This window comes from Leucopleurus acutus (assembly GCF_964270905.1).
Source record: "Leucopleurus acutus genome assembly, chromosome: 8".
Classification (NCBI taxonomy): Eukaryota; Metazoa; Chordata; class Mammalia; order Artiodactyla; family Delphinidae; genus Leucopleurus; species Leucopleurus acutus.
Window position 1 is genome coordinate 19,642,970 of NC_139151.1, and position 72,089 is coordinate 19,715,058.

General features: G+C 45.2%; 1 protein-coding gene across 1 annotated transcript; it reads right to left on the reverse strand.

Moving 5' to 3' along the window:
* Positions 1-4,694: 4,694 nt before the first annotated feature.
* TTC12 (tetratricopeptide repeat domain 12) lies at positions 4,695-51,202 on the reverse strand (the record flags this gene model as incomplete). Its single annotated transcript, XM_082844414.1, has 21 exons — positions 51,136-51,202; positions 44,918-45,081; positions 44,336-44,357; positions 43,610-43,687; positions 42,659-42,780; positions 38,276-38,335; positions 33,717-33,788; positions 28,713-28,773; positions 28,095-28,283; positions 26,893-26,962; positions 26,070-26,158; positions 23,785-23,953; positions 19,345-19,437; positions 18,212-18,272; positions 17,300-17,437; positions 16,744-16,842; positions 16,200-16,268; positions 8,296-8,397; positions 6,867-6,966; positions 5,788-6,013; positions 4,695-4,770 (listed from the first exon to the last, which is right to left on the reverse strand). The coding sequence occupies exons 1-21, from the start codon at positions 51,191-51,193 to the stop codon at positions 4,695-4,697; spliced, it is 2,118 nt and encodes a 705-aa protein (XP_082700540.1). The 5' UTR covers positions 51,194-51,202.
* Positions 51,203-72,089: the final 20,887 nt, after the last annotated feature.

A 72,089-nucleotide genomic window follows, 5' to 3' on the forward strand; every position in this document is an offset into this window, starting at 1 on the left:
GTTCATATACACACAGGCACAGAGAGGGGGCATCCACAGAGGCAGCTGACTGCAATATAATGACAACAGTAGTAGCTACCATTTCCCGAGGGCTTACTGTATGCCCAGCATGATGCTGAGAACTTTACAGAAATCATCTCATTTAATCCTTACCATAAACCCATGAAATAGCTGTCATACCTCCCCCACTTTTTACAGACAAGGCAATTGAAGGTATGAAATTGTAAGAGGTGAAGCTGGGCTTTGAACCCAGGCATCAGTATGCGGGGCACTTGCACTCCAGCCGCTGCATTTACTGCTTCCCAGCAGCCCCCTTGGGTCCCTGCCCTTCTCTGCACCTTGGTTCAGAGGCCTCTCATACATGGAGGACGGCTCACCTGGCCTTTTGGAATCTTGATTTCCTTATTTGTAAAATGGGGGAGGGTGGGCTGGGTGACACATTTTTGAGCAGTGAATTGTATTTAGCGATTGAAATCAGATGGCTTCCAATAAAGCTGATAGTGGTGTAGATGGTCCCTGAATTATTTTCAGCTTGGACATTCTAGGAACCTTTGTCCTCATCACTCATTCCAACATTTCTCACTCTCTTGCCGTGCCTTTGATCTAGCCTAAATCCCCATTGCGTGTGAACTCATCCATTTTACATGGAAGTTCATCTCTCGGATGCAGACACGTGAAGTCTGCCTGTGTGTGCGTGTGTCTGGGTGGACTTGTGGCTTGAGGGGACGTGAGGGATCTAAATGAGCAGATAGAGCTGCTGAAGATTAAAAGTGCAGATGTGAAGCTGGAGACCAACAGACATGTGACGGGGAGGAATGTTCAGGCTGAGCCAATCAGGCACAGCGGGCAGACAGCCACACTCACGAGGGGATGGGAGTCCCTCTCCGGAACTGGGCCGACCTGAGGCTGGGGTGGCTGTCAGGGCGCATCAGCAGTCACTGCTCCCACGCCCAGCTGGCGCCCAAGGCCCTCTCCCCGCCCCCGGCCAGAGCTGAGACCAGAGAGCTGCCAGAGAAGTGGGATCCTGGCCTCAGGGCCAAATCAGACCAAGGGGCAGACTGGCTCCAGGGAGAACCCATTCTTCATTTCCCCTTCTTGAAATGGAGATCAAATTTGAGGTCTTGTTAAACTAGAATGTCATCCAGCAGGCTTCAGATCACAGAAGCCCAGCTCTTCACTGGCACATGGCAGCAGCAACAAGAGTGGGAGCTGTCCCCTGTGGGTCCTTCTGTGACCCACACCTCCTTTCCAGGGCACTCAGGGCTTGGGCTTGAGGGAAAAAGAACTCAATATCCTGATGAGTGGGTACCGCAGGCACAGTCCTTGGAATCAATAGGTTTTCTTGATTCTAAACTGAGGTCATAAAAAAAAAAATAGGAAGTGACAGGGAGCATCTGTTTGGGGAGGGGACTTGGGGGCACTGATCCCAGCACCTATGGCCCTTCCTGCATAGGGCTCCCAGCCCACTGTACACTGGGTCCTGCTGGCGTAAATGCAGCTCGGCCCCAGGCCTTGGAAGGCCCCAGTCACACTGCTGCTGGCAAGGAGCACCGCTGAGCTGCGGTGATCTCTACTCAGAACCCCACCCTGCCCCACCCTGGGGCTTTCAGACCTCCCTGCCTCCGAGGTAGTATAAGAAGGCAGGTCGGCAGCCGAGTCTGGAGGGATCCTCATGTTTGCCGTCAGGCACAGGAGGCAGAGAAGAGCAAACATAAGTGCCACACAGCTGCTTGCCTGCCTTGAGGTGAGTACCTAGGAGGATGAGCAGATTGGTGAGGGTGGAAGGTGGCAGATAACGTGATCACGGTAATTTCAGGCTTCAAAACAATAGTCACTCTTAAGGAAATGCCTTTGCTCTTCCAGTCACCTGTGCGAGGCACGGCATATATGTTATATCCAAACCCAAGAACTCTGTAAGTAGGGACCGTTCCTCCCATTTGACAGAGAGGAAACTGAGGTTTGGAGAAACTAGATAATCTTCCTTCAAACCACGTTGAGTAAGTGGAGGTATGTTTTTAATGTAGAAGGTGTTAAAATCTAGGCTGGGGTCAAATTCTGACTCCCTAACCTACCTGCTAGGTGATCCTGGGTAAGAAGTACTTACTGTCTTCACATTTTAGTTTCTTTACCCATGAAGTGGAGCTAATGCCCACCCCGCTGGGTCTTCGTGAGGCTTATATGGGCTGGATCTTCAGGCACTTGTTACAGTGCCTGGTGCAGAACAGGCTGGCCAGTCGCCGCCCAGGAGGACCAAGAGCCTCTCGCCTTGGGAAAGGGAGTGACTTGTAAATGTTTTCCTCACCTCCAAATACTCTCTCCGCTTACTGGGCCCTCTGAAGAGCCCATATTTTCAAGGCATTTAGAAAATGAGAACTTTTGCTGAAAAAAGTCATGAGGAGTAAACGTCACCTGGCCTCAGGATACTTCAGGTGGCACTCTCTTCCTTCGGTTCTCCAAGCCAGGAAGGTCTTGTCCTAACAGATCCTCAGGAAAGTGCCTACAACAGCATGTCCTACCCTTTCCTATCATTTCCTCCCAGTATCTAACCTCACTCCTGCCTTGCTGCCCTGTAGAAGAGCCGGTGTCACCTAATCTAGGACAGGTGTTCACCATCCGTGACCTGACACCTCTGCTGTGGCTTCAGGATGGTTATTAAGTTCCATCTCGGTCACATCTCTTTAGGATGGACAATCCCACCGCCTGTGGAACCAACAGACCACCTTCTCGGAATAAGCCACGATCCTGAGGGTGGTTAGGAGGTGCAGGGGCTCCAGTCACGAGGAGAGGAGCCCCTTCTTCAACATGTAGGTAGTTTCTTCCAGGCTGCCTGGGAGCCCTGTATGGTAGCATGTGTTAGAGGTGACGAGGCTAGGGCGGGTTGGCTCCGCAGCGAGACGGAGATACCAGTGTGTAAACATCTCTCTCCACCTGCGAGAGGAGGGCACTCCTCAGGTGCAGCCAGACCCTCCTCCGAAGCAGAAGGATGGCTGCCCTTGGCAGGCTCTCCGAGGCAAAGATAATAATATAATTTGGCTCTCCCCACTCTTCAGGGAAGAGATTACATGTATAATAGCCATTTTCATGAGCCGCGGAGGAGGAGTGCAGCCAAAGAGAGGGAGAAGGAGGGGTCTGAACTTCAAATCAGAGGAGACAAGCCTGCTGGCTACGTACACAGGCAGGCTTTTCCATTTTTAAAGCTCCACTGAATCTCTCCAAAACCAGCAAATTTTGCAGCCTCTAATTTTCTTCTCTGTGCTCTAGTTAGCACCAAGCCATCTCCCTCTGCAATTCAGTAGCCTCTTGAAGTGTGTTTGTTTGCATGGTGGGACTGAGTGGGCAAGTCCCAGCCTCTCTAATGTGGCCTGTCACTTGCCTGCCACCCAGGGACCGTAGGGCACCAACACAGACTACTCCAGTGAGCCTGATCCCACAGTGAGACTCTCAGGGCTACTGATTTCCTTCCAGTCCCACAAAGTGACAATTCTCTCTCTTGGTTTCCAAGGGCTATCACACTTGCGAAGACCCATTTGTTGAAAAAAATCTCTCAGGAAGAGGATTTCCTTTCTTACATGGTCCAAAAACATCCAGTTCTGATTCCTTAAAGGACGTGTGCTTACCTTTTCCCAGCCGCCTTAAATTTAACTCAGATGACATCAAAGTCAACCCCCTCAATCTCAAGATGGAGCCTAGAAATCTCTCATATTTGTGTAGCATTTTGCAGTTCCTCGTGGCTTTACCTCCAAAACTTCATTCAATCTTCACAGTAATGTTGGAGATAGGTTGGACAGGTATTACTCTAGCTTTTCCAAAAGCAGCAACCAAAGCTCAGAGAGGTTGAGTGTCTTGCCCAAAGTCACACAGCTGCCAGGTAGCAGGGTAAGTAGGACCACAGGCCTTGGGAACTTTGGTCTGGGACACTTGGCATTCACTCTACCGTGCAGGTCCTGCCTCCTACCCTAAAACAGTCAAGTGATGGTACTGAGAAGTGGAAGAGTGGTGGCACTTATTGGACTTTTTGCTTAGGGACTTGGGGTCCAAAGGAGACCCTGTCAGTTTCAGAGTGGACTGAGGGCAACTGCAAGGGAGCAGTGCCTTTCGGGGGTGGGGTGGAAGAGCAAGGTGGGTTAGAGAAATAGATTATGTCTGTATCTGTGAGAGTTCAGGACAGAAACAGATCCCCCCCTGCTCTGGCACTGGAAGCAGAAGACAATTTAAGGGAAGGGGGGGTCACAGCATCCTTGCATGGGGCGGAGGAAGGCAGTGGGTGATGCTTCCAGGACTGACTCCCCTGGACCCTACAGAACTCCCTGCTGGGGAGCCACACCCACCACTCAACCCACTGAATGCAAGACCGTGCGCCACAGCCAGGCCTGAGGAGGCTCACCACGCGGACATGGCTGCAGTTGTGTCTTGGCACTTCAGAGCTGGAAAACAGAGGCCAAAACGCCGCTCCTGAGAAACCAGATGCTTCTAGCGCGTTGCCAGCAGAAAACAGCAAGAGGGGCAGGTGGGGCGTTAGGCGGAACCTAGTTCCTATCTAGAACCCCTGCTTCCCAGAGAGTCTGGGGAAGTCTTGTGACCAGTGAAACCAACAGGCGAGCACTCTGAAGATCAGTATTCAGGTCTGGAGTGGATATTCAGAAAGTCTTTATTGGCACGGGAGCAAGCCAGGGCTCACACGGACGCCACGTCTCTCAAGAATTGTCCATGTATTTCATGGTAGAGTTGAGAATCTCCATCCCGTGAAGCTCTCTCAGTACAGCAGCAAACCTGTCATAATCAGAACACAAACTCCAGGACATAAATGCCGGGGTGCAGACACCTGGCCCCCAGAGGCATCCCCCCTCAGGCAGAAGCCGGCTGGGAAATCAGGACAGGGCAGCAGCTGTTGCCCTGGGGAGCCCTAAAGATCAAAGTGGGGAGACCCTCAGGAAGCCCACAAAACACGGCGACATCGCCGTGTGAGTGGCAGATGTGACAGGGACCTGCGGGACCTGCTCTTGGGAGCTCCCCAGCAGGTTGCCACAGCGAGCCCATCCTAGCTGATGTGCTTTGCTTTCTGTAGAAGAAAGATTTTATCCATTCCTTCCATTTGAACAATCAGACAGAACTCGAAAAGACCGTAGACGTCATCCAGGCCCACCCTCTCGTTCAGAGGAGGTGTGGGAGGGGGAGCCTGTGCGAGAAGGAATCAGGCAGGCCAGAGGCCCTCCCCACCATGGAAGGCGCCCCCTCCTGTGCCAGGGCACCACGCTCAGCCACAGGTGGGCACCTTCCAGGAACGTGAGGACCAGGCGTTCCAGCGCCTCAGATCGGGGCAGAGCGGGGCAGAAGCCTGGGCTGAGAGAGGCACGATACCCAGATCAAGCGCAGGCTCCTGTCCAAGCCTGTTGGGTGGTCTTAATCATGCCGCTCCCCAACCTCGTCTGTTTTCTCCAGCGTAAGAATTTACCCTACAGGACATTCTCCCATACGCTTAGGTCCCAAGCAAAAAAAAAAAAAAAAAAAAAAATGAAGTCGGGGAGGTCTGTTTCTGGAGAGCAGAGGAGAGAGAAAGGAGACAGAGAGAAGGGGAGATGGTGTGCGAGGGAGGCGGGGTGGAGAGAGGAGTGGCTGGAGGAGACTGCGGGAATGGAGCAGACAGAAGACGACGGCCGTCGGTGCCCGGAAAGATCCCTGTCCCATAACCAGGTTCCCTCTCCGGCTGCAGCCTGAGCTCTCCCCAGTGCCCTGGGGGTGGGGGGCACCCTCCACAGAAGCAGCTGGGCTCCCTGCCGCGCCGTGCACCTGGGCTCAGCCGTGCACAGCTTCCCCAGGGCGATGCCCGCGTTCAGCTGCACGGCCGTCTTCTGAGCATCGCCGCCCGCGAGCTTCAGCAAGACCAGCACGATGTCCGTGGTCAGCAGGGACGAGGCCACGTGCGGCACCTCCATGCAGTTCCCCAGGCAGAGGGTGGCGTTGCCCACCAGAATCTCATCCTCCGAGCCCAGCAGCTGCATCAGGACACCGAGCTCTACAGGGTGGAGGAGAACAAGCAGGAGGCTGGCAGTGGAACATGGGGGGCACAGGGAGGTGGCAGTGGATGGACACGTCACTTACTCGGCAAATCCCTACTGAGTGCTCTGAAGCTCTCTGGCTCCTGGCTGTGTCTCTGAGGGACCTCAGGAGCCCGGGGCAGAGCCTGGCAGGACTCAGTTGTCCCGGGAATGCAGGCTATGCATCAGACAGGTCTGTTCTCTCTACATCCCCAATCTGAAGCTCTCAGCTCCACCCGACAGCCCCCACCTGAGTGGGAGGCCATGGGCTGGCACCCTGTACCTACGGGGCCAGGAACAGGTTCTACAGGAAAGGTTCCTGCCCCCCACTCAGTGGGGAACCCCGTTCACGCCTGTGCGGCCCAGAGGAGGTGGTAAGGAGAGCGTTAGCAGGACCCCTGCCCCGCATGACAGGGCAGTGACTAGACTAAAGACAGGCTCAGCCTCTCCCATTCTCCTTGGTCACTAAGGTGTTTCCCCTGGGAAGGAAGAGGACCCGTGTTAGGTCAGTCTAAGCAGAATGCTTTACAAACAATCCCAGTTTACTTGGAGTGGGGAGGTAGCTCCCAGCTTTGATTCTGTTATCTTTGAGCTGTTTCCCAGCTGAGTCTTCCAGCAAGGATGTGGTACCTGCGGCCGAATGCTAATTAAGAGCTTTCAGAGCTGGAGGTGAGGTGACGTCATCTTCATACACACTGCCTGAGTCCGGGGCGGGGGTGACGCATCATCCTCAGTCTTTCCTCCCTCCTCACCGGCAGTTCCCTTTGCAGCTTCATGGCTTGATTAACCTCTGGGTTAATGTAGGCTCCACTTAAAGAAACTATCACTTACTTTTATCCAGTCTTATCAGCTCTTCTCGTGCTTTGTGATAACTATTAGTGCAGATGGCGAGTATCTTTACCGCATAACGTGACGCAGTCTGGCCTCCTGCCTAGATTTCAGAGTGAAATTAGGAAAAGAAAATCAATGCCATGGTTGCTCTCGGCCAGAAACCACAGTGAGCAGCTGTGATTGTGCTCGTGGCTTCCTAGACTTCTGAGCCAGAGCTCTGCTGACAATAGCGTGTGCTTCCTGGCGAGTGGGCCTGGTCCCTGTTGGGATGCAGTGTCACTCACATCCTCCCTAACGTGGCCCTCACTCCCGCTATGAATGTAGGCCTGTCATGTACACCTGAGTAATTACCTGTGGAAGGCTTAGGAGTGAGTGGCTGAGAACAGAATGGTGCTGTCGACTGGCAGATGTACCAAAAAGGGAGGAAAAGGCCCTCCCGTGTCATTTCACCATTTGAGAATGAGGGTTGGCTTGAGAAGGCTGTCAGGCTGACAGGTCTGCATGGAGAACATTACGAACCTAGATTATTTTAAGAGGTGACAACTGTCGAATCATAACCCTTAAAATCACCCTATGTGGGGTCTTTAAAATGATGTGTGTGTGAAGGCATGCATAATGCACATGTGTGTGCATGCAACCAGCAGGCTCCGGTGGGTGTGCAAGGGTTATACAGAGTGAATGACGGTCATCATCCACGTGGCTGCCTAAACTCACACCCACCACGCTGCCCCTCAGTATCGCCCCCGCCCCAGAAGCAGCCCCCCGACAGAGCACGCCTCCTGGTGCCACTCAGCCTGGGTTTTATGAGGAAGTCTCCCATGGGGTCACCACAGTAACGTGGGGTAGTGAACCTCACCGGGCACATGCATCGCTGGCGGGACCCAGGGATGCGACCTAGTAACTCACCTCCCCCGTCAGGAGAATCTAGTTAACTCTCGTACTAACTCACATAGATTCACTGCACTCATATTGCGGGGAAAATCTGAACATCCTTTTCAAAGCCACACGGTTACTCTGCAGCCTACATATCTCATAAATGGAGTTATCTCCAACCTTCTCCAGGTAACTGGATAAAGCGTCACGAGCAGGAAACCATGAACAAAACCGGGACCTGAGAAACCTTGTTGAAGCCACTCAGACCATCTTTTTCGAGGACAGAGGCCATACGTTTTTAAAGTGAGGCTTAAGTGGTAAGCAGCTTTTACGGGTGCATCTAATGAACAAGTATTTGTTCAACAATCTTACACTGCTGGTCAGAGCAGAGTCTGGGTGGACAGGCAGAAGGGAATCTCCATTCGAGAAGGTTAGAAGCTAGCAGGGGGGAAATAGAAGAACCTTAACTGAACAAAGCCCTCCTTAGTTCTGTTCCCCAAATAAAATATGACACTCCCAGAAATTCAGGAGGGTGTAACCAATGAAGTTATTTTACCTTCAGGAATTTAACCATTTTCTTCACCACTCCCGCTCTGAGGGCCTCCTCAACAATTTTCGGAGAGGAAACAAGGGTGCGGCTAAGAACGCCAGCAGCTCTCTGAGTGAAGCAGAAAGAAAGGCTGATTAAACGTTCCTAAGTGGGAAGGGGCAAGAAAGGGGTAGGGGGTTAAGGCCACAAACTACCTTGTATACAATAAATTAGCTACAAGGATATACTGTACAGCATAGGGAATATAGCCAATATTTTATCGTAACTATACATGGAGCATAACCTTTAAAAATTGTGAATCACTGTGTTGGACACCTGAAATATATAACATTGTACACCCACTATACCTCAATAGAAATTTTTTTCTTAAAATGCTGATGACCTTTTAAAGTCAACGAGTAGTTTGATGAGGCAAAAACAATCATTAATATTAGATGCAAAATAATACCTTGACTTTAAAAATACGATGGCCAAGGAATTGATAGCAAGTCAAGTACTGTCCTTTATAATAAAGCTGCTGGGTAGGCAATTCTAAGGGCCGCCAACATTGCCCCCGGGTGCACAGAGGCCCAGCTTATTCCAGCTTCACACAGGACCAGCGTTCAACCCTTGGCAAGAAAGTCCTGCCCTGTATCACCCGTGGGGCTCTGATATCAACAGGGTCCTTATTAGATGGTGGACTTCCTGGATGGATCCTCTGGGACTTTTAGCTTTTCCTTTATCTTTTCTAAACCTTTGTCTTTTTATTCTATTTTCTGGGAGACTTCACTGATTTTATTTTCCAGTTCTGATTTTTAAAAGAATAGTTCTGTTACCATTTTATGGCCATAACACTATCTTGAATCTTTCTGAAGACACGAGTGATGGTTATTTTTTCTTCTGTTTTCTACTTCATCTCTCTTTTTTGAGAGTAAAATTTTCTGCTTACCTTGCTTTGTCTATTTATTCGAATGGCTTTCCTGATATGCCTGGTGAGATCTACCCTTAGCTCTCCAGTCACATTTATGAAAAAAGCAGTATGTTTCGGTACACTATGTTTATGGGAAGTTTATCCACTGACAGGTGGAGAGGTGGCACTCTCAAATACTAGAAAGCAAAACTTTTTTCTCTGGTCTTTCAATTCCTTTAGGAAAAAATGGCTCATTCTATGCCTGAGGAATAGATGCCTGGCTGCCAGATGCAGTCCCCCCATCTCTTACTTCTGTCCTCTGCTGTAGCTGGCGGTTTGAATTCTCGATCTTCTCCATGGAGCTGCAAGACAGACCCGCTACCCCCCAGCTGGGCTCCCCTCGTCTGTCCTCTACACGAAGGCTTCTTTAGCCCTGCCGCATTAATTACCAGTCTGGCAGCTGTTCTCCATCTTCCAGAAACTAGCTAAAATAACTTACCCTTTGGTGACCTCTTGCCTGTTCACTTTGTCAGTGTGCGTTTCTGCCTTTTTTCCCCCTAATGTCTTTAGTCTCATTTTAATGAAGTCTCCAGAGCAAGAATGGACAAACCTGTGTATTATCATATCACCTATCTTGTTTCCCTAATCTGCTTCCTACCAGGGCTAGGATGTGACTACAGCTGACAGTACAGCTCTCTTTTCAGGCCCAAGGCAGTAGAGAGAGCACAGTATTAAAGGACCGGGTTCCCTGCTAAGGCTACTGTCCTGCTCAACAAGCTGTGAGCACCCACCTAGCTGTGGCCAAGCAGAGTCCTGGGGACATCTACCCCAGAGTCCTTGGAGGGCCAGTGTGGAACTAGTGCAGGCCCAGCTTTAGACCCAGCAGCCAGAAAATCCCAAGTACCCAAGAACACTGGTGCTTACCACTTTTGGGGTCGTGTATCATTTTTGAGGATCTGATGAAAGCCGTGGTGCTCTCCAGTCCCATGAAAATGCACATACACTCAGAGTTTTCTATACAATTGCTGGGGATTCCAGGGAACCTGAAGACCTACCACATCTTCCTGGAGCCCAGGTTAAACAGCTTTGCCCTGTAAGTCTGGATTGACTTCAGAGAAGCTGTGGGCTTCCTGGCCACAAACAGGATATGCTGGGTCTACTTGGAAGGTTTTTACAACCCGGGAACCAGTCCCCCGGCTATGATCCTTTTTTATTTTTTTCAAAAAAAAAAGTTTAATACAGCAGGTTCTCATTAGTTATCTATTTTATACATATTAGTGTATATACGTCAATCCCAATTTCCCAGTTCAGCCCACCACCATACCCCTTCACGTCCCCCCCTTGGTGTCCATATGTTTGTTCTCTACATCTGTGTCTCAATTTCAGCCTTGCAAACCGGTTCACCTGTACCATTTTTCTAGATTCCACATATATGCGTTAATATACGATATTTGTTTTTCTCTTTCTGACTTACTTCACTCTGTATGACAGTCTCTAGATCCATCCACGTCTCTACAAATGACCCAATTTCGTCCCGTTTTACGGCTGAGTAATATTCCATTGTATATATGTACCACATCTCCTTTATCCATTCATCTCTCGATGGGCATTTAGGTTGTTTCCATGACCTGGCTATTGTAAATAGTGCTGCAATGAACATTGGGGTGTCTTTTTGAATTATGGTTTTCTCAGGGTATATGCCCAGTAGTGGGATTGCTGGGTCATATGGTAGTTCTATTTTTAGTTTTTTAAGGAACCTCCATACTGTTCTCATAGTGGCTGTATCAATTTACAATTCTACCAACAGTGCAAGAGGTTCCCTTTTCTCCACACCCTCTCCAGCATTTGTTGTTTGTAGATTTTCTGATGATGCCCATTCTAACCAGTGTGAGGTGATGCCTCGTAGTTTTGATTTGCATTTCTCTAATAATTAGTGATGTTGAGCAGCTTTTCATGTGCTTCTTGGCCATCTGTATGTCTTCTTTGGAGAAATGTCCATTTAGGTCTTCTGCCCATTTGTTGATTGGGTTGTTTGTTTAATATTGAGCTGCATGAGCTGTTGATATTTTTTTTTTGAGATTAATCCTTTGTCTGTTGATTCGTTTGCAAATATTTTCTCCCATTCTGAGGGCTGTCTTTTCGTTTTGTTTATAGTTTCCTTTGATGTGCAAAAGCTTTTATTAGGTCCTATTAGGTCTCATTTGTTTATTTTTGTTTTTATTTCCATGACTCTAGGAGGTGGTTCAAAAAAGATCTTGCTGTGATTTAGGTCAAAGAGTGTTCTTCCTGTGTTTTCCTCTAAGAGTTTTATAGTGTCCGGTCTTACATTTACGTCTTTAATCCATTTTAAGTTTATTTTTGTGTAGGGTGTTAGGGAGTCTTCTAATTTCCTTCTTTTACATGTTGCTGTCCAGTTTTGCCAACACCACTTATTGAAGAGACTGTCTTTTTTCCACTGTATATTCTTGCCTCCTTTGTCATAAATTAGGTGACCATAGGTACATGGGTTTATCTCTGGACTTCCTATCCTGTTCCATTGATCTATATTTCTGTTTCTGTGCCGGTACCATATTGTCTTGACTACTGTAGCTCTGTAGTATAATCTGAAGTCATGGAGTCTGATTCCTCCAGCTCCATTTTTTTCCCTCAAGACTGCTTTGGCTACTCAGGGTCTTTTGTGTCTCCATACAAATTTTAAGATTTTTTGCTCTAGTTCTGTAAAAAATGCCACTGGTAATTTGACAGGGATTGCATTGAATCTGTAGATTGCTTTGGGTAGTATAGTCATTTTCAAAATATTGATTCTTCCAATCCAAGAATATGGTATATCTCTCCATCTGTTTGTGTCATCTTTGATTTATTTCATCAGTGTCTTATAGTGTTCTGAGTACAGGTCTTTTACCTCCTTAGGAAGGTTTATTCCTAGGTATTTTATTCTTTTTGTTGCAGTGGTGAATGGGATTGTTTCCTTAATTTCTCTTTCAGATTTTTCATCATTAGTGTATAGGAATGCAAGAGATTTCTGTGCATTAATTTTGTATCCTGCAACTTTACCAAATTCATTGATTAGCTCTAGTAGTTTCCTGGTGGCATCTTTAGGATTCTTTATGTATAGTATCATGTCACCAGCAAACAGTGACAGTTTTTCTTCTTGTTTTCCAATTTGTATTCCTTTTATTTCTTTTTCTTCTCTGATAGCTGTGGCTAGGACTTCCAAAACTATGTTGAATAATAGTGGTGAGAGTGGACATCCTTGCCTTGTTCCTGATCTTAGAGGAAATGCTTTCACTTTTTCATCATTGAGAATGATGTTTGCTGTGGGTTTGTCTTATATGGCTTTTATTGTTTTGAGGTAGGTTCCCTCTATGCCCACTTTCTGGAGAGTTTTTATCATAAATGGGTGTTGAATTTTGTCAAAAGCTTTTTCTGAGATGATCATATGGTTTTTATTCTTCAGTTTGTTAATATGGTGTATCACATTGATTGATTTGCGTATATTGAAGAATCCTTGCATCCCTGGGATAAATCCCTCTTGATCATGGTGTTACGATCCTTTAAATGTGTTGTTAGATTCCGTTTGCCAGCATTTTGTTGAGGATTTTTGCATCTATATTCATCAGTGATACCGGTCTGTAATTTTCTTTTTATGTAGTATCTCTGTCTGGTTTTAGTATCAGGGTGATGGTTGCCTTGTAGAATGAGTTTGGGAGTGTTCCTCCCTCTACTATATTTTGGAAGAGTTTGAGAAGGATGGGTGTTAGCTCTTCTCTAAATGTTTGATAGAATTCACCTGTGAAGCCATCTGGTCCTGGACTTCTGTTTGTTGGAAGATTTTTAATCACAGTTTCAATTTCATTACTTGTGATTGGTCTGTTCATATTTACTATTTCTTCCTGGTTCAGTCTTGGAAGGTTATACTTTTCTAATAATTTGCCCATTTCTTCCAGGTTGTCCATTTTATTGGCATAGAGTGGCTTGTAGTAGTCTCTTAGGATGCTTTGTATTTCTGCGGTGTCTGCTGTAATTTCTCCTTTTTTCATTTCTAATTTTATTGATTTGAGTCCTCTCCCTCTTTTTCTTGATGAGTCTGGCTAAAGGTTTATCAATTTTGTTTATCTTCTCAAAGAACCAGCTTTTAGTTTTATTGATCTTTGCTATTGTTTTCTTTGTTTCTATTTCATTTATTTCTGCTCTGATCTTTATGATTTCTTTCCTTCTACTAACTTTGGGTTTTGTTCTTCTTTCTCTAGTTCCTTTAGGTGTAAAGTTAGATTGTTTACTTGAGACGTTTCTTGAGGTAGCATTGTATTGCTATAAACTTCCCTCTTAGAACTGCTTTTGCTGCATCCCATAGGTTTTGGATTATTGTGTTTTCATTGTAATTTGTCTCTAGGTATTTTTTTATTTCCTCTTTGATTTCTTCAGTGATCTCTTGGTATGTAGTAACATATTTTTCAGCATCTATGTGTTTGTGTTTTTTATGTTTCTTTCGCTGTAACTGATTTCTAATCTCATAGCATTGTGGTTGGAAAAGATGCTTGATGTGATTTCAATTTTCTTAAATTTACCAAGGCTTGATTTGTGACCCAAGATGTGATCTATCCTGGAGAATGTTCTGTGTGCACTTGAGAAGAAAGTGTAATCTGCTGTTTTTGGATGGAATGTCCTATAAATATTAATTAAACGTATCTGGTCTATTGTGTCATTTAAAACTGTGTTTCCTTATTAATTTTCTGTCTGGATGATCTGTCCATTGGTGTAAGTAGGGTGTTAATGTCCCCCACTATTACTGTGTTACTGTCGATTTCCTCTTTTATAGCTGTTAGCAGTTGCTTTATGTATTGAGGTTCTCCTAAGTTGGGTGCACATATATTTATAATTGTTATATCTTCTTCTCGGATTGATCCCTTGATCATTATGTAGTGTCCTTCCTTGTCTCTTGTAACATTCTTTATTTGAAATTCTATTTTATCTGATATGAGTATTGCTACTGCAGCTTTCTTTTGATTTCCATCTGCATGGAATATATTTTTCCATCCCCTCACTTTCAGTCTGTATGTGTCCCTAGGTCTGAAGTGGGTCTCTTGTAGACAGCATATATATGGCTCTTGTTTTTGTATCCATTCAGCGAGCCTGTGTCTCTTGGTTGGAGCATTTAATCCATTCACGTTTAAGGTAATTATCTATATGTATGTTCCTATTACCATTTTCTTAATTGTTATGGGGTTTTTTTTGTAGGTCCTTTTTTTCTCTTGTGTTTCCCACTTCGAGAAGTTCCTTTAGCATTTGTTGTAGAGCTGGTTTGGCGGTGCTGAATTCTCTTAGCTTTTGCTTGTCTGTGAAGCTTTTGATTTCTCCATCGAATCTGAATGAGATCCTTGCCGGGTAATCTTGGTTCTAGGTTCTTCCTTTTCATCACTTTAAGTATATCATGCCACTCCCTTCTGGCTGTAGAGTTTCTGCTGAGAAATCAGCTGTTAATCTTATGGGAGTTCCCTTGTATGTTATTTGTCATGTTTCCCTTGTTGCTTTCAATAGTTTCTCTTTGCCTTTAATTTTTGTCAATTTGATTACTATGTGTCTCGATGTGTTTCTCCTTAGGTTTATCTTGTATGAGACTCTCTGCGCTTCCTGGACTTGGGTGGCTATTTCCTTTCCCATGTTAGGGAAGTTTTCGACTATAAACTCTTCAAATATTTTCTCGGGTCCTTTCTCTCTCTCTTCTCCTTCTGGGACCCCTATAATGCGAATGTTGGTGCATTGAATGCTGTCCCAGAGGTCTCTTAGGATGTCTTCATTTCTTTTCATTCTTTTTCCTTTATTTTGTTCCATGGCAGTGAATTCCACTGTTCTGTCTTCCAGGTCACTTATCTGTTCTTCTGCCTCGGTTATTCTGCTATTGATTCCTTCTAGTGTAGTTTTCATTTCAGTTATTGTATTGTTCATCTCTGTTTGTTCTTTAATTCTTCTGGTGTTTGTTCCTTAATTCTTCTAGGTCTTTGTTTAACATTTCTTGCATCTTCTTGATCTTTGCCTCCATTCTTTTTGCAAGGTCCTGGATCATCCTCACTATCATCATTCTGAATTCGTTTTCTGGAAGGTTGCCTATCTCCACTACATTTAGTTGTTTTTCTGGGGTTTCATTTCGTTCCTTCATCTGGTACATAGTCCTCTGACTTTTCATTTTGTTTATCTTTCTGTGAATGTGGTTTTCATTCCACAGGCTGCAGAACTGTAGTTCTTCTTGCTTCTGCTGTCTGCCCTCTGGTGGATGAGGCTATCTAAGAGGCTTGTGCCCAGGCTGTGATCCTTGAAGGGCTGGTTTCCCAGACCTGCCCTGGATGTGACACCAATTGTTTCTCTAGGTTTAGGGCCCTGACCTAATAGGCATAAAAGTTGGGGTGATTCCTAATGCAAGTGAAGAACACATCCCAGGATAATGGCAAACAGCCTCTTGAATCATATCAACATTCTCCTCCTGATACACTGTGCTAACCATAGGCCTTCTTAATTTTCTTTGCCAAATGGCAGAAACAGAAGAAAGCCATTCCAGCATATATCTCCAAGGGGGCTAAAACCATTATGCATAAACAACCTCCAGAATCACTGGCTTCAAAATATGTGTCTGGTTTTTTTGACTATGGAAGAAAGATTCCAAATAAAATCATTTGGCCTGTCCAATTTGCACAGAGATGGCTTGATATAGGACAAATCAGACAGATTACCTTGGATAAGCTGTTAAGGGCCACAGTTTACAGAAAACGGATTCTTAACTGGGGTTCCTGGACTCTAGGGCCTCCACAGATGGGCACTGGTGGGGGGTGTCACCAAATCCCCTGAAACCATAGGCAAGTTTGGTATTTATGTGCTATGGGCATTGTTTTGAGGAGTATATAATCTGCCTCATATCTCAGAGAATCAGTAGAATCTGAAATGTGTGGTGACTTCAAAATAAAACAAAACAAAACAAAAGGAGAACAACAAAGGAAGCTGTTTCTGGATTTCCCTGGGAGAAGCTTACTGTGAGGATTCCTCCATCCTGGCTGTTCAGTAAAGACAGGCACTTCCGGCTCACCTCCATGGCCCAAACCTACAGCAACAAGGAGCAGGAGAAGGAGTTTGCCTGTCCTGGTCATGGTCCTCTGCCTCTTCCTTCTGAGCGCTCAAGTAGAACCGACCATTCTCCACTCCCTCCCTCTTGCCACCACCACGTCTGTCCACATTTCCTTCACAACATCTTCTTCTATCGCTCTCATTTCTTCCCACGTCCAACTCCCCTAACTACAGGGTGACACCTAGAGAGCAGGGACCACATCGCATTTGACTTTGTAAACGCAGAACCTAGCACCATGCTCAGCACCCTGGATGCTCAACTGGTTTTCAGAATCAATACCTGACAGAGCGACTCATCCATCCCTCGGCAGCTCAGGGACAGAGTGTCCGCCCAGCATTCCCCATTCCCATTGCCAGTGTAGAAGCACTGCCGTGCTTCTATCCTCTTTGCAGAAATGAGAACAGTTCTTTGCAACAGAATGGGTTAAGGTAGGGAGAAAAGAATGCGGTACCTCAGAGACAGAGGGGGACTGAAGACACAAGTTCATCATGAGTCCCAGGAGGGTATACATGACCTCTCTGAACAGGTCCACATCCTCCTCACACTTGGCCTTTGGAAATAAAACAAGGTGATCAATGATCTTCCTGCAGCTTGTCATGGTCATCTGTTCCCCTTGGCGATGGTCTCAGTATCACTCACACTCCCTAAAATTGTCAGTGTCATGAACCTAAGTGATGTGGGAAGGTCTGAGCCCGGTTTACAGCACAGAGTGTGTGGCGCCTCATGTCATATGTTGTATGCCCTGGGTTCAAACTGCAGATGGAGCTGTTGAAATGGGTGCTCAAGCCAGCTCCACAGAAAACCCTTCGAACATCTCCAGGGTGGAAGAGACTTGATCTGGAGGACTCTGTAAGGCCAGCTGCCCATGAAACCTACTGTTACAGAAGGGGTAAGCCACTGGCCCCAGCACCCTCAAACAGAATTTTTGGAAAAGCCAGATAATGAAGAAGAAGCCAATGCCCTCAAAGCAGGTAAAAGACCAACTTTGACTAGAAAAGCTGAAATACCATGAGGCCCAAGCAGGCATCCCTGAATTCTTCAGAGGCAGACATCTGTCTTCGGGTGGCAGCCTCAGCGCTGAGGTTTCCCATAATGGCAATACACCGGCAGAGAGCTGAGGTGTTGGTGACCTTGGGATCTCTCCTCTAAAAGGGGATGAAGAGAAAGCGAATCTGCAGAGAGCAGGCAAATGATGCCAGAATAATGTCTAGGGGCATCCCTCACTCACCAAAATGTCTGGGAACCAGATAGCGTTATGCCACATGGGGACATCGGTGGGGTCACGCTGGCAGAAAGGAAGGAGGCACACAGAGAGGGAGACCCCAAATCACCTTGGCCTGGAATAGGGAGGCCTGGGGCTTAATCCCAGTCGCTCCATCAACTAGCTGGGGGCACTGGGACAAGTCCTGTCCCTTCTCAGACCTTCCATTTCCACATCTGTGAAATATTGGCGTGTCAGTATGCCCTCTAAGGTCCCCTGAAACTTCTATGGCTCACTGGGGACAGGTCTAGTCACAGCACGCTCTCCTGGAGGACTCCCAGCCTGGCAATTTTCTCCCTCATCAGCTCCAACCACCACACCTGCCCTCCTGACCAAGATGACTGCCATTCAGGGGACAGGGTTGCACGGGACTTGGCTCAGAAGAAGACTGATGGAAACCGACAAACTCTCCATCTTTGCCTACTGCAGCCCCCAGGCAGGCTTTCCTCCCCTGTAACCAGCTCTGCCCATATGCCATCTCCACCTGCCCCCACTGCAGCTGTTTCAACAACCAAGACTTGTATAAATTCCAGCTGTGAATAAATGATTCAACAACCTGAGAGGCAACAGGAGTTCTGGGGGGAAAACTGTGTTGAAACAGCCTGGCTCATGCTCCCAAAAGGGTCTGTCACAGGTGATAAAATGAGGGCTTACTCACCAGCACGCCCGTCAGTGCCAGGAGAACATCTGGAAGGCTGGCCTGGAACCAGACCTGGAATCTGTCGAGAGAACATCAGCCATGATTTATTTCTACCCCGTGCAAACTAAAACATAAATACAGCATCTTGGGTGATGGAGCAGACCGTCCAACCCTGGGCCCGTGTGATTTGCCCCTGCATGGATGATTCATTCGGAACCAAAAAAGGTCGTCACTGGGCAGGTAATGTGGCTTTACTTTTTCTTAGCCTGGAGACTTGCTTTTGATGTTAAACAACAGATCTCAGAGGGTGGCTCTCTCATGCAGAAGCTGCTGGAATCCTTAGGTTTCTGCCGAACTGACTTAGCACCACCCCTGCCCTCCCCTTGCTCTGAGTCTACACGCTGTGCGCCGTGCAAACAGGAGACACGGTGTAAGCATGTTTACGTGTCACGGCCGTGAGGAGGGCCCCGAGGCACACACACCTCCACCAGCTAGAGAGGCGAGTACACCCTCCCAGCCCGTGCTGATGGCCGGCTGCCAGCACAAACAGCTCTCTCTCATTGTATGACGGTTCCTAAGTAAGACGCCCCAAAGTTGATGAGGAAATTAAAAACAAAACAAGATGCAGTTTTTAAAAAACTGAAAAGTTATGAAAATCTAAGACCTTTACTGTCTTCCCCAGCAGCAGCTAAACAAAGAAAAAAAAAAATAGCGCGGGGGATGGTTACCCATACTGCCACTGGCGGCCCGGGAGGGCTCTACTTTGTTACTGTGTTTCTCCTCCCTCCCCCTCCCTCTCTCCCTCTCTTTCTCTCTCATTTAATCAACACATGTCTGCCAGGCAGTTCCTATCAGGCACTGATTAGGGGAAGAAACCTCACCGCATAGCAGACTCGCTTGCTGGGAGAGTTACTGTTCTAAGTATGTTACTGCTTCCAAGCTCATTGAGGGCCGGGTCGCCCCCTTCGCCTAGAGGGACTGGAACGGGAGTGGCTGACCACGGTCCCTGAAGACATCAGCTGTCCTACGCAGTGAATCTTGTGATGCTCAGTTGGTCTAGCCTCCCGTGTGCCGGTGCCGCACGTTTTGGAAGATCAGACAGTTCAACAAAGGTTGAAGAAGAAATGTCAATTTCTGGAAACAAAAATTACCTTTCTTCCAGAGCCAAGTCTGTGAGCAGTCCCATGGCTGAGTTGGCCTTCTTATCTGAGAAATCAAGAAACGACACGAGGGCTTCCAACAACCTGCAAAAATCCATAACACCCTCAGGGTGGGCTGACCTCCAGCCGACAGCATCCCCAACAAGGAGGCTTCGCATGGAGGCCAGGAAGGCGTCAGCACCTGAGTGAAATAAGCTGAAAGGGCCTTACCATGCCCACCAGGAAGCCCAGCCCCTGCCCACTCCAATGAGGCAGACACCCTCCCGTGGGAATGGCTCTACCACTTTACGTGAGGGCCCAGGGGAATTAAGAGTTTGAACCAAAGTTCACTGATTATCAGATGCTGACTTGGAAGGAATCTCTGGTGCCTCTGCCCTGGGACTCTGGCTTGGCCAAGTTGAATCACACAAATGACATCTAAATGGCACCCTTACTAATCTGCTGGTGACTAAGTGGGAAGGCCCCCTAATGAAGTGGGGGATGGAATCAAGATTTAACGAGATTTTGACAGGTTGCTGAATATATCAGATGAAATTTCAGAGAGTTAAACTCAAAGTCTTTCACTTAGAGCTGGAAATTCTGTTTAAGTAACAGAATTGGGAGACCTGGTTTATACCTGACTCATGTGAAAAAAACTTACAAGTTTTTAGCCAGTGGCAAACCCGGTATACGAGCAAACAGTCCGGTGCAGCTGCCGAAAAGCTAATGCAGTCTCAGGCTGCCTTAACAGACTGACCGGCACCAGGACAATGAGAGCAGAAGGCATTTGTCCATCCAGCAAACCCACACCAAGCACCTACAGCGTGCTGAGTGTCGTGCTCAGTGCTGGGACACAGTACTGGGCTCCTGTCTCGTACAGGGACGTGCGTCAGATGATAGGTTAGAAACAGACACATGTCAAGTGGGCACAGGGTCCCCCTGGCAAGAGCTGTGGGAGGATGGAGATGAGGATGACATTTCCGCATCACCTGAAAGTGCAGCATTGGCTACGTGTCCCTTTGTCCGTTCAGTCAACAACACTTACTGGCATTATGTGCCAGGTGACGTGGTAGGTTCTGGAGCCACAGGGATGAAGCAAGACAAGGCCCCAGCTCCAAGGAGCTTGTAGGCCAGCGTCAGGCACGTGGGGACAGGAGCAGAGCATCTGAGGCAGAGCACACAGCTGTCTCAAAGATGATGAGGCATAAATCGCAGAGGCACACTTGGGGACTGCTAGCGGTTCCTCACAGCTCGTGCTTAGGGAGCGGGGAGGACAGAGAGCTGCGAGGCTGGGGAGCTGGGCAGAGCCAGCCTGGGTCACGGCGGGCCTTCTGGAATGTGTGTACTTTCCCCTGTTAGCCTGTGTCCCGAGTGTGGGCAGTGGACGACTTGCTTGGTGGGGGTGTATGGGGAGGGCTGAAGGCTCTTGAGCCCCTCTCAGTCTCTGAGCTAGAGGAGGCCCCAGGAAGCTGTATTCTAATAAAGCCCCCAGGTGACTCCTAAGCGCTATATTTCTCAGAAATTCAAGAACTAGTCTTAGAGGCAGTAGAGTAATTACGGCATTTTAAGCAGGAAAGTAACAGGACAGATGTGCATTTGGGACAAATCCCTTTGGTGGTGTGCTGCAGGTGGATCAGAGCAGGTAGTACAGGAACCAGGGAATCCAACGGGGGGAGAACCGGGGTTTTCCAGACAATAAAGGTTAAGGGACTGCGCTGAGACGGGGCAGAGTAAGACGCACAGTTGAGAAGAAAGAGGCCTCACAATGACCTAGAAGTAATGATGGGAGACGGTGCAGGAGAGCCAGAGGAAATGAATCCAGGAGATGCGGAGGAGATAGGACTGACAAGTACCGTTTTCTCAGGGATGTGGGCAGGAGCCAACCAGGGAGCTCTCAGGATTCTGGCCTAGGCGACGGGGTGGATGGAAGTGCTATCTATGAAGACAGAAAATTCAGCTAGAGGCTCTGGCTTGAAGAACCGCTTTTGAAACGTTAAGTTTATGATACTTGTGGCGTTGCGATAAAGGTGCCAAGTTGCAGAAGGATGTTGCCTGGCAACATTTGAGGGGGAGACTCAGACATGACAATCAGGGCCACGGGCAAGGAGAGGGCCGAGGGTAGGGTCTTGCGGCCCCTGACGTGGAAAGATGACAGCATAAAGGGGGCCTGCAAAGGGAGCCGAGAAGGAACAGCAGGGAGTGGGAGTAGGGCCAGGAAGAATGATATCATTAGGACCAGATGCCATCAGGCTGTAACAGGAGATATAGATAGAAAAGAGCCCATCAAACTGGGATCTTAGATTCAGGGGTACGGCCTCCAGTCACCCACATTTATGGTACTGGGTTTATGTAGCAGCTTGTTCTGGGAGGGGTCTGGAAGTCGAACTACCTGAGGAACGGTTGAGGAAACCAGGATGCTTGACCTGGAAAACATCGATGTCTTCAGACATGTCAAACGCTGGGATGTGGGAGAGTTGCATTTTATCCTGCCTGCCTCTACCACAGAAGCTGGAACCATCTTCCCCACCAGGGTGGCATGTGACACAATTCTGACCAAAGAGAAACAAAAGCAGTAGCTCCTCTTGATAAAAGGGACAGACCCAGTTGGTGCTAACCTGTCTTAAAGAGGGATGTGATGCTTGGAGTTGCAGCAGCCTTGTGTGACCATGAGGGAAAGGTCAAGAGAAGGACAGAGACCTTGACCCTGCCATCGTTAAACCACCAAACCAGCTGTTACCATCTTTAGTCTTTTTGTTATGTTTACAAGACCAGTTCTCTTGGCCAAGTAATCTGTCAAATGCAGCAGAAAAAATTTTACCTAGCATACGGGTATCATGTCTCGGAAGCTTCACCATAAGTCTGTGATACAGATGAGATACCAGGCACTTCAAGGCTAAGCAGCTTTCCTGGGTCACACAAGTAGAAAGAGACAAGCAGGGGATGTGGGCTCCTGACTGCTTGAACCTAAAACCCCAGAGCTTTTCACAAAGGGATACTGGCCCTCACTCGGCTCCTGTCCTTGCACATTTGTCCCTTCACTTTCTCATTTGGGGAGGAATGTGAGGGTCATGGAACCTGTGTGCAGCCCTGTCCTGTTTCAGACTATCTCATTTCATTTCAGAGAAGAGTGGGCACACAGGTAACAAACTGAGGTTTCTTTGACTGTCTAAGGAAAGTAGGCAGGACTACACAAGATGATCACAAATGCCAAGACACTGGGAAAGTTCAAATGAAACTCAAGCAATTCAAAGATAGCTGGGGAGAAAGCTTATGATAACTATAGCTACATTTACTCAAAGAGACCAAAACCAAATGAAAAAACATATGATGAAGGAAGGTATTGAGGAAATGACTGCAGAGTCATTTGAAATGTGAAATGCGCTTTTGAGGACTTAACTCTGCTAACGATTCGTTTGCCTGTGTAGGTTGAGCTTCGGGGGCTGCCAAGGCCTTTCCTGTGAACCATGGGGCTGCTGAGCTGGGTTGAGAGGGGGAGAGTCACAGCCAAGGCTTATCCTGTCCTCAGCGCACATGGACTTCCTCACTGACAAGGGACCAGCCCCAGAGGCCTCGCTGTGGTCCAAGAAGGTCTGACACAGCTTCATATTTGATTGCTTTCCTTTTGGGGAACAGAGAGTAGGAGAGAGGCTCCAAGGCCTGGGAGACAGCTGGCTGAGATGCCCCGAGTCACTAGCTGAACTTTCTCCTGCCGCATCTGTGAAATGGGGTAATGACACTTATCTGGCCTCCCTCCCAATGAGATGATAGTGAACAGAATCGGAAGCCAACTTCTGTTTTTAGGTTACATAGGAAGCATTTATAAAGCAAAGGTAGAATCACTGCTACTATTTCTTTTCGGTTGAACCACATGGAATTGCCAACGTGCAGCCTTTTGTGACATAAAAAGCGGCAATTTCACGTATTCGAACGAATAATCTTTCGAAGGAAAAGCACTGGGCAGAATCACTGTAACAGTATTTGAAATGTGTTTTATTTACTTATACACTACCTTGCTCCAGAAAGGGTTTAAGGATATGCAAAATCGGATAGTATTACCTAAAACAGGAATAAATGAAGAAAAGTAAGGACAGGAACAGGGTAGAGCCAGGACTGAGGTTAAAAGGGCAGAAACAAATAGCCTATTTTACAGTTGGGTTCCCAATTGCTGGTTTTGGAAGTGCTGCCATATTTACAAGGTCTGCAGTGTCTGTGAGATGGAAACAGGCTCAGGAGAAGTGACACTGTCCATGGTACCAAGTTCAGACAGGAGTGTCCTGAAGGTCCTCATGAGGGAGTGTTCTTCTCAAAGGCTCTTTCTGTTTCTGATCCTTAATCTGGTAGGCTGGTACCTCTTACATCAGAGATGTGAGACAGGAGCCAGGCAGGTGTTAATGTGGCAGGTAAGGTCTGAGATGCTGCCGGGAAGCTCCCACCCACAGCGCAGAGCCTTACCCGGTCAGGTCAAGGTGGCCCACGATCAGGCTCCGTCCATTCTCTGTCTGCGCGAGCTGCAGCAGCAGGGCCAGGGTCTGCTGCCGGATGTTCGGGACCCTGGAGGCCAAGAGGGAGGGCAGCAGCTGGCCCATGTCGGGGCACAGCACAAGTAGGCGCTGGTTCTCCTCTGCAAAACACAGGGCACGTCCGTCTAGTGCAGACCATGACTGCAGTCACACCAGTTTTGTCTCCCTACATCTCAACGGGAAACCCAACTCTTCCCCATGCATTTGAGAGGCAGGATAATGAAGGGTAAGAGCATGGATTCTAGAACCAGACTGCAGGGTCTGAATGACCAAGAAACGACCTTAGCTGAGTCATCAACCCCTGTGCTCCTTATCAGTAGGACGAGGAAGGCGACCAACATAACAGAGTTGTCGTGAGGATCAAGTGAGTTAATACGTGATGGTGCGGAGAACAGGGGCTGGCACACATACATTAGCTATTACTATTATTCTGGCCAGAGGCCTCTCGGCGTACGGTGTTCAGAAATGTGAGGAAAGGAAAAGAAATCAGCTAAATGGTGGGAGAGCTTTAGACCATCGATTTTCATTTAATGGCCAGAGCAACTATTTGAGTTTTTTCTAGAAAGCTAGAATGATCACATGAGAACGTTAATTAATAAAGAATGCTCCCCTTCCTAGACCATGAGCTATTTCCAGGGCGGTGGCATCAGATTTGCCCGCACCCCACTTTCGCCTGGTGCATTTTCTAACGAGGTACGTGAATTTGAGAGCAGGCAGAGGTACAGGCTGGGGTACGAGGCTAAGCTATGAAACAGAGCAGAGTTTGTTTAGTTTACATAAAAATGACAAGTAGCTCAGTGCAAACAATTCAAATAACACAACGTGTATACAGCTGAAAATGAAAGTCCTCTTCTCTCGTCCGTATCCCCTCCAGGTAAGCCCTTTCCCTAAGGGGGCTAGTATTCACCCTTCTTATGAACAATGTTAAAATATGATACATCCCATCCTGAAACTGGCTTTTCTCTCTCAGTCAGCACTACATCACAGACATATTTCCACGTCTTTACTTTTAAGCATTCCTTTGTCCTTTTTAAAAACTGCTCTGTATTTATTGAATTGGATATACCAAGGTTTCATTGATCTGAGATACAGCATGTATGTCACAGGCTATGTCCGACAGTATTTTTCCAGATACTAAAGAAAGATGTGACCCCAAGGTTCACAGAAACCTAAATGGGCTGCAGGGTGAGGAAGCTGGGCTGCACGGAGGGAAGCATGTCCAATTCATACTGAGGAAACACCCGGTCACCAAGCCTGCCTCCCTAACCCTTGGGCAGGGCGATTTGCAAAAACACTGCTCGGAGCTGGTGCAGTGTTCTACAAGTAGCAGGGCACCTTGGTTAGGATATTAGTCTGAACGTAATTCCCTGCAGGGAAGAGGCCCCCTGTTTCTCTAGAACTTAAGAATTCTAGAATTTAACATGATTCCTCCACCCTACTAAATCAGGAAAAAAATCATATTATCTCATACTCAGCATTTAATCGTTTACAAGCTGCATTTACAAGCTCTCTCGACAGCTCCCCACAGAAGCCTGTGCATGGCACACACAGCTATCACTCTTCCCATTTTCACTGTTTCGTGTCCAAAGTCAAACATTTTCCCCTCATTAAAAAAAAAAATACAATTGTTTTAAAAAATGAGGGAAATACCTAAAATTTTTATTGAGGTCACTAAAGTGATAAGATTGTACAAAAACTCAGTGAACCCCGGAAGAGGCTAATATGCAAAAAAGGAAGAGTTACGGTAAATAACTCCCCATAGCATGTTACTGTCCCAATATTAGGCATTAATTAATCAGTGTCACAAGAGGCCGGCAGGGATGGTTGTAAATCTCATGATGCTGAAACCGGTACTGTGGTCAGCAAAAAAGAAGCACTATTTTTCAGCAGACAGAAAAGGAAAAACTCTGCCTGCCTCACTGCCAGTGCACGAGCCGAAATCACTAGTCTGCAAAGAGCCAGGGCAAGTGCCCAGGTGATGAGACCACGCATGATGCTGACCGTGACCTTGCCCACTGTGGAGGAGGCTGCGAGGCTGCCGGAGACACGACTGCAGCGCAGGTCTCGCTTTGATCCATATGCTTTTCCAGGGAAGGGTCTAGACCGCCATCTCCAGGGCCTGTCCTAGAGGAACAATCCTGCCTGCCCACACCCCCGCCCCGTAGCCCTCCCATTACCAGCGCATTAACGATGATCGATGGTTATTCCCTGGCTTACCGTTCTCACTGCACACCGCTTGCCAGAGCCTGAGAACAGACATGCATACTGTCTCTTCCACTGCATCTTTTCCTGCTGTGGAAAAGCACCTACAATGGGCAAGGGAGAGCAATATTAAAACTGCAAATCAGTCTTCATCTTCCTTTCAGCTGGTTTTATTTCACCTCCAGACTCCTCAAATGTGGGTTTAAGAAAGTCACTTCCTAATCCAGAGCCGCAGGTCACCAGGACCAAAAGGGACTGCTAGGACCTCAGCTGAGAGCTCCAGGACAAGGATGCAGCTGAGGAAGCTGGGTCTGCACAGAGGGAGGGTGGTGAGCCAGGGGGCAGGGCGTTGGCTGCAGCAGGACCAAGATGGGCCAGCAGACCACTTAGGGTTCGTGAGCCTCATCACACACACAAACGTGTGCCGGTGACTCCGACCCACACCAGTGTCCTAAGCCATGGGAACTGCACCAGAACAACTGAAATACAAAATAAATTTAGCAAACTACCTCCTGCCATAGGGGTCTTTCTTCAGATACAACGATAGATGAGATCAGCCAGGAACCAGCTGATCTCATTTCCTGTTATGATCAGCAAAGTCCAAAAGAGGACAAGAACAAAGAGCAATCTTGGAAAAACTGGTGGGAAACCAGCAAGAGTGGCCATTTCTCTGACTCTGAAGTGCTTGGAGGAACCCTGGGAAGTTTTCCTAACCCAGTATTGACTGAAGGTAGTACCATCCAGTGATCACGCTGCCTGTGTGATGAGTGTCTGATTTCATGAGAAATGGTTGTCTTTCCTTGCTTTGATGCCAGGCTGTCTTTACAAACATCCCTACCTTCTTATGACCTCATTCTCACTGATGATACTGAATCCATTGTGTGTTCTGAATAAAGTTCGTTCCGTGCCTGAAACAAGTTCAGAGAAAACCGTGTCATCAGACTCCTGAACTGTCTGGCTGATGTCTAACTGTCACAGAGCCAGATGATAACAGAAACCCAATATGGAATGTCTAGATCACAAAATCCACAGTCCTTTTCAGAGAAGGAGAGCTGAGCCCGGGGGGCCCCAAGAGTGATCTGACAACTCATCATTCTGTAATCTCTAGAGAGTCTCCAGGAGCCGCTTAACCTTCTAGAAGAACAGGCATATCCATCTGTTCTTAATAAATGTTTATTTCAAAGCTGTTTCCAGGCTCTAGAGAGGAACCTATAATCTCCAAGAAACTACTGCAGGGGTGTTTGAGCACCCTCCACTGTACACTGAGGGAAATCAGACTCCATCCATTTGTACAAACATCATTCTGTCACTGAGTAACAACACTGGTTTCAGCCCTGGGTTCAGTAATTACAGAAACTATAAAACAGAGCACTGTGGCTCTCGTTAGCAGGAGCACAGCTGATGTTTGCTCTGAAACTGTCTCCACATCCTAAGCAGCCATTAAGTGTAACTGGGATGAACGTTACAGTTTATCCTACAAAATTCTGTCTTCCATTCCTCTACGGTTGGGGGGAAATTTGTGGGGCTGATACAGGGTGTTGGTGGTGTACACGGGGTCTGTGTGGGGTATGCAAAGGGTGTGCGGGTATGTGCAGCACGTGGGGAACACCCGTGAGGGGTGAATGTGTGTGGTGTGCTTGTATGTGATATAAGCATATATGGTATATTTGTCCCACACGCGTGGTGTCTGTGTGTGTGTGTGTGTGTGTGTGTGATATAAGTATACATGATAGTGAGCACACGCTGTGTGCGTGTGTGTTGTGAGTATATATGGAGTGCATGCCGTCTGGGTGTTTTGTGTCGTATTGTGTGGTGTTTACAGCATGTGTGTCATGTGTCAGCATGCTCTGAGGAGGGGATGGAGCTGGGATGGGTTATGTTTCTTAAGCACCCCCTCTAGCACCTACATTATAGTAGACCTTCAATCAATATTGGTGGAAGGAAGGGAGGAATGGATTCTTTGCCTCGTGAGGACAGACCTCTAAACTCTGTCCCCTTATACTGACAATATTCATGAGATCACACACATCGCTGGCTTACAATCCTTCATCATGTCAGTCAGGATTTCAATCCCCCCTGCATAGAACAAGGGGATCTGATCAGGCTTGGAAAGAATTTCCAGAAGATTCGTGGTCGTCACGGCTGTATTCGTGCCTGAATCCAGTGCTTCCTGGGCTTCCTTCTCTTGAAGGTCTGCTTTCTCCCGAAGATCTACCTGATTCAGGTAGTCTAGCAAAACAAGAAGGAAAACACAACAAAACCCTAACAATCAACATGTCCACGCATGGAGCAACCTGTTTTTGAGGATGGGAGGCTGAAAGGCAGAAAGCATTAAAATAATTCAGACTCATCTTCAGCAAGGAAAATTTTAGGAGGCGTGTACAGTTTCTACCAGGAATCTTAAAACATCTTGGGAATTATTCAAGGACAACACTGTTCCTTGTCTAGAAGGCTTGGAGGGAGGATGGTGGAGAAAAGGAGGAAGGCCAAGAACAGAGGAAGAGGAGCAAGGCTGGGCTGTTATGAGAGGATGTGATTGTGCAGGGCTGGGCGTGGCTGTGCTTGCGGCCAAGTGCAGAGAAGGCATGGAGGACACCCCAGGACCGGGGCACAGAGGGGAGGTGCAATTTGAACAAGGACATCGGCAGGAAGTCTCACCTTTCACCTGTGTCTGCAGCTGGGGGTTTATTTCTAAGATCTTCTGATAACACTCTCTAGACTGGAAGAAAGAAACAAGGTCTTGAAGAGTGGTTAGGGGCGAACGGTGATTATAAGACAGGCACAGGGTATCATTATCTCCTCCCAGCCTCCCCCGCTACCCGCGTCGGAGGCGGGCATGGGGAACGCAGCATGCATTTGACATTTTGTTTAGGCTTCTTTGGTTCTGTGGGGCAACAGGTATTATTTCAAATTTTATTTTAAAAAATAGTGTTGTCAGATACAGCCTGTGATGGAAAACATCCAGTCCTCAATTCTCGTGGCTCATGTCTGGCTGGGATAAGAATAATCATAAGGTAAATGCAAAATTCAGATATGATATTTGCACTGAGAAAGAACAGGAGGCTACCTGTCAGATATGCTCACAGGGAATAAGGAAATAAATGAAGCTAGAAACACTGTTGACAGAGACTTGGGAACAGGAAGCGAGAACTGCCTATTTAAACGTACAGGCTGCAAAGATCTGGTGAGGGGTCTGTTCACTGGCCATGGAAGAGTCAACTAGAACACTTGAGCGTGAGAGGCTCACTGAGGACACTGTTAGATAGAAAGTTTCTGGAAAAGAAAGATTCTTGTTAATGGGGCATGATGATGGGTTTAGGGCAGTACAGTCCTCAGGGCTATCAATGTGACCAGTCACTGAAAGAAAAGGCTCAGAAAAAAAACCCCCCCAAAAAAAAAAAACAAAGAAACATTCTGAGATATCCTAAAAGCTCAAGGCTCATCTAGAAGATTAGGATTAAGAAATGAACTGAAGAAAAAGCATCACATTAAAACAGAGAATAGTGTTGCAGGATATCAAACATGGTAACTGTAATAGACTGAATGTTTGCATCCCCCCCAAATTCAGATGTTGAAAGCTAACCCCCAATGTGATGTATCTGGAGGTGGGGACTTTGGGAGGTGATTAAGTCATGAGGGTAGAGCCCTCATGAGTTGATTAGTGCCCTATTAAAGAGACCCCAGAGAGCTCCCTCACCCCTGCTGGCTGTCTATGAACTAGGAAGCAGGTCCTCACCAGACACTGAATTTGCTGGCATCTTGATCTTGGATTTCCTAGCCTCCAGAACTGGGAGAAATAAACCTTTGTTGTATAAACCACCCGATCTATGGTGGTTATAGCAGCCCAAAAGGTCAAGAGAGTAACCCTGTATCCAACTTCTTTTTAACCCTAGCTCTAATCTATCAGCAATTCTTATTGGCTTCACTGTCAGTATATAAGCAGAACCCCAGCACTTCTCACCACCTTCATCATCACCAACGTGGTCCAAGCCATCATCATCTCTCACTTGGATAATCTGTTGCAATAGCCTTCTGACTGGTTCTCTCTTCTCACATGTCAAGATATATTCTCAATACAGCAGAGTGATCCTTTAAAACATGAGTCAGATCATTTCTCTCCTTTACTCAAAACCCTCTGATGGCTCCCAGCTCACTCAAAATAAAAGCCAATGTCCTTCCAAAAACCTGTAGGGCCCTAGGGGATCAGTCCCCCACGTATCGCCCCCAGCCTGCTCACCTCATCTCCTCTCACTCCCCTCCTTGCTCACTCCATTCTAGCTAGCCCTCTATCTGGACCACTCTTCCACTGTATAATATATCCACATGGCTTGCTCACTTCACTCCTTCTCTTCCTCCAGAGAAGCCCTCCCTGACCACTCTCTGTAAAACCAATCTCACCTTCACCACTTCCTGATTTAGTTTTCTCAGTAACACTTATTGCTACCTAACATACTACACATCTACTTATTTGGCTTCTATCTTGGGACACGTCGCCCCTACCACAAGAATGTGAGTTCCCTTAAGTCAAGGATTTTGTCTTGTTTGCTACTGTATTCCTGTTGCCTAGGACAGGGCTTGGAACATAGACGCATGCATTAAATATGTGCTGAGTGAATTAATTAACTGAATGAATGAATAAGTAAATGGAACTTGGTGGAGGGGGGAGATTAATATTTTCCTTTTTACTTCTCTATTATTTGACCTTATTACAATAAGTTTGCATTACTTTTAGAATTAAAATCCAACAAAGAATAATTTTTTAAAATGTACAACGGGGGCAATTTTTATATTTTTAAAAATAATATATCTTGTAAATGGAAAGATATCTCATGTTCATGGACTGGAAGCCTTAATATTGTTAAGATGGCAATTATCCCCAGGTTGATCTACAGATTCAATGCAATCTCCATCAAAATTCCATCTGGCTGAGTGATATTCCATTGTATACATGTACCACATCTTCTTTATCCATTCCTCTGTCAATGGACATTTAGGTTGCTTCCATGTCTTGGCTATGGTAAATAGTGCTGCAATGAACAATGGGGTGCATGTATCTTTTTGAATTAGAGTTTTCTCTGGATATATACCTAGGAGTGGGATTGCTGGATTATATGGTAGCTCTATTTTTAGTTTTCTTAAGGAGCTCTTTTTTTAGTTTTTTTAACATACTGTTGTCCAATTTACATCCAACAGTGTAGGACGGTTCCTTTTTTCTCCACACCCTCTCCAGCATTTATTATTTATATTACTCAGCCATAAAAAAGAATGAAATAATTCCATTTGCAGCAACATGGATGGACCTAGAGATTATCATACTAAGTGAAGTAAGCCAGACAGAGAAAGACAAATATCATATGATATTGCTTATATGTAAAATCTAAAAAAAATGATACAAATGAACTTATATACAAAACAGAAATAGATCCAAAGACACAGAAAACAAACTTATGGTTACCAAAGGGGAAAGGGGGAAGAGGGATACATTAGGAGTTTGGGATTAACATATACTCACTACTATATATAAAATGGATAACCAACAAGGACCTACTGTATAGCACAGGGAACTATTCAATATTTTATAACAACCTATAAGGGAAAAGAATCTGAAAAAATTGGTATATATATATATGTATAACTGAATCACTTAGCTGTACACCTGAAACTAACACAACATTGTAAATTGACTATACTTCAATTAAAAAAAAATTCCACCTGGCTTCTTTGCAGAAATTGACAAAGCAGATCCTGAAATCTGTATGGTAATTCCAGTAACCCAGAATAGCTAAAACAATCTTGAAAAAGCAGAACAAAGTTAGAAGACTCACACTTCCCAATTTCAAAATTTACTACAAGCTGTAAGAATCAAGACAATGCGGCATAGGTATAAGAGTAGACATAAACAAATGGAATAAAATTGAGAGTCCAGAAATAAACCTATGCATTTATGATCAATTGATCTTTGACAAGGGTGCCAAAATCATTCAGTGGGAGACAAGACAGTCTTCTCAACAAATGGTGCTGGGACAACTGGATATCCACATGCAAAAGAATGAAGCTGGATCCCTTCCTCACACTATACACAAAAATTAACTCAAAGTGGATCAGAGATCTAAATGAAAGAGCTAAAGCCATAAAACTCTTACATCTTGGATTAGGCAACGGTTTCTTAGATTTGATATCAAAAGCACAAGCGACCAAAGAAAAAAATAGGTAATTTAGACTTCATCAAAATTAAAAACTTTTGTGCTATGATGTGAAAAGACAACACAGAGAATGGCAGAGGATAGGAGAAAATATTTTCAAATCATTTATTTGATAAGGGACTTGTATCCAGAATTTATATTGAATATTATATTACTATATATAATATTTATATTACTTTATATTGAATATTTATATAAATATTCAATTTATATTATATTGAATATATTTATACTCAATATAAAAAGATAAATAACCTAATGAACAAATGGACAAAGGATCTGAAGAGACATTTCTCCTAAGAAGATACACAAATGGCCAATAAGCACGTGAAAAGATGCTCAACATTATTAGCCATCAGAGAAATGCAAGTCAAAATTATGAAATACCACTTCATCCTCATCAGGATGGGTATAACAGAAAAGAAAAATAAATAACCAGTATTGTTCACGATGTGGAGAAACTGGAACCATACACTACTGGCAGGAATGTCAAATGGAGCAGCCACTTTGGAAAACAAGACGGAAGTTCTTCCAAAGGTTAAACATAGAGTTATCACGACTCAGCAGTTCCACTCCTAGGTGTATAGCCAAGTGGACTGTAAACATGTGTCCACACAAAAACTTGTACATGGATGTTCGTAATAACCAAAAGTGGAAACAACTTGAATGTTCATCAACTGACAAATGGATAAATAACATGTGGTATATCCATACAACAGAATATTGTTCAGCAATAAAAAAAAAAATTACTGTACATACTACAACATGGATGAAACTTGCAAACACTATGCTAAGTGAATGAAGCCAGTCACTAAAGACCACATATTGTATAATTCTATTTATATGAATGGTCTAAAATAGGCGAATGTATAGAGACAGAAGTAGATCAGTAGTTGTCTAGGGTTGAGGGTGGGGTGGAAGGGAGGGGAGTGACTGCTAATGGGTATAGGTGTTTTTGACAAAGTGACAAAAATGTTCTAAAGCTGATTGTGGTGATGGTTGTGCAACTCTGTGAATACACTAAAAACCACTGAATTGTATACTTTCCAATAGGGGAATTGTTTGATACGTGAACTATATCTCAATAAAGCTGCTATTAACAATATCCAATATCTTAGTGTGTATATCTCCCTGTATGGTTACTTTCAGGAGATGAGATTACAAGTGAATTTTGTTTTTTCATCTTTTTGCTTATGTCTTTTCTCTCCAGAGATGCTCATCCCAGGACTGGACGGACACTGGTAGAAGATACTGCAGAAGAGATTTCTACAGCAGGTGGGGCTATTATCAGATGACACTCAACATCCTTCCCAGCTCTAAGATCTTAAGATTTACCCTGGAAAATACTAAGAAGTGGATTAATATCTCATCAACTTGGAGGAATGTGGTTCTTCTCTGAGACAATCTGAAGCACTGCTCCGAGATCAAACATGCCACTTAAGGTTCCTCTAGCACTTACCACACTGTAGTTCTTTAGGGCCAGGTGGGCTTTTCCCATGTGGAAATATGCTTTTGTGCATTTTTCATCACACTGCATAACAGAGAATCACTGATCAGATGTTCTGGAAGATTTGAAGTTATCAGCCCCTCCCCCAACCGCCCAGCTAATAGGGATAGGGCAGTGCTTTGATTCTCAGGACAGCCACCAGAGTTGACAATTAAGACTTTTCTGTGCATCTGTAACCAAACTAATTGATGCCTGCAAGGAGCCTGGATGCACAAGTAAGCTCTCTATTAAATTAATTCACGATACTTGCCAGTTTTCATTTCCATCTAATGAGACAACTAGGACACAAACCAGAAACCTTTAGTTTGGAAGAGCTCTTGACCTTGGCTGAACGTTAGAATCACCCAGGTGCTTGTGAAAGTCCTGATGGCCCAGCTGAAACTCACATCGATTAAGTTATACTAGTGGGTAGGACCCAGGCATCAATAATTTTTTTTTTTTTTGCGGTACGCGGGCCTCTCACCGCTGCGGCCTCTCCCGTTGCGGAGCACAGGCTCCGGTCGCACAGGCTCAGCGGCCATGGCTCACGGGCCGTGGGATCTTCCCGGACGGGGGCACGAACCCGCGTCCCCTGCATTGGCAGGCGGACTCTCAACCACTACGCCACCAGGGAAGCCCAATAATTTTTTAAACTCTCCAGGTGATATAAATGTGCAACCAAGTTTGAGAACCACTGGTTTATTAAAAGGGAGGAAAATTTACGCTGCGTAAGCAGCTGAGGTTACTATTATATATTTATGTTCCTTCCTTGAAATAAACCATGACATATAGACTAAGAACTTGCATTCCTATCACTTACGATCAGGAGGGATGCCCCCTTCAAAACTTATGAAACTTATGGCTGAAACGATACCGCTTGCACAGGGGGCCCTGCACCTGCCTGCTTCGAATTATTATAACTCCAGAGGGAATGATGTGGCACAAAGACATAAACTATAATTTAAAGCACCCAGTTAATTCATTGAATCCCTTTTATGTGCCAGGCATTGTGCTTGGTTGGATGCCATCAGTGGTATAGATGTAAAGAGGTTAAGGGTCCAAGCTCAGGCGTCTAGAAAGTCCTGGGTGAAGCCCTATCTGCCTCTCACCAGAAGTGGCACACTGGCCAGGCCACCCAGCTTTTCTGAGGCTCATTTTCCTCATCTGCAAAGTGGAGATCATAATAGTGTCTCTCTTGGGCTACTGTGAGGAGGGAATGTGTGTTAAACACTGTGGTACCAGGTAATAGAGGATTAGCTGCTGTTGTTGCAGTTACAGCAAAAGCAATCCATCTCAGGGCAAAAAGGAAAATTTAAAGAAAAGCTAAAGAATAATAGAAGGGGTAACAATAATTGTTATATTTGGAGAGGCCTTTATAGATGCATTTTCATGAATATCGTTTCCTGATTCGTTGCTAAGTGAATGACAGTAATAATATTAGTGCGTTATTGTTCAGTCCTGACCATATGGTTCACATGAATTACCTCATGTAAACTTTATAACAACTCTATGAAGTAGAGATGATTATTAACCCCATTTCACATATGAGGAAACTAGGGGTTGGAGAGGTTCAAGGTCACATAGATAACTAAGTGGAAGAGCTGGGATTAAAATCTAGCCATTTGACTCCAGGACCCAAAGGCTTAAAAATTACACCAGATCTCCCTCAGAAAAGTGCTATAGCAGTTGAGTAGAAGGAAATCCACTCTGAAGACATACAGTCTAACAAAGACATACTGTGTTTCAGAGGATGCAAAGACAATCACATGGAAACCTGCGGGGTGGGGGGCAGCTGAAATACAGATGTGAGAGCCATTTGCAAGAATGACAGTTGACAGAGGAGACGAGAGCTTTGAGGGAGAAACTGTAGGAGGAAGAAAGGCAGGGAGCTGTGGAGTGAACCCTGGAGAACTCACAGAGGATGGAACTGAGGAAGCAGGAAGGGAACTGTCAAAGGGAATGGAAACTCTGGCACCGCAGCTCGCAGAAGCCACCTGTTCACAGTACCTTCACCGGCAGGGCGGCAGGGTTCCAACAGGGGAAAAGGAGCCCCAGATCGCGTCCACGTCCCACTGTGCCATCGCGAGGGGTGCATCGTGACCACATTTACTCAGACACTAACACAAAGGGCCACTAATGGATTTTCTCACTAATAGGCCCTTTCTCCTTTGATGAGGTACCAACCCTCACCAGGATTCTCTCAGTTGAACCCCAGGTCCCCTCAAAAGGAATCCTGCCTTCAGAGGAAGGTGCAGTTTATTGTGCAGGAAGAGTTCCGCCAAGAAAGAAATGATTCTTATCCTAATTAAAACCAGCTTCGCTGCCTTATCTTCCCTGACTAGGAAGATCAGTCTTGAAATGTCATCACGTGGGCTTGTCTCTGCCAATTCACAAGTGTCAAAAATATTAAACCGGCATGAAAGTACTAATACTACGAATAATGGAGTGCCGCTGACATTCACTGCTCATATTTAAAAGGAGTGAAACTTTTTCTTTTAATTCACAGCTTCCACGTAGAGCCAATGATTGTTAGTTTTTAGAATTCCTTATACATTTTTCCCATCCCTCCAAGTGTTTACCCAATCGTCTTCAACGGGAGCCTTGCTGGGCGTTTAACAAGGCTGGCCGCTGGGTGTCAGCACTTTTTAATGTCAGCTGTGCTGGGCCTGCTTTGCCTCAGTTTCACCGTTAATAACATCGTGTTTCAGTGAACATTTGGGAATGGGCCAGTGTGTCCTCCTGAATCAGCACGAGGCTGTGACTACCTCTTTGGTCCTTTTCAGATCAGAAAAGATGCTCCTGGAAGCCCCACAAGGAGATCTTGTTTCTGCCACTGAAGGAATGAAAGCCACACCCAGGGATGATGGGGTTTCCTGGATTCTGTGGAGAAGCTGTTTATAGTCAACAATTCAGGGCACCAGCCTACAGTTAGGCCAACGTTAGCTATGTGATCCCACACAGTTTACTTAGTTAATCTCTGAGGCTCTGTTTCCTTGTCAGAAAGATGAGCATAACTGTGGAATTGACCAGAACAGAAAAGAAGGCTGTGAGGCTCCAATGAGACAGCTCACGGCCAGCGTGCAGCAAACGGCAGCTTTTGCTGTTATTGCTGAAACACCAGAGAAAAACGCCCTTGCCTCTTTCTTCTCTTACAGATGATAGTAGAAAAAAGTCATGATCATATAAGGTGACAAAGCAGGCTAATGGATCTCCACTGGAGCTGTGGAGAACCTAATGGCGCCAGTCTGGGGCAGTTCTCATCACTTAAAGACTGTCACGATGCAATGGGACAAGGTGTCCCCCACACCATATCTTCTAGGGGGTAAAGAAATCAGGCACTCCAGATATCCATTTTGGTGGGATGCTCGTGTTTTATAAACCATTGTTAGTAAAGGTGAGCTTCGAATTCCCCTGTTTTCTTGCATACCCTTTCAATAAAAAGTAAGGAAGCAGGTGTGGCCAATGTGCTGCTGTTGCGATGTGCTCTTGTCTGGGGGCCACGCTCACGAAGCTGGGGTAGGCAGTGCTGGACCAGGGGAAGCTACGTCATAGGATAAACCTGGCATGTTCTCCCGGCACTTCAACTTTACTTGACTATAAATTATTTAAAATAACACGGCTATATTAAGACAAAGAGATAACATCTTATGGCATGCAATGCAAAATTTGCAAGTATTTTTAAGATAAAACATGTGTCTAAAAAGAAATTTCATGCTCTCTGCTTCTAGACCCTCCAGGGGCTCATGTTTATTCTGTTAGCACTTCAGCAAGGAAGGCTGAGAAGCACTGTTTTTGGTTATTTAGTTAAGCCCCTGTGACAGAGTAACTTGGGGGAATGTGGATTAAGGGTTATTTAAATATTTAGTCATCTGAAATAATGTTCCTATGAAGTGATCATGACATTTCTCTTTTAAAACCCTTCTAATATTTGTACCAACAGTCCTTCCTTCTCTCCACCTTTGATGATATATTCTGTCAGGTTTCAGAGGAAATACCAGGCACAGTATTAGGCTATGAGCCTGAGGCCTGACTAGGATCCAAGCTGAATGACAGGAACTCTTTCTTTTGATTATTCCTCTACAGAGAGGGGGTGCTATGATACATTTCCAAATTATCAGAACCAGAGAGGAAAAGCCCGAACTGATGAGGAAGAATGGCAACACTGTGGAAAGAAGCCCCCGAGGTCAGCTCTGGAAAGAGAAGGAGGCGTCTCCACTACCACGTGGAGCAAAGCACCTGATAACACAACAGTGAAGGGTGAGCCATTGTGAGAAAACCCTGAAAAACCAATATTAACAGCAGGTTCTCCAGAGCACTTCCCACGGGCAAGGCACCGAGTGCATTATCATAGCCCTCACGACAATTCTATTCGTTCCCATTTTACAGATGAGGAAACTGAGACTCTGACTGCAGAGCCTACACCCTTTCCTGCCATAATACACTGGCAGCTCCCCTCTATTCACTTCAGGACTGAGACATCTGGCCCCAGCAAGCCCAGCTCCATCATGTGGAAGAGGAAACAATCTTCTTACCTTTAGAGCCCAGTCACAATCCACCAGTGCCTTCTGGTAGTCCCCAAGTTTGATATAAGCCTGTAAGGACACAAACAGCTATTCATACACAGCTCTGTAGCCGGCAGTCTTCCGTCAACACAGAAAGAGTAGTCGGGCAGGAGAGTGGTGATGAGAAGTAACTTGTCCTTCCCTGTACCAGTCAGGGTCCCAGCAGGAAACAGGTGCCACTCACACAGGGTAACTGGGGAGAGTTTAATAAGGGGACTATTCACAGGGTGAGGGCAGGGTGGAGGGAGACCAGCAGTGGATAGCCATCGCCACTGCCAGACCTGAAGAGGCAGAGGGAGGAGCAATGGACGAAACGGGAGAGGGTCGCTTTGTGAAGAGCACTGCTTGGCAGGAGCTGAGACCTTTGGCAGAGCAGCAGCTGGGAGAATAAAGCCACAGTTCACTTTCCTCCTTCCTTCTCAGCTCGTTGGCTGAACCCAAATGGCAGTTAGGAAGTTGGGAAGCCAAGAGGGCCGTCCACAGAGGCCAATACCCCAGGGCACAGAGCAGGGCAGAGGAGGATGTGGAGGGGCAAACAGACAGTACCCAGCGCACCGACTACCCCTACAAAGGAAGAGCTAGCTTCTGGAGGCTACCCTGCTGTGAATGTTCCAGAAGGAAGCCAGATGAGAAAGGGAATCAAAGAGACAGGTAATAACAAGTGTTGGTGAGAATGCAGGAAATCAGAACACTCATACACTGCTGGTGGGAATGTAAAATGGTGCAGCGATTTGGAAAGACAGTCTGACATTTCCTGGAAAGGTAAAACACAGAGGTACCATAGGATGCAGCAATTTCACTCCTGGGTAGATAGCCAAGAGGACTATAAACATATGTCCACGCAAAACACTGCACACCAGTGTTCATAGCAGAATTATTTATAAGAGCCAAAAAGCAGATATGACTCAAATGTCCATCAATTTTTGAATGGATAGCCAAAATGTGGTAGATCTAGGCAATGAAATATCATTTGGCAATAAACAGGAATGAAGTGCTGACGCATCTACAACATGGAGGGACCCCGGAAACACTGTTAAGTGGAAGGATAAACATTGTATGATGTCATTTATATGAAAAGTCCTGAATAGGCAGATGTATAGAGACAGAAAGTAGATTAGTGGTGGCCTAGGGCTGGGGTGGGGGAGGGGGGAGGACTGGGGAGTGACTGCTTAAAGGGTACGGGCTTCTCTGGGGGATGATGAAACTGTTCTAACGTTGGCTGTGGCGAGGGCTGCACACAGCCTATGTGGTTGCATACACCAAAAACCACTGAATTGTACATTTTCAATGGGTGATTGTAGGTTATATCAGTTGTATCTCAATAAAGCTATTATGGAAATATGCTTAAGAAAAAGTTCCCCTTCTTTCCTCATGAGTGCAGCAAGAAGGAAGAGAAATAGGAAATGAGCTGACATTTAAGAGTCAGACCACCCCCAGGAGCCCTCGGTTTCAAATGCCTTGGGGCCCTCTTTCGGGATCTCCTAGAATTGGGGAAAATCTTGAAAATCAAGAATTAACTCAGAATTCTGTGATCCACTCAAACTAAACCGAATTAAGAATCTAGTTCATTTATAGTTTCAAAGAGGTGTGATCTATAAACAAATGAAGTCATTTAACAGCAAGCACCACGGCTACTATACCCTCTGTATTTAATTACTGGACATGAAAGGTGCTTAATAAATTCTTATCAAGTTGCACAAAGTAGACTTTAAGGGCTCTTCTTTTGGAAAATTCCCTAAGAAGCAGCAATGATCACCCTGTTGGAAGAAAGGAAAACCAGGCACCAGGGTCCCATCAGTCACTAATAATAGACCCAATACCCCATGGAGGTTTGCCCATGATCAAAACTGTACCAGGGCACTGTGACACTCTGAACAATAAATCTGATGAGATATTTACATGGACAGGCCAAATATGAGGTTAGTGTTATAATCCATGAGAAATCTAAGCATTCGACCAAAGTGAGGAGAGAGCAGGCAATAGCCAGCTAATGGGATTTCTGCCGGGCAGCTCTTCGCACCAATACATAGGAAGCTGCTATGCAGTTCTTTCATTAACAGGGCTTCAGTACTAATTGAAGACAACGCCTCTTTGAGCCCTCTGTTCTATAAAGCACCACCCTTTCCTCTGGGTGTGGGGTTTCATTAGAAAGTCAGAGGATGTGAGGAAGAAACGAACATCCTTCTAGACAACCGTAGTCATAATTTCACGACACTGTTATTCAGGATACAGACTGAAAAATTCTATATGGGCTTCAACAATTTTTCTACAGAGCCTTTCACTTTTCTTTCTTTTTCTTTTTTTTAAAGCTTGGACCCAACACCCTATAAATTCCCTGTTCTCTTTTGTTTTTCCACATTTTAAAAAGAATGACTTTTCCAAATGGCAATTAAACTCCTGATTTATCTAAATTACACCAGCAATTTATTGATCATAACATTAGCTCCAGGAGAAAAACACGGCGATGAAAGGGTAGGTCTTCTCTCCAGCAAGCAGCGACTCTCAGTTCACAGGGTCCTTATTAAGTGTTTTCTAACACTGCGTGCAAACAGGGAGGCATTTTAAAAATACTCAACGGTTCAAATGATTCTTAACACCAGGCAGCACATTTTGCATTTATTTGTCTCTGAATAAGCTTTCTCTTTGGGAAAAGTGGGAGGAATTGCCTTCCCAAAGCTTTTCATTGCATTTACTTATTTTTATCCATAGTCATTCTTAATGTGATTCTCCAGAACTAATCAAAGTGCTGCTTAAACTTGAGTACAGTAAAAATGTAACTAATTTAGATGAATCAGGGTATAGACCATCTGAATTAGTATAAGTCTGAATTACATAACATTTTAAAGGCAATTCAATTTTACAGCTTTCAAATAACTTCAGAGTAACAAGACTGAATAAGCATCAGTAGGTAAATCTTCTGGAGACCAAATTTGGTGATAAATAAAAAGGAACTATGATTATTCTATTAATTGTTTGCATTTAAATGTTCCTTTTGATGTGTCAACAGAAACGCCATTCCCTTAAATGGACTTGTTATGCCTCTACCCAGTGTTATGTAACTTAACAAGGATTTATTGAACATCTCTTATAAGTAAAGCATTGGAGGAAAAGTACATGGCAGTTTTTACCTTCAAGAAGTTTATAATCTTGTTAGGGGGATAAGAAGTACACGGCAAAATCAACCTCTGGCCATTTTGTTTACTGATTCTCTTCTTTATTACAATTTTTCTCCACAAATGGGGCTAGGTAGATGACACCTCAGCTCGAGTCCGATTTATCCAAACTGCTGAACTAATGAGCTTATGTTGTGCTTGGATTTATTTATCATTAAGTCACTGTCACTGCCCAGACTTTCTGGACTGCTAACGTCCTGTTTCTTGCACTCTTCCTCAACATACCACAGCAGGATCTTCTTAATCTTGAGTTATAGAAATTGGAGCTGATGAATCTCTCCCTCTTGTAAATGACATGGTGTCAAGTTCATCTCACCCAGGTCCTGCTGACATATCCTGATCATTGGATAATCATGTCCACGAATCTGCCAATTTTTCAGGCCTGAGCAGCAGAGAGCTCTTCCATACACAAACTCAAGTACCTTTCAAAGATAAGGTCACAGGTGACATTTTTGTTTCAACTGAGAACTAGTAATTTTGCCCTTCATTAAGTAGTAGATAATAAACATCTGGGTGATGGTTTTTACCTGGTGTTCCAGGAATCTGAGCTCATCTGTGATATGAAATGGAGGTATGAGGGATTTCAGAAACTCAAAATTGGCTCTAGGCCCATTAGCTCTCCAGTGTACCCCAGTCACAGAAGCTTAATCAAGGAGGGATTGAAACGATGGGTAAGAAATTAACAGGAGAGTAACCCTTAGGAGCGTAGACTGGCATCAAAAAAAGAAGCTGAACAACTTCAGTGGTGGCAGAATTCCAAGGTCTCATAGACTGTCTCATTCCACTAGATTTCTTGTCTATACACGAGGGAAAGTGCCTGGGTACCATCAGTGATGTGCTGGAGCTGACTTCTACTACGGAGAGAACTGATTATGTGTAGCTGTTCCCAAGTTCTCCTTCAATGATTCCAAGTTGGTAGCTTGAGATTGAACCACAGTGTAAGTATCTACACCATGGAAATTGGCAAATGCTCCACACAAATCAGCCCCCACCCCCAACCCGGCCAGAGCCAGCCGTTACACAGTTACGAGCACAACTGGCGCTGTCTGGCCAGAGGCAGCCGTTACACGGTTACGAACACAACACTGGCGCCGTCTGGTCTCATCTTTCTCTGCTTTCACAAGGTTAGTGGCTACTGTTCCCTGAGGAAAGCCCGTGGACACATCCTTGGATCACTTACCTGGGCTCGGTTGGTGTACAGTACTTTCATGTCCTTCAGCTTCTCCAAACCCTCACTGTAGCACAGGATGGCTGTTTCATAATCACCTTTGACAAATGCTTCATTCCCCTTTTCTTTTAGGGCTGTGAGAATAGAAGTTATACAGGTGAGCTCTCCCCACACACTGGAAAATTCTTTCAGACTTCACTGTCCTGATTTTCCAACTCTACTCTGAAGGTCAGAGCTTCCATGCATCCAAAGGGGGCCTGTCACTTACTTCTCTCTGCAGATAATTCCAGGTCGGTTTCTGTTCTCTCAATCTACCCGAAGTCTTCTAAGCAGCTTCTCAGAACAAGTAAATGTTTCTGCCTCAAGGCTCAGAACACCCCAAACTTGCCACAAAGAGCAAGTCTACACATTCAAACGTCTCATAAAGAGATTCAAACAACTAATTTTCTAGCAAATACGGAATCGTTCAGATCTGCAGCACACATACCACTGAGTGGTATAAAATAAGTGCTGAAAGCATTCTTCTGTCATGTGCATCTTCCTCACCACACACACAACCCCAGTTCTTTCTTTTCCTTTATTTCCCCTCTCCCTTCTCCCAGCTTTGTTTGCTTGTTTCATTTTTCTTTTTCATTCCTTCATCTGTGCCTCAGGTTGGACAGTAGTACCTCACTCCCATCCCTCCCTACGTTCCAAGCATCACTTAGTGCTGCTAAATCCATCCATGTGCTTTAGAAAGGTCTGACTGTGGAGGCTGACTCAGGGCTGTGTCTGACTCCCTGCTTGCTCCTGTGGGAACAGGAAACAGACTAGTTTCTGCCTGGCCACGTCCCACTGCCTCAGGCCCATCATGGACCCACCCACTGGGAATCTTGATGTCCTCAGACATTAGCATAGAGACTTCCTTGCTCTTTCTAGCACAAATCACCCTGGCTATTGAAAAGTGAAAAGACTGACAATTACCATCTGCTAAGACTTTGTTTTCCCTTCTTCTTTTGGCACGTTCTTTTGCATCCTTCTCCACAGATGCCAAGAAGGCCTCTGACAACAGTGTAATTTCAAATATTAAAAAGAAAAATCCAAACACTATAATCAGTTCTTTAGCTCAAATTCAGAAAAAAGCTACTTTAGAGTTTTAGAGCCACACTTTTCATGCATTCACATGTAGGCACATGTACGCGTGCGCGCGCGCACACACACACACACACACACACACACACACACAGATTTGGAGACAACTAAAATGACATTTTCTTAATTTGACAGTAAATGGTAATCTGTGTGATGTATTATTATACACGGTGACTATGTCTGTGCTTCAAATTTGAATTATGCCTCTTTTAAAAGAGTTTTTCTTTGAAGACAGACTTTTTTGTTCCACTTAGCATAATGAGCTTCTGAGCTGAGCAACTGAGAAACTCTCTGGATCCCTTTAAGCAGCTAAGAGTAAATTGGATGAAACAGAATAACTGAATTCAGTTTACAAAAGACTGGCCAGGAGAACGTAGGAAAAACCCTCTGAGTACTGTCCCCTCTGACTACTAGTAACAGAGTTGAATGATCAGTAGGTTTTTGTTCATGGGTTGTTTGTAAGCCCAGAGGCTATAATTTAAGGGTCTGGAAGCTACAATCAATAAACACTGATCCTAAAGGAATAATACACATTGGAAAGAGAGATGCTGTACTTACCTGTGTTTATTTCATCTGTATTCTGCAGGGCACAGGTTATCATAAAAACAAAGACACAAATTTCAAAAACCACTCCCTCATTTATACATCTATGAAGCAAGAAGGCAGATCAATTACAAGTGGGGAGTAGGGTCATTTCCTTTAACCATCGATACTGAAAGGCTCAAAATTCAGGGGGCTTGCTGTAAATCAGGAGACCTAGTTATGGGCACAATTGTTATGGGGCTACATCTGCAGAAACAAGGGCGAGCAGGTCATGGGACCGCCGCTGTGGCTGTATGAGCTGGAAATATGAGTTAGTAGAATATATTACCTTAGCGGCTTAAAAATGGTCACAAGCTCAGTGGGTAGAGAGGCCAAATTTTCATTAAAACAAACCCAAAGGGTTGTTTAAGGATGACCCAGAAAGATCAAGAAATCAGAGTTTATACTTCCTTGTGGAAAATAAATCTAAGTGAATCTAAAAATCAAAAGGCTATTTCAGCCTCACCAGGCAGTTGAGATTAAACCACTACTTCCTCTGCTTTATGCAGACCTTCTCACTCTGTCTACTTAGATAACTCCACCATAGGGAAAGGGCACCTTTGTGGGAGCTTGTGGAGGACTGATCATGGTCTTGTTCACGGTGGTCCTGCACTCGTCCTCCTCTTGGTCTTCCTCTGTAAACTTCAGTCTCTTTTCTGTCTCGAGAACAGCTTTCTCTTGTACGACTGGGTCATCAGAATTCATCTCCTGAATTAAATTGGCTAGAGGAGAAATCAGAGGTGAATTATTCAAGCAAGGTCTTCAAAAAGAAAGACTCCATTCACTTAAAAGGTGGTGTAGAAAATTTCATGGGGAAGGACTTTTATTTTTCCAGCTTTACCGAGATACAATTGGCACATGACATTGTGTAAGTTTAAGGTGTACAACATGGTGATTTGATACACGTATACACTGAGAAATGATTCCCACACCAAGGTTAGTTAACACACCCATATCCTCATATAATTTCATTTTTTGTGTGTGTGGTGAGCACATTTGAGATCTACTCTCTCAGCAACTTTAAAGTGTATAGTACAGTACTGTTAACAATAGTCACCATGCTGTATATTAGATCCCCAGAACCTATTCACCTACTAGAGAATTTGTGTATATGTGTGTATTTAAACATCTTAAAGAAATGGTTTTTACAAAACGTGCATTCTTTTGCAACCTAGTTTTTTCTCCTAATATGCTTTAGAGATTTGTTCTTGATACTAATGGTTGCAGTTGATTTATTTTAATCACTGTATATACCATAGGTAATCCATTCTCTTATTGATGGACATCCAGGTGTTTTTAAATCTTTTGCTAGTGAATAAATGACGAATCGAATATCTGTGTACATATTTCCCCATGCACACATGTGACATATTTCTCAGGTTACAGCTGTATCAAGGTTTATTCCTACAAGCTGTGACAAGAGTTCCCATGCCTCCACATCCTAGTTAATGCTTGTTGTCAAACTTTTAAGTTGTTGCCACTATAATGCATTTATCTCCTCAATGTTTTCATTCGCATTTTCCTGAACATGATTGGGATCGAGCATCTTTTCATTGGTTTGTAAGCCATTTGGATTTCCTTTTATGTCAACTGCCTGCTCCTATCCTTGGCCAATTTTCTATTGGGTTGTTTGTCTTTTTCTTATTATGATTTCTTTATATATTCTGGACTGATATGTATTTGTGAACATCTCCTTGTGTATGGTTTGTCTTTTTATCTGTTTTTATGGAAGCTTTTGTTGAAGAAATTTTCTATGTGTTAAATGTACCAATGTTTCCCGTTATGCTTTATGCCTTTTGTGTATATTAGGTTTACAAATATACTCTTATATGTCTTCTGTATGTTTTAACGTTCTGTTTTTCTCATTAGGGTATTTAATCCACCTGGAGCTGACTTTTTTTTTTTGCCACACCACCTGGCACGGGGGATCTTAATTCCCAGACCAGGGATTGCAACCGTGCCCCCTGCAGTGGAAGTGCAGAGTCTTAACCACTGGACCACCAGCGAAGTCCCCTGGAGCTGACTTTGCATAGGGCACGAGCACCATTTGTTGAAGAGTCCCTGCCTTGCCACCGATGCGTTGTGCCATCCCTGTTACATGCGCGAACCTGCTCTAGGCTCTTTATTCCATTCTACTGGATGACATCTTTTTCAGCACCAAACCTTCCGTGCGTAATTACTACAGCTTTATAATGAGTCTTGAACATCTGATAGGGAGATCCCACCTTCTTATTTTCCTGCAAAATTTTCTGGATTAATTCTTGGCCCTTTGCTCTTCTGTGTGAACTCTGGAATCAGCTTGTTGAACTCTAAACAAAACATTTTTGGGATTTTGATCTAAATTGTGTTGAATGTAGAGAATAATTTGAGAACAACAGATTTCCTTACCAAATGTGTCTTCCCATCCATGATAAAATATGCCTCCACTTATTTAGATATTTTATGTCTTTTAATTAAAATTTTTATTCACTAAACTCTGAACTTTATTCTAATTTCATTAATCTCTCTGTAATATCCTTTTTCCATTCCAGGATACCATCTAGGATATCACATTACATTTAGTCATGTCTCCTTATAATTCTCTGAGCCATGACAATTTCTCAGACCTTCCTTGTTTTCCTTGACAGCTTTGAGAATTACTGGTCAGGTATTTTTTGTAGAATAGTTTTCAGTTTGGGTTTACCTGATGTTACTGTCACAGTCAGACTGAGGTTCTCAAGATTTGGGGAGGAAGACCACAGCACATATTAAGGGTACACGTTATCAATATGATTTATCATGCTTTTAACTTTGACCACCTAAGGAAGAGTTTGTCAGCTTTTTCTATCTTAAAGCTACCTTTTCTCCTCTTTTCCTGTGCTGTACTCTTTGGAAGCAAGTCAGTAAATGTATCTCACTTTCAGGGGTGGAGAGTTATGCTCTGCCTTCTAGAGGCAGGAATATCTACATAAATTGTTTGAGATTCTTCTGTATGGGAGATTTGCCTTACATATTTATTTACTTATTTATCTATTCATCATTTATTTATATCCGTATAGACTCATGGATATTTATTTTCTACTTTGGGCTATAATGCAATATTGTTTGCTTTCTTGCTCAAATTGTTCTAGTTTTGACCACTGGGAGCTCTTTCAATTAAATTTTATAACCTTCCCCATAAAGGTCTTGCATATATTTTGAGGGATTTATTTTGGTATTGTAAATGAAGTGCTGCTGGTATATAGGAAGTATATAAGAATGCAACTGAATTTTATACATTAATCTCGTATCCAAAAACCTTGCTTGATTTCCTTCTTTACTTTAATAATTTATTTATAGATTTTTTTGAATTTTTCTCTGTAGACTCTCTGCCCGAGCCCTCTTCTCTTTTTCTACACCTTTCCCAGGAATTCCTGTTCCCTCCTACGGCTCCAAACACCATGCAGATGCCAGTGCCTCCTAAGCTGACCTCCCCAGCCACTCTCTCTCGCTTAGGCTCAGACTCACAAAGCCATCTGCCTTCTGAACATCTTCACTGGGATGCCTTACTCATCTGCCTATCCTCTTTCTCCCCAGACTGTTCCTCCTTCAAATGCCCCTATCTCAGCAGATGGTCCAACCATCCACTTGTCATTCAATCAAGACTCTCAGGCTCATCCTTAAGCCTTTGTTCTCCCTCCACCTTCACAGCCATCAACACTAAAGCCTGTCAAGTAAGTTCTGAATTATGTCTCCAATCTGTCTACTTGTGTCCATTCCAGCCACAGTCTCTTCTCCCTGGAGCACTGTAACAGCCTCCTAGCTGGCTCTCAGCACCTGTTTGCTTCTCCCCTCCAGTGTACCACTGCCAGAGTGACTTTTCTAAGGTGTAAATTTGACCATGTTTCTGCTCTGAGTAAACCCTCCAAAGGATTCCCATTGCTCTCAGGATAAACACGAATTCCTTACTGTGGCTTCCAAGGTCTTTCCTGATCTGGCCTTTCTGGACTCAGATGGGACCCTTCTCTCCTTGATCTATTCTCTCCAGCTATACTGAGCTTTTTAATCTTTCCGTTTCTCAAAAGTACCACACTTGCTCTTAACTTCCATCTTTCCTATGTACTTTCTCCCCATTTAGAATACTCCCTTACCCTCTCCCCAGTGGCCAACTCCTACTCAGACTTCAGATTTGTGCTTAAATCTCATCCTTTAGGGAAGCCTTTATTTGTGGGCTGAATTGTGCCCCTCTGCCCCAATTCATATGTTGGAGCCCTAATCCCCTCAGTGTGACTGTATTTGGAGACAGGGCTTTTAAAGAGGTCATGAAGGATAAATGAGGTCATAAGGGTGGGGCCCTAAACCAATTGGATTGATGTCCGTATAAGAGGAGGAAGAAACACCAGGGATGTGCACACACAGAAAAAAGATCATGTGAGGACACAGTAAGAAGGGGGTTGTCTGCAAGCCAGGGAGAGAGGGCTCAGGAGAAACTAAACCTAATACCTTGATCTTGGTCTTCTGATCTCCAGAACTGTGACAAAAATTAATTTCTGTTGCCTAAGCCCCCCAGTCTGTGACACTTTGTTACAGCAGCCCATCAGACAACTCCCTAATCTGAGTTAGAGTCTCTTGCATTTTACTAATCTCTCTTTGTAGCATACATCACCCTTGAAATTACTTGTTTAATATCTGTTTTCCCCACCAGACTGTAGGTACCATGAAGGAAAGTAATTCTTATCCATTGTTACTGTACTCTCCAGGGTCTAGCAATGCTCAGTACACAGCAAGAGCCCAAGAAATGAATGTATAGAATCTATACACATGTGGCTATATAAATTTAAATTACTTATAAACGAAATAGAGAAATTCACTTCTTTAGTAGCACTAGCCACATTTCAAACCCTCGATAGCCACTTGTGGTCACTGGTTACCACAGTGGACTGTGCAGATTATAGAACATTTCTATCATCACAGAATGCTCTATCAGACGGCACTGATATAAATGATATGGAAATGAACTTGGGGTACAAATGAATGTTAGCCAGGTAAAGAAAGACCGGGAGGCAGAGGGAAGGACAAAGGCAGCAGGCAGAGGATGAAGGGTCAGGGGGTGTGTGGGGAACCGGAAGCAGTCTGTAGCTCAAGTGTGAGGTAGGGGGAGGTGAGAGGTAAGGCCTAGGTCATGGGAGGACTTAGGTTCTGATGAGAGCATGAAATTTATTGGGACTGCGGGGAGAATGCAAGCAGAGAAGTGGCTGGGTCAGATTTGCATTTTAGATACATTACCCTGTGGGGAGTGTAAGCCTGAAGGCCAGGAAAAACAATCAGGGGGTTGTTGAAATCGTCTGGATAAGAGAACCAGAACAAAGGGAGGTTGGAGAGGTGGGAGCTGGAGGGAGAAGGCAAACCTGAGGGCTGATTAAATTAAGGGCTGAGAGGTGAGAGGAGGCCAATGTGACTTGTAAATCTGGGGACAGCAGTGCCACCAAGTGAGACTAGAACGAATGGGAGAGTAGGAGAAGAAGGTTTTATTTGGCACTGGGAGGGGACAGAGAAAGAGATGATCAACTAACCTTCGGACTTATTAAGTTCATGGTGCTTGAGGGATACAATGGGTGTGACAGTTGGCATAGAGGCTGAGGCTCAAAAAAAGTGGCTGGTGGGCTTCCCTGGTGGCGCAGTGGTTGAGAGTCCGCCTGCCGATGCAGGGGACACGGGTTCGTGCCCCGGTCTGGGAAGATCCCACATGCCGCGGAGCGGCTGGGCCCGTGAGCCATGGCCGCTGAGCCTGCGCGTCCGGAGCCTGTACTCTGCAGCGGGAGAGGCCACAGCAGTGGGAGGCCCGCGTACCGCAAAAAAAAAAAAAAAAAAGTGGCTGGTAGCAATTGAGATGTGGGGTCATCACAAGGGTGGTAGCTAAAACCACGTGCTTGGGCTCGATCACCTGAAGAGAAAGGCAAGCAGTGGGCCAGGCCAGAACAACATTTGGGGGATGGGCCAAGGAGAAGCAGCCCATGACAAACCCAAAGAACACCCTAAGTTTGTACCATCTGTGAAGTTGCCTGAACTATTTTTAAAACCATTTTATTCTTTGGACCCATACAGCCTGTGAGAAGCAGCAACTTCAATATACTTCTATTTGATATGTAAGGTTTGTTTCACTGCTGGTTTTCTTGTCTCTATCCTCAAACAAGCTCCCTGAAGTCTGAGCAGGGACTGAGTGCTTTGGAATCTCCTGTGTGTGATCTGTGTGGTCAGAGTATGTCCTTTGAGATCCCACCTGTCTAAGTTGGGGAAGGGTCTTCCTGCCTAGAGGAAGAGAGACAGGAGTATGACAGCCAGCAGCCATCTATGTAATGTGATGGACCCTGAGGGAAAGCCTTCTGACTTTGCCTCTGCAGCTCAAAACCAGGAACGGCTCTCCCCTAAAACAAGAGGGATTTCAGACCCATCAGTGGGGCTCCTGAGTGATCTTCTCCAAGGGAACAGTAGGCTCATTGGTGATGGGGAAATAGAAGCTCCTTTTGACCTGATTCTACACAGAAGGGGAGAAAATACAAGGAAGAGCTGTCAGCCTGAATTCAATCAGAATGTTAGCAGCTTCTCTGATACCAATTAACAGCCAAAAAATATTACCCCCAGGCTCCAATATTACTTGCTTCTCAATACCCCTTCTGTTTGATCTCAAGAACTTTTTTTCCTTAAGAGTCATAAACCTGTCAGGCAATCCATGAACTAACTTAGAGTAATCATCTCTCTTTAACCACTCCACCTCCCTAAAGTAAAATTTAATTAGTATATGATTTACTGGTACTTACTGATTTCATCTACATTTTTAAGAAATTTCTGCAAGTCTTCCTCTTGATAGTCAGCCATTGTGCACCAGAATCCCTGAGGGAGGCAGCATAAATGATGAAAATTAATAATAATAAAACTCTAAACAGAATTTGTCAGACTGATTAGCCTTCTAAAACTAAGAGCCAGGTAATTATTTTCAAGATGGATTTGTGTTTATAGAAGTCATGAATAACAAGCAGGGTGATCTATTACACTCTGACTGCTGTTAAGGCCAAGGGACCCTCATTATGTGTGGCGATATTTCTGGAAAGCTGCCAGCCTCCCTCCAATGGGGAAAGTGCTCTGCAAAATGTCCCTACAAAGCCAACATCAGCTTCTGTGAGTCAGGGACCCGGCTTGAAGGCGGCCAGGTGGAGAGCAGTTGACAGGCCACCAGAGATGGAGGAGGGCACTAAAGCTTGACTTTGATCATGACAGGCTGGCCCAGCCAGAAGCTTTGGACCTGGCTGTGTGACAGGTAACCAAAAATGGGACAATTTACATCTAAATGTCCAAACTATTTAAACTATAAGCCTCTGGCTTATTTCTGAGGAGTGAAGAGAAGCTACAGATTGCATGGAGGGATTCGAACTTGACAGCCCTGCACGCCAGCCTCTCTTCTCCTCTCCAAGTACTTTAGCTGGATCACCATTCTGTTGTTTTTGAGTGAAAGGCCTCATGCTACAGCCAGTGGTTCTCAAAGGTCCACCCACAGACCATAAGAATCATCCAAAAACTGGTTTAGCATAAGATTCTTCAGCCTTAGCCCAGAGCCCCTCAGTTAGTAAGCCTGAGAGAGTACCCTGGAATGTATAGTTTTAAACACCCTCCAGGTGATTCTGATTTACAGCTAGGTTTAATAACAGTGTAGCCAAATAAGGCACCTTTAACTGGAAATTTGAAATCTGCCAGGAACAAGCTGTGAGTTATTTGATCTCTCTGAGACTCCACCAGTTATAAGCTGTGTTACCTCAGCTAAAGTTACAACCTCTCTGACCCTCAGAGGCCTCATTCGTTCTATGGAAACTATAATACAAACAGACGGCTGGGGCTTCCCTGGTGGCGCAGTGGTTGAGAATCTGCCTGTGAATGCAGGGGACGCGGGTTTGAGCCCTGGTCTGGGAGGATCCCACATGCCGCGGAGCAACTGGGCCCCTGAGCCACAATTACTGAGCCTGCGCGTCTGGAGCTTGTGCTCCGCAACAAGAGAGGCCGCGATAGTAAGAGGCCCGCGCACCGCGATGAAGAGTGGCCCCCGCTTGCCACAACTGGAGAAAGCCCTCGCACAGAAACGAAGACCCAACACAGCCAAAAATAAATAAATAAATAAATTTTAAAAAACAGAGGGCTATCTGGGGATTAATTTAAAGCACCAGGTTGGCAATGAGTGGTTACTGCAAGACATCCTTATCTATAAAACAGGGCTGGGGACCTCTGGTTTAACTAAATGATCGCTAGGTTTCTTTCCAGCTCTTAACAATTCAGGCTCCCGTGGAACTGAGGCCTAGTCAAGTGAGTTGACTTGCCCAAGGTTAGGAGAGGCAGAAGGCAGGCTCAGAACTCCCGCGGGCAGGCGCCAAGCCCTCTGCTCCCAGGCCAGGGTCTAAGGGCGCGCCATGCCCGGGCAGCGAACCCACGACGGGAGGAGAAGGCCAGGGCACGGTGATGCCCAAGGCGTCCGACGGTATCCCCTTCACCGGGAAGGAGCCTGCGCCCCGCCTGCAGCCAGAAGACCCGCTCGCCCCAAACGCCCCCTCCCCGGCCGGCGCAGAGGGGCGGGGCCGGCTGCACCGTTGCCCGGGCAACCGCTCCAGAGCGTCCACCGGCTGAGTGCCCGCCGTGGAGGTCCCCGCGGTCCTCAGCTGATACCGTCCCATCCACCGGGGACCAAACCAGCGTGCTCTGCTTGGCTCTAACGGCCAGATCAGGACCAGCACCAGGGCAGACCCCGGGCCACCCCGCTGCACTGACCTGACGCGCCCAGAGCTGGACAGGAAATGGCGGTTGTGGGCGGGCGGTGACCGACCTAGGCTGAGGAGGGGCGGCGCCAAAGGGCCAGGGGCGGACTTGGCCCCGTGCTCTGACGCGCCCTGCGTTCTAGTTCCGGAGCGCGCAGCCAAGTTCAAGGCCGAGCTGGAGCGTGGGAAGCCCGCTGGGGACCGGGGAAGGCCGCTGGGGACCGGGGAAGCTGGGGGGAGCAAAAGAAGCCCGAGTGACCTGCGCTGATCCCTAAATCAGCGCCAGGTTTTGGCTTCTTCGTTTTCTGGGGTTGGAGGGTGTGTCACTTGCATTAGCTTAATATCCCCGGCCCGGAAGAGGGAAGGTCTGCAGCGTACTTGGGAGAGGCAGGCTTGGGTGTGAATCCGATTTTGCTTACTAGTATACGCGAGACCTTCGGAGAGGAGAATTATGTGATCTCTCTGATCTTCAGAGTTGTCCTTTATATAAAAAATGGAGAAATGGTACTTTCTCATAAGATTTACGGTTAGGGTGCCAGGCACCTAGTCAGTAGGGGTAAGTGATGGTTATTATCCAGGGAATCATAGCATTTAGAGCAGAATGAGACAATGGACACATTCACGGGGAGAGAGAGAGAGATCAGAGAGAGAGAGAGGGAGGGAGAGAGAGAGAGAGAGAGAGAGAGAGAGAGAGAGAGAGAGAGATTGATTTATTGTAAGGAGTTGGCTCACATGATTATGGAGGCTGAGAAGTGCACCAGCTGCAGTTGGCAAGCTGGAGACCCAAGGAGCCAATAGTGTGAGTTCCAGTCCAAGTCCAAGGGCCTGAGAACCAGGAGAGCTGACGATGGTGTAAGTTCCAGTTCAAGTCTGAGTGCAAAAGCAGGAGAAGACCAATGTTCCTGCTACTACAGTCAGGCAGAGAGAAAGAATTCTATTCAGGCCTTCCCCTGATTGGATGAGGCCCACCCACAGTGGGGAGAGAGATCTGCTTTACTCAGGCTACGGATTCAAATGTTACTCTCATCCAGACACACAGACAAACCCAGAATAATATTCAAATATCTGAGCACCCTTTGGGCCAGTGATCCATAAAATTAACCATCACGAGTATCCAGACCGAAAGAGCTTGTCACGTAAGGGGGTTAAAGGTCAATAAACAAATAATCACTTAAATTCTCACTGTGGTAAGTGCTATAAGAGATAAAGGGTGAAAAACAAAAGTAGCAAAGGGTACCATGAAAGCTGAGTCTCAAACCTTGGAGATATTCCCTGAGGATGTGACATTTACACTGAGATTTAAGGAATGAGTGGGCATGGACCAGCTGGAGAGGGAGGTGGAAGCAGAGGGGGCAGGATGGGCAGTCAGGAAGGAGCCTGGCAAGGACAAGGAACCAACAGGAAGCCAAGCTTGGCTGCGGCCTAGAGAGCAAAGGTAAGTAGTACAAGGTGAAGCCAGGCCCAGGTCACACAGGGCCTTTGAAAAGTTCTGGGTCTCTCTCCTAAGTGCCACAGGCAGCTTTTGAGGGGTTCTAGGAGAGGAGTGACATGCTCAGATTTTTCTTTTTAGAAAATCATTCTGGCTGCAATGTGGAGAATGATCTGGAACGAGGCCAGAGGGACACTGGGAGACAAGTTAGAGATTGTCAACAGCGTGTATTGGTAGAGGGAATAGAGAGGATTAGATGAATTTGCCATGTATTTTGGAGAGGGAATTGACAGCAGGGAAATATTAACAATGACATTAGGTTTCTGGCTTGAGCCAGAATAGGGCTCTCCGTTAGCTGAGATGGAGAATATTGGAGGAGAATCAGGTGTGGAGAAAGGTGATGAGTTCAGATTTATATTCAGTTCAAGATGCCTGTGAGTTACTCAAGTGGAGATGTTGAATAAATTAATTGTTCTTTAATAGTTACTCTCCTCTTCTTCAGATTTTCCAAGTTTTAGCAAAGCCCAGTCACCTAGAATAGACTGTATTTCCCAGCTTTCCTTACATATGACTATTTCCTTACACATGACAGTCCAATTAAATATAAGCAAAAGTGGTGGGTGCTACTTCTAGGAAGTGTCCTAAAAAAGGATTCCCTTCTTCTTACCTTTATTTCTTGTTGGTTGGAATGTGGACACAATGGCTGGAGCTGGCTCAGCCATTTTGGACCGTGAAGTAGGAGCAGTATATTGAGGATGGAAAGCCACAGGTAGAAGGAGCCTGTGTTCTAATGATCATGGAGTTACCATACTGGATTTTGGACTGCCTAACTCCATATTTCTGTATAGGAAAGCTGTTTAACCCCAACAATACATCAGGTTCTGGGAATCTAAAGACTTCTATCTTGTTAGAGTCACTGCTATGTTGGGTTTTTGGTCACTCCCAGCCAAACCTAACGTTAACTGATATGGAAGACGCTATTCATTTATTCAACTAACTGTTTTAAAGTTGATATCAATTTTTTTGGTGATAAGCCCTTCCAAATAGTCCAAATGATGTTATGCATAAAAATAGAAATATTGATATTTTAAAATAAACACGTCAATTGTAAATAACTTTTGTCCGAAGGACTGTAAACACCAGAGAAATTTGACACTGAGATCACACAATTAAAAAGCACACGAATAATGTTTTATGTCAGAAGTTATTTTTGTAGTTAGAAGTTATTTTTTTCTCTTCAGTCATATTTCCATTTTATATCCCCCCCACACACACACCCACACTCAGAATACTATCCTAATATAGGATGTTTTTATGCCTGAATGTCTTTCGCTGATCATCTCATCATAATTCTCTGCCACAGTAATATCAACAAATATTGTTGGAGTATTTGCTTTAACCAGATACCATACTATAAGTCAGGGGCCCAGCCCCAGTCCTCACACAGCCCAATGAGGAAGATAGATGCATAAACAAATTCTTCTGTTTTCAATATTTTTTTAATTGAAGTATAGTTGATTTACAATGTTGTGTTAATTTCTGCTGCACAGCAAAGTGATTCAGTTATACATTCTTTTTTTTTTTTTTTTTTTTGCAGTATGCGGGCCTCTCACTGTTGTGGCCTCTCCTGTTGCAGAGCACAGGCTCCGGACGCGCAGGCTCAGCAGCCATAGCTCACGGGCCCTGCCGCTCTGCGGCATGTGGGATCTTCCCGGACCGGGGCACGAACCCGTGTCCCTGCATCGGCAGGCGGACTCTCAACCACTGCGCCACCAGGGAAGCCCTACATTCTTTTTTTTATATACTCTTTTCCATTATGGTTTATCATAGGATATTGAATGTAGTTCTCTGTGATATGCAGTAGGACCTTGTTGTTTATCCATAAACAAATTCTTATAGAACCATGTGATAAGGACAGTGACCGTGTAGTGCTTAAGGAAGAAGGAAGGAGGAAGAAATGGTGTCAGGCAAGTTCCCTTAGAAATAGGAATTAGCACAGTTAAGGTGGAAGCTGAGAGTGTGCAGAGTGCTCCAGGCACAGGCAACAGACTGAGCAGAAGTTTGGAGTCAGGAAACACTGTGCTGTGTGTGAGAAAATAGAAAAGTTCAAGGCGGGAGTGGTAAGAGATGAGCCCAGAGGTGTGGGCAGGGCACAGGGTATCAAGGAGGGAAGCCACAGGAAGAGTGTGAAGCAGGGAAGAGACAAGGGAAGAGCCCAGGAAGAGCCCAGGCTCAGGGCGAGATACCTGAGCAGGAGGGATACAAGAGAGGGGGCAGATGTGTGTGCTCTAAGGTCAGGCTGGAATAACAGGACTCAGCAGGCACAGACACTTGTGGCATCTTCGAAGTCACTTCCATCCTAATGCCTCCTACATGGATGTCTGTCAAGCCCACACTTCACTCTAAGCCCCATCCTGATAAATCCAACAGGATAACTAGACTATGAATCTCTTGAGAGAAGAGATTTTTTTTTTTTATCTTTTTTCCCCAGCACCTGGCACTTAGTTGGAGCCTAAAAGAAAAGATGTGTTGTGGAAGTGAGTTAATCTCTTGCCCTGCATGGAGGAAGGTTCAAATCTAAGTTATTCTAGATGGAAAAGGATTACGAGTGCTTATAGTTTCCCTACCCCAGGCTTCCCGGAGAAGTCCATCCAGAGGACAAACATTGCGGCAGTCACAAAATACATCTTAGGGTGAACTTCATACTTGACAGATTGATCACTTTAAAGTCAGAAGTCCTAGTAAGGCTGGGTGGTGATAAACTGTCCACAAAGATGCCAGTTTTCCTCCTTTCAGGCACACAGTAGGATCTCACCTCCCTGTGGCCAGGTGACTTGCTTTGTTCAGTGCCATGGTGGGAAGAAATGAAATGGGCAGAAGCCTTTAGGGGCCAGAGTGTGACTCACCATACAAAGCCAGCCCTTTCCCCTGCCCCGCAACTAGAGGGTGGAGTCTGTGTCTGGTGGAGTCTGTGTCTGCCTGAGTCCCTGAGTGAAAGGACATGGACCATAGTTGCCCATCTACCTTTGATGGACATCAAAGGTAGTGAGCAAGAGACTTTTCTTGTGATTGGCAAACATTTTGGACCTGCTTGTTACACAGCATAACATAGCCCTTCATATCTAATAGGCCCACTCAGACCATTGTTCTTCACTTGCTACAATGACAAAATCTAGGGACCTTGTGCATGAACATACATAGATTATGATCACTGTGATTTATATTTTAAGTGTCAATGTCTGCCAATATTCACGAAAACAGACTTAAACTGTGTGTGACACATTTCAAATATATTCCCCCTAGAGAACCTGCTATTTTCATCCTACCTAAATCCCTTGTGAGGTACTTAAATTTTACTTTTTCTTTATGTCCTCAGTAAAAAGTTGGAGAACATTTGGTCACTTTCCACTGTATAATAAACCTGGACTTGGAGATCATTTAAGCTGGTTCTCCTCTCTTTTACTCTGCTCTCCTTTTGTGTAAATAATTCTAGCTGTTTGCCTTTTCTCATCAATTATAATTTATAAACTTAGGAGAAATAAGGAAGAAAAAATTTTTTTTTCCTGAGGACAACTGCGTGAGGAATAAAAGGAATTGTACATTTGCCCACTGGATAGAAAAGTTGCAGACAAGGTCAGCCTGGAGCCAGGAGCCAGACAGACCACAAAGATGTCTGTTGGGCAACCCCATCACCATGGGTGCTGGGACTACAATTCACTTTGTTACTTTGGCTTCAAGTAACCAATTCACTTGGTTACTTTGTCTCTTCCCTCCCTAAAGAGAATTCAAAAATCGCATTTGATTTTGTTCCCTCAAACTTATGTCCTTTATTTGAAAAACAGCTAAAATTCTTGCCTCTTGGACACCCTTTGCTCTCTCAGTTCCCACCTTATTATAGATGAAGAAATCATTTCAGGATCTAGTCACAGATTTAGTCTGTGTGCCCATAGGGAGCAAGAGTCTTCTTTGGGATTTCTATGCACAATTAATGACATCACAGTTACTAACAACAGCAATTACAGCAGTGACGATAGTAACTGACACTCGCTGAGCTGCAATGTGCCGGGCATCTCACTCAATCCTTTGTAGGCATTATCGAACTTCAATCTCTCAATAGCCATACAATTCCTATTTCCATTTCACAGACAAGAAATGCAGCCAGGGAGGTTGTGTGGTTTGCCAGAGGCTGAGCCAAGATGTGAAACCTGGTCTGAGTGGCCCCCTAGCTCATACTATCCCGTCTCACTACACCCCCAGGTATCAGCCTCCCCTGCAGAGCTGGGTTTTTTGGGGTTTTTTTGGCGGTGCTATGCTGCTTGCAGGCTCTTAGTTCCCTGACCAGGGACCGAACCCATACCTCCAGCAGTGGAAGCACAGAGTCCTAACCACTGGACCCCAGGGAAGTCCCTGGAGAGCTGTTTTAAACTTGTATCATCAAGGACCACCCCGGAAGCCTCAGGCCCTAGCTCTGTCTCATGGATGTGTAAACCTTGGGACAGGGTCCTCCAGGTGCTTCACAGGCTGGTCCAACCCTCCACAGGTGATGGATGCATGTTTTCTGTAGCCAGAGGGCCATGTCTCCCAGTCCGTTAAGAAAGAGAGGGTGACTCCAACAGTGTCCTTCTTTGGAGCCTTTTCTGTGTCTCGTGGGACATCTCTACCTGAAAATGGAAGGGGAGTTGAGTGCCAGATGGAAGGTGTGTCCGCCCGTCTCTACCTAGTGTGGAGCGGCACTGCCACCGTGTGGAAAGACTGGCTGCGCCTGGACAAACGCGGTGGTAGAGAAAGCAGGGGAACTCCTGAGCAGTCAGCCCCTGTTCAGGCATTTATCTGACGTTTGTTGAGCACCTAATATTGCCACGTGCTCGGCTAGGCTCCTTCTATTGCTGCTACCGCTCCTGCTGTGGGGAGGTTCCTTCTCTGGGTAGGAAATTAAAAGATGTCAACGATTTAGGCTGTAGTGAATGTTTAACATTTATTCATCATTTTTGGGGGGTACTTTCATCTAGGGCTGATTTGCACCACTCAGAAATTATAGACACACCCGATTTGTGCAGGGCGATTTTCTTTGCCTCCAAGGTTTTGGAGACAAGAGGATGCAGAGAAATATAGGGCTCCAGAGTGACTTACTCTATGTTGATTGTTATGAAAGGCGAATATGTATTTCTAGCAAACACCTTTGCTTCTTTTTGTCTTAACAGTTTAATAGCATATTAAAAGCATACCATAGAAACAGAAACTAGAGAAAAACAGAAAATCATTCATGATCTCTTTATCCTGACACCATCACTATTAACATTTTGATATATTTCCTTTTTAATTTTTTTCTGCATTTTTGGGCATCGATGTAACCATGCTTGCATATGATTATGCATTTCACTTTATTGATATAGCACAATATCATCATCATAATAATAGCTGATACATCCTGATCACCCATGATGTCCTAAGCCCTTTATTAGGGGCTTTAAGTGTCATCTCATGAGCCCATATAACAATCTTAGGAGATGGTATTATTATCCCCCTTTTAATAGAAAAGACAACTGAGGCTCAGGGGGGGTCGATATAGCTCTTGCCTCTCATAAGGCTGTCCCATGTTATGCATTGTTTTAGTAACAATCATTTAATCTCTGCAGTGCATTCCACTTATCCATGCACTGCACTTCGCCTATCTACTTGCCATCATTTTAGATCTTTACTTGCTGCTAATATTGTTTGCTGATGTAAACTTTGCTGCAACATGCATCTCTAAATCATCTTTTTACATAGCTAGGATGAATTTCTTAGGGTAGCTTCTCAGAAGTGGGTTTCTCAATCAAGATGTTGAATCTTTTCATGGCTGTTGGTATTTACAAATTTATCCTCAGTGGGGTTGGGCAAGTTTGTGCACATCAGCCTTACCATGGGTAATGTAGGAGAGTGCCAGTTTTGCAACATCCTCACCAGCATTGAGTGTTAATTTTTTCCAATCTAAAAGATGATAAATGGTTTGATAAATAAATCTGTGATAAATGGATTGTTTTGCCTGTCATTTATTATCAGAGAAGGTGAAGTCACTTTTACTTTTTACCACCTGCACAGGTACTTTCTACCTCGTTTTGCACAGTCCAAGAAATCTCTGAGGTCTTGGACCCTCCTAAACCAGGAGTTTTAAACCTAGGGTCCGGGGTCCATGGATAGAATTCTGGGGCCTGTGAACTTGTCTGGGAAATAATTATACCTTTATTTTTACACACCTGTCACTGAAGTAGTACCCCTTTCATTGTTAATATAGGCAGCAAATCTCAGTGGTATTAGCAGTAGTGTGTCATCATTTATGCTCAGCAACAATTTGAAATTAGTTATTAGACATGCTGCTAGAACTTGTGTTTTGATGTGTTAATAAACAAACACATTTATTAACATACCACACATTCATTTACAAAATATTTTGATAGTTGTATTTCAGTATAATTCTTTTCCTTTGTAATGCTGTATGTTTTATTTTTATTTATTTATTTATTTATTTATTTATTTGCGGTACGCGGGTCTCTCACCGCCGTGGCCTCTCCCGCTGTGGAGCACAGGCTCCGGACACGCAGGCCCAGCAGCCATGGCCCACGGGCCTAGCCGCTCTGCGGCACGCAGGACCCTCCCGGACCAGGGCACGAGCCGTGTCCCCTGCATCGGCCGGCGGACTCCCAACCACTGCGCCACCAGGGAAGCCCTGTATGTTTTATTTTTAAAATAAAAAAGTTAAATTTAAAAATGCTATTCTGAGAAGGAGTCTGTAGGCTTCACTTGACTAACAGTGGTGTCATAGCAAAAATAAAGCTTAAAATTCCTGTCCTACAAATCTTCATTATAGAAGAATTCCAAATAACAAATGTAAATACTACCCCTCCAGGGATAGAACTCAATTCCTTTCCCCTTGAATATCCACTGGACTAAGTGATTCACTTCTAAAGAACAGCACCAGGAAAGGGAAAATAGTGACTCCACAGTGGAGAAGCCTGTAGACACCACCTTACCCAACTGACAAACGTCAACACGACCAGTAGACAAGTCAGATGTGGTGCACTCCTGATGCGATGAGAAAGTCACTTCACCTCTGTGACATTCTTTGCCCCAAATCCATAACCCTGGTCTAACCATGAGGAAACAACAGACAACCTAAATTCAGGGACATTCTACAAAATAACCAAAAGGTACTTTTCAAATGTCAAGGTAATGAAAAATAAGGAAAGACTGAGAAACTGCCCAGACTGGAGGAGACTATGGAGATATAATGGCTAAGTGTAAGATGGTCCCTGGATGAGATCCTAGTGCTGAAAAAGGATGTTGGTAGAAAAACCGGTGTAATCTAAATGAAGCCTGTTTCCGTCTTGGCATGACAAAGAATGTTTCAATGTACATCCTCATTTGTGGGCCTTTATATGAGAATTCTTTGGAATTAAGAACCAGGAGTGGAACTGATATCTGTATTTATAATTTGACTAAATTTCCTGTCCAAAAAAACTAAACAAACAAAACAAAAACCAAGCAAGCAAAAATGAAGCCTGTAGTTTAGTTAGTAGCATCGTACCAATGCTAATTCTCTAGTTTTGGTAAACCTATTCTGGTTTACAGGGATTCTCTGTACTATCTTTGCAATTGTTCTGTAAATCTAATTTATAGAACTAGCCCAAACCAGTCTCTCCTCCCAATTTCCAGCTCACCCATCCATTCATTCATCCATTCAACAAACGCACACTGAGCAGCCTCTCTGGCGTGGGGATCGGGCAGCGGTGTGAAGACAGTGATGAGAGGACAGGAGCTTGTAGTCTTTCGCGCAAACCTCCAAGACCTGCAGGCAGTTAAGGTGCAGTGGGACGGATGATTCAGTGGAGATTTGCACAGTGTGCAACACAAGCGCAGGGGAGGAAAGAGAAGCAGAAATGTGCCAGGTGAACCAGGCCCTGTGGGCAGAGTGGAGAGCAGGTGTAAAGGGCGGACGTGTGAGAGTGTGGCATCACCCGGAAACCACGAGCACTTCAGTCTTGCAGGAGCGTGCAGTGCGAGGGTGGGTTGTTCTCTGTGAAGGCAGAGAGGGAGGTCAGATGCAACCAGTCTAAGGACTTAGCTTTTATCCTGTAGGTGGAGGGGAACAACTGGCATGTTCTGAGCAAGTCAGTCCCAGGTCTGTGCTGGAGAAAGATAGTTGTTACTGTGCAGGAAGGATCGGACCGAGGTGCGGCTCCCTCACTGTGGGCAGAGAAATGACCCAGGCTCTTCAGCCCTGGGTTCTTCCTCCTGAGTCTATCCTCCGGCTGGCTCTGGGCCTCGTGGCCTGCACACCCTCACCGTCCTTCTCTGCCTTGCTACCCCAGAGCATATCCAGAGCCTCGGATTGGGCGCTTTCCTGTGGAGGTGACTCCGTAGACACAACACTCATGTCCTTTACTCAACTCTCACCTCCCGACTTAGTCCTGCAGCCGGTGCTGAGCCTCCAGGCCTTTGCTTGTGGGGAAGGAGGTACGTACAATTGCAGAAGCATATTCGGGAGGTGATGAGGGCCTAACTAGGTCTGTGGTTGTATGGACGGAGAGGAGAAAATGCATACAAGAGATGTTTAGTAGGGCAAATCAGTAGAGAACATTGACTCATTGGAAGTAGGAAGGGAGAGGAGGAAGGATTTGGGGATGATGCCAGCTATGGGATTTAGGGAAGCGAGTGGATGACCATGTCCTCCTCTGCAAGTGGGAACAGAGGAAGAGGAAGAGGAGGAGAGATGAAGGAAGGGATAACAAGGAGCTCTGATGGGTTGAGTTCAGGGTGCTGGGGAAAAGAGCTGTCTATTCACATGTGGGCTCTGGAAGAAAAGTTTGGGATGGAGATAAAGATGCGAGATTATTATCATACTTTCAGCATCCTGTATCGATAGGTTACATGTAGGCATCCATATACATATGTATGACTGTTTTTCTTTTTTTTTAATTTAATTTTTAAATTTTTTATACAGCAGTTTCTTATTAGTTACCTATTTTATACATATCAGTGTATATATGTCAATCCCAATCTCCCAATTCATCACACCACCCGCCCCCAGCACTTTCCCCCCTTGGTGTCCATATGTTTGTTCTCTACATCTGTGTCTCTATTTCTGCCCTGCAAACCGGTTCACCTGTACCATTTTTCTAGATTCTACATATATGAGTTAATATATGATATCTGTTCTTCTCTTTCTGACTTACTTCACTCTGTATGACAGTCTCTAGATCCATCCACATCTCTACAAATGACCCAATTTCGTTCCTTTTTATGGCCGAGTAATATTCCATTGTATATATGTACCACATCTCCTTTATCCATTCATCTGTTGATGGGCGTTTAGGTTGCTTCCATGACCTGGCTATTGTAAATAGCACTGCAGTGAACGTTGGGGTGCATGTGTCCTTTTGAATTATGGTTTTCTCAGGGTATATGCCCAGGAGTGGGATTGCTGGGTCATATGGTAGTGCTATTTTTAGTTTTTTAAGGAACCTCCATACTGTTCTCCATAGTGGCTGTATCAATGTACATTCCCACATGACTGTTTCTCTTAAGCAGCTTTAATCGTGAGAAGTAAAGAGCACTGGAATTAGAGTCAAATGGATCTGGATTCAAGTTCCAGTTCTGCACTTACCATCTGTATCAGGGCTCTCCAGAGAAACAGAACCAATAGGAGGTAGATATAGATATAAATATAGATATGATTACAGATTAGATAGATAGATGATAGATAGATAGGTATTGCTTTAAGGAATTGGTTCACACAACTGGGGGTTTGCAAGTTCACGTCCAGGCCGGCAGGCTGCAAATTCATGTAGAAGTGGATGTTGCCATTTGGGGGCAGAAATTTTTCTTCTTCAGGAAACTTCTGTTTTTGCTCAAAGGCCTTTCAACTGATGGGATGAAGGGACTCTACTTTACTAAAAGCCAACTGAATATAGATGTTAACCACATCTACAAAATACCTTCACAGTCACACCTAGATTAGCATTAGGTTAACCGGGCACTGTGGCCCAGCCAAGTTGCCACATAAGACTAACCATCACATCGTCTATGTGACCTGTGGCAAATACTCAGCTTCTCTGGGTCTCAGTTTCCTCATCTGTAAAATACTGTAAAAATTGCTTCCCAAAGAATTTGCCTTAGGACTCTTTTAATGAAAGTAACAGAAATCCATTTAGAACTCAAATTAAATAAGGAATTTACTGGCTCATAAATGAAAACTCTGTCTGTGGTCATGATAAGATTCTAAGTCTCAAATGACATCATTAAGGCTTAGTTTATGTTCCCATTTTGGCCCTGCTTTTCTCTGTTGGCATCATTCCAGAAAAACAAAACAAAACAACCCTCAAAACCCAGAATTGTCTCTCAGTGGCTTGATTGGGTAACTTGTCCACACCTGAATAATCATGAGGTCAGGAATGGAACATGCTGACTGGCCAGGCCAGGGTTCCATGGCTATCCCCAGAGCCACGGTCCACCCTACCCAATCCATACAGACAGAAAGTGAGGAAGGGTGAATTCCCCCAAAGGAAACCAAGGTGTTGTTATGATAAGAAAGGGAAACAGATGCTGAAAAGGAAAAACAATTCCACTAGGGTTCATCATTTGTCTACCCAGCACTCTACACGTCTTTCTTCCCAAGTAGTAATTTTAAAAATACTCCCCCTTATACCACTAGACACCAACTCATTCACTTCTGCCCAAAGGAAGACGGTCCAAAGCCAACTACTTCCGGGTTTAGCCCCAGGTCAGGGCTCTCTGAGTGATGTATGCACCCTTTTGTCAGGTCCAGGTGTGAGTCCTCATGGTCACACAACCTGTAGCTAAATAATAAATGTCATCAGCCCTGTGTACCTGGTGTGTCACAATGATCGGAAAGTCATTGGGTAACTGCAACTGAAAACCCTCATTGATAATGTGTGACCCCACTGTGGTCACTGGTCCATACACTATATCCCACCCTGCAGTTCGGAAATGTGATGTCATCCCTTCCTGGGGAATGGAGTACATTCCTCAACAAGCCCCCAGTCACACCCCGTGGAAAGCTATCCCTTGTCAACTCTGCACTTTGACCTCATCTGGGAAGGGCATCAGAGGACTTTTTCCTCCTGGGGTCTGTGCACATTAGCAGTTCATTTGCCATTGTTACGGTGGGGCAGGGATGGGGCTGGGGCTAGGGAATCTAGAATTGGCCTAGGGCTTCAGCAATCACAAGCCTTTATTTTTTCTGGACTTGAAATTTCTCTAGCAAAGCAACATTCTGGAAACTTCCAAAGGGCTTTTACCCTTTCCCCTCCCTTCCTGAACGCTTCATTGCTGAAGCCATTAGAGGTAGACCCATTGCAGTGGCTCAGAGAAAGGTGTCTGAGCCCCAGCAGTTGTGAGGAAGGCATCCCTGGGAAGAAGCAGCCAGAAGTAGGGAATCAGCCTTCAAATGAAGAAGGTATGGCACCAGCGGCACGCAAAGGGCATCCACCCCAGGTCGGGGGATGACCTGACAGTGTGAGAGCAGAAGTCGGATGGAGAAGTAGGGTCCCTGCTGCTTGCGGGAAGTGGCCTGGCCTGGGGTGTCAGAGCCTAAGCGAGGTCAAGGGCATCTGGCAGAGGGATGGGCCAGTGCAGGGTATCAGAGCTTGTGCCGAGTGAAGAGGGTGTGGTGGGGATCGGTGTGGCCTGGTGAGGGACATTACATTCCAAGCAGGATAAGGAGGACGTCCACATGCGGAGGTGGCGCTGGAGAAATGAGAGGAAGGCATCTGTGTGCGTGTGTGTATGCGAGCATGCGCGTGTGTCCACTGAGAAGGCCTGGGAACAGCAGCACCTCTTGCCTACAGACCTCGGAACCAGGGTTCCTTGGAGAAATGGCTGCTTCCCATTCTCAGGTGGAGAAAGTACAAGATGATCCCGGAACGTTTTTTTCCAGAAAGCAATGAGGTACTCAAAAAATGATGGGATCTTGTAAAAACTGATACAGAAGCTAGGTTGAATGCGCTCCCAGACAAGGGAGCATCAGAATAAATAATGAGAGCAACAATTTGCTGAAAAAAAAAGAAAAAAAGAAAACCATTAGTCTACATGGATACAGATAAAGGATAAACCTATAGAAAGTTTGATGGGGCATGGGATATTTACAAATGTTTAAAGTACCTCTCCACATAGTAAGCCCTCAATTAATGATATTTACCACAAGGATGAGCAGATGCTTATCAATTACAAAGGGGAGAAGAGGAACTTTGCAGTGGAGAATCCTGGCAGACACCCTCTTAATCCAGTGATCAAAGTGGATACCATCAGATACAGGAGAATGGAAATAGTGTGTCACCTTATAGTGTACAATGAGAAAACCAATTACCTCCTCTGTGATGTTCCTGTCAGAGGGACTGCCTGAATTTAATTGTGAGAAAATTTCAGACAAACCAAAATCAGGAGACATTCTGCAAGAGAAATGGACTGTACTCTTCAAAAATGTCAAGATCAGACTTCCCTGGTGGTACAGTGGTTAAGAATCCACCTGCCAATGCAGGGGACACGGGTTCGAGCCCTGGTCCGGGAAGATCCCACATGCCACAGAGCAATTAAGCCCGTGCGCCACAACTACTGAGCCTGCACTCTAAAGCCCGCAAGCCACAACTACTGAGCCTGCGTGCTGAAACTACTGAAGCCCGTGTGCCTAGAGCCCATGCTCCGCAACAAGAGAAGCCACCGCAATGAGTAGCCCCCGCTTGCCGCAACTAGAGAAAACCCGCGTACAGCAACGAGGTCACAACGCAGCCATCAATCAATCAATAAATTTATATTTTTAAAAATGTCAAGATCATGGCAAACAATAAAGGTTGAATATACTGGATTGAAGGAGACTAGAGAAGCAGGAAACTAAATGAGATGTGTGTTTCTGGATTGAATGGTAGACACACCAAAATTATTATTTTTTTGCCATAAAGATCATTATTGAAACAACTGGGGAAATTTGAATAAAGACTGCAGATTAAATAGTAGTATTGTATAAATATTCGTTTCTTGATTTCTGTTTTGATTGTGGCAAGGTAAGGGAAGGAAAGTCCTTGATTGTAGGAAATAGTAAAATATATGCGGATAGTGGGGTACGGGTCAGAAGCTTATCTTCAAATGCTACAGTAAAGAGAAAGTTCTTTGTAACTTCTGTGTAAGTTTGTGATTATGATTGGGAGAATCTGCAGTCATTTTTTTGTGGCCCTTTTTTTCAATCAAATAAAATATCATGGCTGTTTTTTTTTCAGTGTACCACAATGTCCAAAATAGAACTCTTATTTCCTTAGATATACTCCCTCCTATCTCAGAAAACGGCCCCAAACATCCACCCTCTTGCTTAAGGCAAAAGCCTAGGAGTCATCCCGATTCCTCTCTTTCTCTCCGCCAGAAAGTCCTAGCAAGTCCACCTCCAGAGCAGATGTTAAACCCTTTCACTTTCCATTACTGCTACCACCTCTCTAATACAAGCCACCACGTCTGTGGGTCTGTGAAGGAGGTGTTCATAGAGAGGTCAATGGGAGGCTATTACCTTTGTGTATTCTACAGCCAAGTGTCAGGCAATGGGCTTGAGGCTGTGGTTGATCAGAAGGACACCGACGGTCAGCTGGACTTGAGTGGAGGAGAAAAAAGACGTGATGAACTCGCCCAGCCTCTCTGCATTTGTCCATCCCTGCAGCTGATGGCAAAAAGTCCTCAATAAAGCAATGAGCACTGCATCACTTCTGCCTTCAAATCTCATACAAGTTCTTCTTTTGGCCAACTCTGATTGGAACTATATATAGAAGGGAGTTCTGCGAAACAGTAACCAAGTGGACAGAAAGCATTTCCATCACGACATCCTCTGACCATCCAATCTAAAGTTCTCACCTGGTCCTACTCTGTCATATCACCCCATTATAATTCTCTGGGTGGCATGTATTACCAGCTGCTGTTGTCTAATTTGTTTATTGTGGAGTTCCCCACTAGAAAGGTGGCTCAGGAGAGCATGGATCTTATCTGTCCCGGTGCCTACTTGATATCCAGGACCTAGAACAGAGTAGCACATGGAGTTGAATAAATGTCCCTCACTACCTTGCCTTTGACAATTCCTTATTTTTGGATCTGTTACAACACCCTACTTCCACATGATGATTTCTTTTATTAAATAGGAATTAATAGAATTCTTTTGGTTTAGAGTAAAAAAAAATGTTTACTTAGACTTAAGTAAAGGGGAATATATTGGTTCGTGGAATGGAAAAGTCCAGGACTCTTTCAGGTACGGCTGGATCCAGGGTGCTCACATGTCATTGAGATTCGCTGTGCTTCTTGTGGTTTGGTTTCCAACACAGGCAAGCTTTCTCCTCAGGTGGCACCTTTTCTCATGGGTTCAGTGAGAACAGAGTTTCTTTTTGCCAGTAGTTTCAATGAAAGTTCTGAGAGCAGGAGGGGAATCCTCCCTCTGACTCCGGCCCCCATCCCAAAAAATGTGCCGTTGAGAGAAGGAAGGAAAATGAAAGCCAGCTGGGCAGATACATTTGTTCACTACAGATTTGTTGTGAGGATCAAGAGATAATGTTTTAAAGTTTATGACATGTAGTAAGCCCTCAGTTATGATGGCTACTACAACAATAATATTGTCATGTAATTATTATTGCTGCGTGAAAGCATGTTGTACACTTCAGGGTACCAAACCGATGCTGGATGTCATTATCTCCTTCGGAGTTCTTGGGTTTAGACAGTTCAGGAGCGGAGGGGAGCAGAAGGGCTCCTTTCCCATGCCCCAGGGGAGGTGAGGTTTTCTGTCTGGGCAGCAGGGTTGGAGGGAAGGCTGGTCCTCCTGTGGTTCTCAGGATGGCCACTTGGTGGCAGCCTTAGCCCAGACTGCTCCCGTCCCAGCACCTTCCCAGTTTGACTAGCCTGCTCATCTGGGCATTCCCGGGAACCTCAGGGTCCCCAGCCCTTCTCAAACCTCCTGCTTGAGACTCTCCCTTGTGCTGGAGATGGGGGCCACGTGTACATAGATGCGATGCACACAAAGGATCTCTATGATTCCTTGGTGTGTCAGGGTTGCAGTGTGAGGGCAGGGAAGCTTTGGGAGTTGGGGGCATCTCCACCAGGAGTTCCCAGGACTGGCAAGAGGTGGGTGTGGGGCTTCCCTGGTGGAGCAGTGGTTGAGAGTCCGCCTGCCGATGCAGGGGACACGGGTTCGTGCCCAGGTCCGGGAAGATCCCACATGCCGCGGAGCGGCTGGGCCCGTGAGCCATGGCCGCTGAGCCTGCGCGTCCGGAGCCTGTGCTCCGCAGCGGGAGAGGCCACAGCGGTGAGAGGACCGCGTACCGCAAAAAAAAAAAAAAAAAAAAAAAAGAGGCTGGGTGTGTATTTGGTGAACAGCCTGGGTAAGGGACTCCAGTGGACATTTATCATGTTCAGGTTGCCAAGCACTTGTCGAGCATCCTTGCTCTATTGGAGGAAGGTCTAGCCTTCTGAGTCCTAACCCGCCCAAAAGTTGAAGCCTGAGAACTCATCCCCCAGGCTTCTTTGTGGCTACCAACTGGTCGTAGGTGAGACCCAGAGCCCTGTGACCAGACTCACGGATGTGAGACCCAGACTGGAGATAAGAACAGCATGAGGAGAGAAGTTCTGCCATTTTTCTTGCAGAGAGTACAGAGGCGTTGGCTTTCTCTTGGAGATGGGGGGCAGATGGTAGCAGCTGAAGGCCAGGTGCCTGACCTGGATGTGGCATTGCTTAGGGGAGAGTGGGTAGTGGCAGATTTCTCATCAGGCCAGCTCTGCAGTTTCGTTACGGGCATTGCTTTTGGAAGCTTGGTCTAAAGTCCTGTTCTCCAGGCCTCCCACAATGGTGTGAGTCATTCAGTCTCCTTTTGTAAAATCCTGTTTGAGATTAATCCACCAGAATCAGCTTTAGTTGCTTGTAGCTAAGAACCCAGACTAATGTAAGTGCTAACACTGATGTATCACATGCCAACTGCAAGGCCTCTTTTAAATTGCAAATACTTCTATGAGGTAGGAATTCTCATTTTATAGATATAAGCAAAACATACTCAGAGAGGTTAAGTGCTTTGCCCATGCTCACACAGCATGGACATACCAGAGCCTCCAGTCCAATGTAAGGTATGTTGGTCTCTGGAGCCCATGATCTTTCCACTGTGCCAGGCTCTTTGCCATCAGGTCAGGGACATTATCAGTACCTCCAGTACCCAGCTCAGTGCCTGACACATAGTAGGTGCTCAATAAATATCTGACCTTAATAAATACTGAACAAATGAGTAAATGAAAATGCCACAGTCTTTTTTCTTGGAGTGTGGTCGAGCTTGGAGCATCTTTGGGGTGGAGACAAGTCCTGGTAAAATGCCAGGTGAAACTTGTCTTGGAAAGTCTCAACCCTCCTGAGAGCCTGGGCTCCTCCTGGCTCCAGCCCCTCTGCTCCATCTGGAACTTAACTGTCTATCCCCAAAGGTGAATTCGAACGATGGCTGCGATCACGTTGACAGTTTGCTTCCTCCACATTCAGTGGTGGCAGGAGCGCAGAGTCGCTGCTATCAAAGGAATCGAGAATTTGAACAGAATCATCTGTGCATCTGATGCATCAGTCTTCTCTCCTCGTGCCTGAGGAGTGGCTGCCCAGCCTCTATTAAGGACCTGACTGTCCACTTCTAGGGCTACTCTGAGACAGTAGTGTTCCTCTGGTTTGTAAAGCCAGGTTCCCTATAATGCTGGTTCTGCTTGAGCCCACAGGAGTATCACATGTGACACCCACTCCACCCCCCCTTTCTTTTACTTGTTAGGTTTTTTTAAAAATTTAATTAAAAAAATTTTAATTCAAGTATAGCTAATTTCCAATGTGGTGTTAGTTTCAAGTGTATAGCAAAGTGATTCAGTTATACACACACACACGTACACACACACGTGTATATTCTTTTTCAGATTCTTTTCCATTACAGTTTATTACAAGATATTGAGTACAGTTCCCTATGCTATACAGTAGGTACTAGTTTACCTATTTTGTATATAATGGTATGCATATGTTAATCCCAAACTCCTAATTTATCTCTCCCCACGGCCGATATCCCCTTTGGTAACCATAAGTTTGTTTTCTATATCTCTGAGCCTATTTCTGTTTTGTAAATAAGTTCATTTGTATCACTTTTTTAGATTCCACATATAAGGAATATCATATGATATTTGTCTTTCTCTGACTTACTTCACTCAGTATGATAATCTCTAGATCCATCCATTTTGTTACAAATGGCATTATTCCATTCTTTTTTATGGCTTAGTAATATTCCATTTTATAAATATAAATATATATATATATATATATATATATATATATATACATATATATATACCACATCTTCTTTATCCATTCATCTATTGATGGGCATATAGGTTGCTACCATGTCCTGGCTATTGTAAATAGTGCTGCCGTGAACATTGGGGTGCATGTATCTTTTCAAAGTAGAGTTTTCTCTGGATATAGGCCCAGGACCCATTCTCTTTTTTTTTGTGGTACGCGGGCCTCTCACTG